Raw genomic sequence first — 61,449 nt, 5'->3', positions numbered from 1 at the left:
GCACACACAAATTTTACAGCCTAACACACTTCTAAACTTGAACTGGCTTTAAAAAAAACACTCAGAGTCATTCTGCAATCAAACCGTTTTTATTGAACTCTTTATATTTTATGTTTGTGAATATTTGTGCAATAAATACACCTCATAGTACTGATTTTTTCCCAGCTCCTTAAAGCATAAGAATTCTTCCCTTTGTCATAGTGGTGTGTTGACACTACACAGTAAGAAAGACTGTTGGATGACAGGGATAAGGCAGCTCCTGACAGTGACTGTTGTATAAAACTCGTAACAGCAAGCAGAAGTTTTCAGAAATGAGCCTGATGGGCTGATGAAACTGCTCTGGCTGCTGAGAGGAACCTCTGCTAGCCAGAGTTCTGGAGTCAGCCACAGCATGTGCAAGGAATAGGAAATAACATTGAACATAACAACTTCAACATGATCCTTAAGTCATTGATAACGGCTTGCAAAATACTGTACAGATTTTACTGGGTAACTGTCTTCAGGTGAGAAAAGTATTATTGCAGAGCCAACATTGGACCAAAAGGACTGATATTCTCTTACAGTGACAAACAAATACAGCATAAATTGTGGATACAAATATCCACGTGCAAAAGAGTTTTCAGGTTTAGTCAGCACTTGCATAACCAGCACAGGTAAACAGAAGATGCAAGGCACCCACTTCAGAAAAAAAAATACAGTTCTGTTCAAGCTCTGGTCTTGAATTCAGGTTGAAGACTGAACAAACTGCAACGTCTTTCTTGGTCCTCAAAGTATTTGAAACAAAGATGAGCACAGTGTTAATACAACCCTATCATGACTAACTAGGACCAGGCCAGCAATGAGGTTCTCAGACATGCAAAAAGCATCAAACTCAACCTCTGTCAGAGGAACTTCAGCCCTGCAGGATTCCCTGTCCTCTTCTCTTTGCTGCCTTCATCCCTGCTATGGGAAAGAGCTCTGGAAAGTTTTTCAGTCATTCTGTAACTCATTTCCCCAGTTCCTCTGGTCAAACAGGGTTGCTATTGTGAATAAGACGGGCTGGTGGCTGCCTTTTCCTCCCTGTGCCAGTGTAGAACAGGACATGGAGCTTTTACAGGGAAAAGGGAAAAAACCCAGCTACACAAGCACCTCCCTCCCTGCTGCCATCAGCAAAGGTCAGATGGAAAATTTGGGGGTGAAAGGGAGTGGGAATCAGATAAAAGCCAGTAAAGTAAATATTCAAAAGCAACAGTAATGCCAAAATTTAGCAGCAGTGACAGCTACAAATGCAGCAAACCCTTCAGGTCGTAGCATTTAGTGAAGTACACAGGTTCTTTTTCAAGTGTGGCAATCCAAGGGTGCAGGGAAAATACAAGTAATCAAAAGACTAAGTCTCTCGATCTTCCCTGTAAATTAAGAATAGATACAGAACTGGATCTGGCAACAGTATTTTAAGTAATTGGGAAAGAGGTTTAGAAGCTTGGCTGAAATACTGATGTCTCAAAGGGTGCAACCGACCATTCACTAAGAAACATGAAGGATGTCAGAAGCTCTGGAATCAAACACCCTGCCCTTAACTGTGATAAGTTATTTAAGATCCCTTGTGAAGCAGCTCATAAATACAGTTTGAAAGCTGAGTTATGAGGCTCTGCCAGGCAGCAACAAGAGTTAGGACAGAGCTGTTCAGTCTAGAAAAGCTGATACAGATTCGAAAACACACAGGTACACACACATCTGATACTCACGAGTTCACCTTTCCACCAGTTAGAGAACCCAAGCTGGGGTTACTCCTACAGTGAGGGGCAACAGTGAGAGAGAAATCACTGCACAGCATAAGGGGAAAAAAATACAAAACCCCAACCCCCTCTTTAGTACCAATTATTATTGAACTTGGATATTTTTAGACTTTATAGTAGTTTATTCCAGAGCCTTACAAAAAGTTGTCTTCTATCTTAGAGAAGTATATGAATTTAATTGTTGAACTACAGTTTAAGGTAAGTATGGGTCATGTAACTTCAGTAATAGCCCTAACCTGAAAGGGGAACCAATGTCTAAGGAAATAAACTGAATGAGGACAGAATAAATTTAGCATTAGTATGGAAATGAAGAGTAATCAGAATTCAGTCTGAGGCTTTCTATTATTGCAACAAAGTTCTTAACGTGCACAAATATAAGGAGAGAGAAGTAGGAAGAAAACAAACAGGGCTGTCCCACTGCTGGCAGGGGGACAGGATCCCTGGTGCCACTTCTTGGGCTCCCCTTTGGATCACTTTCCTCCTCCATCACCCAAGGCACAACTGCAAAAGCTCTTCTGGCTGTTCTTTGCTTCCACCACCTCTCTCCTCTGAGCACACACTTCCAAACTGGACAGCAAATCCTGCTGCCACAGGGAGGCCAGCAAGATAGCAATAGATCTATATACAGGAGGTAGTAACTGACTATTTTATAATCCCTTTATTTCCTCTTCGATTCACAACTCCTTTCAAGTTTTCACAACCAAGGTTTTTGTTTGGTTTTGTTTTGTTTTTTACAAACCCAACTTTACTATCCTACCAGCAATAGCCCCAGCCTAAATGGTTGTGGTTTTTTTTTAACTTGAGTGGAGAGACAAGCCAAGAAAAATGTCACTGTTGCTGATCTAAAATTTTATTCTTGGCAAAAGGCCAATCACATCAAAGCTACTTTTCTCCTGTCCCCACAGGGTGACTCCACTCACCATAACCACTAAGAGCAGAGGGTGCATGGCTGGGGCTGCTGGTGCCAAACTGTGCCAGGGCCACACACATCAGACATGGCTGAAGAGTCCTGAGCTACAGAAACGGTGAAAAGTTTCTGTACCTACTGCACATCACTCTACAGTGAATCCAATTAATAGCAGGGGTTTTCTCCTGGAACAAGGCACTAATTGTGTAGGAGCACCTGAACAACACTTGGAAGAGTTTGGCTCTTCTAAAACAGGCACAAAAAAGCACTTCAAGATAAATAAGAAGGTGGGGAGGTAAGGGGAATGTAATAGATGAAACAGTGTGATTTTAAAGCTTGACCCTTTTCAATCATTCCCCTTGTGTTTACTTATAAGTGTGCCATTGGAAAAAAAAATTGGTCTGCCTTTGCAGGGAAAGCTGGTGCACCACACAAAACAAAGCCACTAGTTTATGTTTTTCACTTCACTGCCATGTTTCTACTCAAATTAGTTTTAGCTCTGAACAGATGGTTGAAGCAAGTCTCAGCTCCAGCCCTCAGGATTTCCTCTTGTTTTACACTGATGCCACCACAAGGGAAACCCTCCTTTCTTCTCCCCACACCCCAGCCCCATTTTTATCTCCACACAGGTAATACAGGTAAATTTGCAGGGAGAAATTATCTGAAACTTTCCAGAGCTCTCTCAGGCCTCTGCTTCATAAATTCTTTATTTCAACTCATTGTATGAATCTGAAACAATGTTTTGTAGATCCAGACTTTAGATGTAGCAAGGAACATACCAGTTAATTTAGGCAATATTTTTTACACACACACATATATATAGGTAAAAAAATAAAATTGTCTTGATAAGAAACATTGTGTGAGCTGATTAAGAAACAAGTCCCCAGAAGCTGTGCAGTACAGCACGGCACATTGGCTGTGGAGCTGACACCAGGATAGCAAACTGCTTATTTTCAGAATTTAAAAAAAAATAAAACAACCAACAAACAACACCCTAAGACTAAAGAAATAAACCTGATTCTTTGCTGGAGATTGCCAGATGTTGTTGAAGAGGCTCCACGTTGCTGCTTGGCTTTAGTTGGATTTCCTCTCCCGCTCTCGCGCGGTCACAAAGTTCAGCAGGTCAATGGCTGTGACGATGCCAAACACCATCTGCCTCTTGCTGGAGGAACCATCAGTGTGATCTGCATGGAGACAGGGGGAATTCTGGCTTGGTTTTAATGGCACTGCTTGTAAAGGCAGAGCCAAACCATCCCAGCTCCACGTGCCAGGGCCCGGGGCTGGTTGTTTCTGGTGACTGGATCACAGAGGGGGAACCCAAATGACACCTTGGCCAACAGTCACAGAGGAAGTGACAAGGATTTTCAGATCAGAAAGGCTCTCAACAAAAAGGATACAGAAACTGAAACATTATGGAAGGATAAAGGTCCACCAGATTTCTTCTTCTTGACATGAAAATTCAAACCACACCCCTCTGTTATAAAGTGTATTTTCCTCATACATTAGTTTCTGTGGCTCTGCTTGAAACAGCTGCAAGGGGCATTATCCCACTGGAACCAGGGGCCACCTGAATTGCCCAATGGAACAATATTTTGAGAAGAAAATGTGACACTACCATCTTCCTGCACCACTGTCAAATACAGAATCAGCATAAAGACCACGATACAACATTTTCCCATTTATATCCAAAAAACTTACTAACCATTTATTCTTTGCTGCACTGAGAGCACAGATGGAAGTGATTTTTCTTTTTGAGCATAACCCTTTGACCTGGGAACCAAGTGGCCATGTGAACTCTGGCCCTTTAACTATGGTCTTAATTCCCTGCTCCTAAAGTCTGGCTGTACTGAGATGTTTAGTCTACTTTATACTCAGTTTGTTCAGCCAGCTGGATTGTCCTGGGCTTTACACTTACTGAATCTCTGTTCCACTGCAAGATTCTAAGTTTATAAATAGTCAGCACAGAGCCAAGAGCACATCCTTATGGAGATTATCAGGAACAACCCCAAATTTGATGTCTATTCTTCTTACAGTTATAGTTGAGATAGCTATCAGATAAATTTATCTGGTGAGTCTTAATGTTGGTTTTGGTTTAGTTTCTCAGTGTTTGTAATTTTACAAGCTGCCTGCTACAAGGAAGATGAAATAGGAAAATATATTATTCACATATAACAGTAATACATGCCAGCTTTGAAGATTTATTTGGTCATTTACAGTTCATAAAGAAGGCAGTGTAAAGAGTTCTGAGAAGGATGGAGCAAAGCAGAGTTTGGAGGAAAAACACAGAGTAGGAATAAGTTACTCTAAATGAAATAAACAGGAAAAAATACTAAGCTGTTTTGAGACAGCAATGTCAATGTTAACATCTCAATATTGTTAAACTTTATGAAGGTGCAAAACTTTTTGCTTTACAAAGACAAAACATTGGAGTGTAGTTAATTGAAAAACCACAGAATTAAAGTGCTACCGTCTTAGTTCTGTCATAGGATGGTTTGGGTGAGAAGGGACCTTGAAGATCATCTCATTCCAACCCCCCCTGCCATGGGCAGGGACACCTTTCACTAGACCAGGTTGCTCAGAGCACCATCCAACCTGGCCTTGGACACTTCCAGGGATGGAAGTTAGTGTTAGTAACACATAGTTACAGACAGAGGAAGAGGATTTGGCTTCTTCACAGCTTGTTCACACATTTACACTTGCATTTGCTTCTTGTCATCACTCAAAGATTTCCTCTCACAAGCCACAAGTACGTTGTACTTACACTGAATTTGTTCATGAACCACTAGAGCAAAGTGGTCTATTTCCAGGATATGAGAGAGCTTCCCCAAGTTGTCTTTCAGGTTAATCTGAGGAGAAAGTTACAAAACTTAAATAAAACAGTCCTTTAGTGGTTCATAATCCCCACACGCTTGGTGCAGAACTAAAAACAATACATCAGCATTTGTGTACTGCTCCCATCTGAAGTATTATAAAACACCAACTAATCAGGGCCAGCTTAAAAGATCAGTTTTCTTTGTTTCTAGATTCCAAGAAAATGAAGCACTGCATGAAGTTATTCACTCTGATTCTGTAAACATAATGAATATACTGAATATCTGAAAAATGTTAATACTGGAAGAAGGTCAAGTATTCCACGTCTTAAAAAAGAAGTTACCATAAAACCTCTTTATACTTGGTGATTTTCTTCTAGCAAAATTGGGAAAAAGTGAATCAATCAAGCTGCAAATCATTGTGGAAGTGAACATGATCTGCAAAGGAAGCAGGTGAAAAGCCCGAAAACAAAACCAAGGGTGAAAGATTGCTGAACTACCACTGTATTCAGGTGCAAATCAAAGAACTGAGAGTTAAGAAGTCATTTTTAGTGAACTTCGACTTTCGTAAGACTGAAAAAGGTGGCACCCTGTGTTGACCCTGAAGACATACAGATATTTCTAAATCACTTTGCTAATCACCTGCTACAAACTTTTAAAAAAATACATTAAACTGTTCTTACATGATTTAACATATGCAGCAGCAGCCACAGGTCCATCACTTAAGTGACTGTCCCCACCATGTGACATCTCATTAAAGGGGATTAAAGGAATTCACAGCAAAGAAAAGTCTTGTGCTGCAGATTCAAAAAGCCTTTACTCTGCAGTGGGCTCAGCTGATGAGTGAGGAAGAAATGCCACAGCATGGACAGGTGGGCTGCACTGAGCACAGAGCTCTGTCCTTACTGTAAGTTAGAAGAGATCAAAAGGATTCCCAGTGTTTAAGGGAGCAGCAGGCTGCAGTGCAGACTGAGGCACCAACCCCTAAACTCGTGGGACAGGCAAGGAGGGGCTTGGGAAATGTGGGTTTAATGCCACATGGGGCCACCTATCAGTAACCACCACTGACAAGCAGTTTTGTGCAAATGTGTGAACAAAGCCCAGCTTTTGAACCCAGCTTCAAAGCTTATTGATGAGGTAGAGCCCCTTGTCATGGGATTGTTTATCCTCCATAGAGCTGTTTCCAGGGATTGGGTAGGCTAAAGGAAACCAGGACAAGCAGCCCCTCGGCAGCACTGGGACAACTATGAAGATATAAATACATTTTGAGATGCCCCATGGAAATTTAACACAACTCCCACAGAGTTCTCATGTGTCTCACTAGTGCTCATTCAAGCTCTCTAATTTTACCCACGAGTTTTCCCTCATTTAGGCATTTTTTTAAACCTACCAAGTCTTAAAGGCAATGAGTCTACACATATGGTACTACACTACACATGACTGGGAACCCAGACCTCTGGAATTAATATCTGACTCCTCTCCACTAGCACACAGCACTTGTTTGGATTGGCAAATTATCCTGTGACTAATATTTCAGATTCCCAGAGCACTACGCTACGAGGGGCTTTAAAAAAGCTATAACCATTCCTCTTCCATTCTAAGAGATTGCCACAAAATAATTGTGGTGATCCTATCAAAGAAAGCTTCCCACATTAGAGTATGACAGAACAATTTGGGTTGGAAGGGACTTTACAAAACTTCCAGTTCCAAACCCCCTGCCATGGGCAGAGACATCTTCCACCAGGCTGCTCAGAGCTCCATCCAGCCTGTTCTTGGCCAGATTTGTGGATGAGGAGTCCACAACCTCTCTGGACAATCTAAGAAAGCCAGAAGACACAAAAAGATACCTTTGCCTTGGTAGCCACAGGCTAAGCCCACCTCTCATTGGTGCATGCTGTGGCATCCTATGTGGTATGTCAGAAGTCATTTCAGTAACACAGATGATCTGTTTTCCCAATTTCACTACTAAGCAAGCCAAATAATCTTGACTAAAGTAGTAAGAAAAGCAAAATCTACAATACTTCTGAGGTTATGTGCATTTAACCATGTTTCTCCATCAAGCTATCAATTCAAATAGAAAAAACTCCATAAATGATGCTTCCAGTTAGCATGTTAGCAATGCCACTACTTGTGTCACACCCCTTCCATCCTCCACCAAGAAAACATCACAACTAAAGGGAAAAGAAATGGTTAGGCTGTTCTTTACTGAAGAAGCATGAGAATTCAAGCTGTCCATGGCAAACCCCACAACCTCAGAAGTGCAGAGAATTGGCTAATGCAGCCAACACCAGTGTAGCCACAGAAACAAATGCACACCACCAGCCCCAGAAACTCTTAAGGTGTCCAAGTGAGGGAGAACACGAACTAAGCAGTTGTGTTACGCACCATATTTCCACATGATGTTTGATTATCTGTCTGGGAAGGAAAAAATAAATTTACATGTGTCCATAAAGAACCAGCATCCTTGCTGAGCCTCAGGGACCTGGTGGTTCATGGACTGAACAGAAGCATTATATACACTTCCAGAAAACAGCATTTCATCTACTTTGAGACACTGTTCAAGCTAAAGCCTGGTGAAAACTAAGTCAAGTATTCCATGTTAAAAGTAAAACTCTTTCCTGCAAGAGAAGCAAAGCAACAACAACACTACTTACATATTTTAGAAGAGTGCCCATACAGCTGGGAAGCTGTGCTATCACAGAATCACAGAATGGTTTGGGTTGGAAGGAACCTTATGGGTTAACTAGTTCCAACCCCTCTGACATGGGCAGGGACACCTTTTACCAGACCAGGTTTCTCAGAGCTCTATCCAGAACAGCCTTGAACACTTCCAAGGATGAGGCATCCACAGTTTCTCTGGGCAATCTGTGCCAGGGCCTCACCACCCTCACTCACCACATTGGATGGATAAGTGAAAGTGGCTTAACACCAAAATACACATATTTTGACAACATCAGCTTTCAGCAGCCAAGCCCTGCTTCTGCAAGGCATCTGATACATACGGAAAAACGCTGCTTGATTTCAGCTGATACAGAAATTATTCAGCAGAGCTATTTTGACATCTCCTTGTCTCTTCCCCTGGATAGTTACACATCACCCACATTTGTACTGGGTTTTTTGGGGAAGGAGGAAAAGACAAACATGCTAGAAGAAAGCCCGATGAAGGAGTGAAACAGCACAACATAGTCACAAGACAAGGCTGGGAGCTTCTGAGTGACCTAGGACAGGGTTTAAAGCACAACTGTGCTCAGTAGCAGCTGCTCTGTATGGTCCCAGGTAAACCTTACCCAACCTGATGACACTGCAGTGTTGGGACACCTACTCTAGTGCTTCAAACCAGAGAACTAGAAGCTGTAGAGTATACCTGCCTACCTGTTGGAATTGCTTGTAGATTACTTTTCTGACTTCATCCGAAGGCTGAACTTTTCCAGCAAGCAGTGAGGAAAGCATGTTACCCAGGGTAACCATGCCCAGAATCACCCTGGGGAAGGAGAGAGAAGACAGGGCTAAGCAACACAAAAGCCTCACATGTTCCTGTGGATAAAAGCATTCACTCTCAGCCAACCTGAAGAAGTCAGTTCAGCCACTTCATGGTAATAATGCAACATTATTCATGGTATACTTAGATTCTGTGTCTTTGCAGGAGATAGAGTCCAGCTCAGAAGTTCTGGAAACACACATCAGCAGGTGCTGTGGGTGCCTGGCCCTTCTGAGCCTCTTTGTATCTCTGCTCCTTGTAACTGGAGAGCTTCCTGCAATCTCAGAGAGCTTTTGAAAAGCACCAACTACTTCATTGTTTTACACTCTCATCTGTTCTTTTGAAAGATGTGATAGCCAGAGACACGCTCATCCCAGTTTTGCTCATTCCCCTTCTCCCTGCAAGGATCTACAACAATTCACCCCTTGATTTAGCACTGTAATTACAGATTAATTGAGTCTGTCTACAGGAGACCTACAGGGTAATAAGGCACATTCCAGCTTGCTGGGGACACCCTGGGTTATAGGGGTCACTACAGCACTTTATTGTAACAGTGTTCTGAAGAAACTGGGTGAATGCTGTGGTGGAAGTTGCAAGTTTGGGGCTGTTTTTTTTAAACAGGAATTTTTGCTTTGTTAAGTTAAATAGTAATTATAAAAACAAAACCAATTACATTGTCCTGCAGAGACACACTGAGTAAGTATATCATAATAATCATTAGAATCATGTGAAGAGCAGGACAATCCTGGCATGACAACATACCAAGCCCGGCATTGGTGTGTTTAAGTAACATTTCTGAATTGCATTACTATAACTGAAAAAAAGATGAGTGGGAGGATAATTCCAGCAAGCATTTAAAAGACATCCCTTGGGACCTGGTGAGGGAAGTGATACATACAGATGAATAGTGATATATGTGGACATACCCAGATTCATCAACAACTGGTACCTGGTCGAATCCCTTCTCCCGCAGAATTTCAACAGTCTTTGCACAGGTAACAGTTGGAAGCACAGTCAGGGGAGCAGAGAGGCTTAGCTCCTGAATACTGATGTTCCACCACCTGGGCATGAAATAAAAACAAACCCATGCAAGTCTTATGGAGAGAACAGAACCAGCTCTTCACGTAGGTGGCCTCCAACACTACAAGAACAACAAACCGCTGCAAGGAAGAGTCAGGATTCAGCCACAGCCAATAAAAGCTTCCAGGTTGCCAAGTTTTACCCCAATATCAGAAAGTCACTGAAATGTGAGAAGGCTTTAAGACCGAAACTCTTTTCCTCATTTCACTTACTTTCTAGGATTAGACAATTAGTGGAAACCACTAACGTCCCAGTTTTCTTACTTATATCTGACACAGAAACGTTGAGCTCTTACTGAACAACCTAGCCATATTTACAGTCATTACAGGCAACAATTTAGGGAAGATTCCATTCCACCTATGCAGACTTGCAGTGCTTTGCACTCAAGAACTCTCATCTCAGCAAGGTTCTTTGAATACTACTTCTTTTTTATTCCAGATTTAAAAAAAAAAGAAATCTATCAATTTTTCTTCTGCTGCCATACAACTCAAAGAAAAATGGCAACTAATTTAGGCAGATTTAATTAATAGCTGCAATTATACATCAAGACAATGAAAGATTAGCTAAATCAAAGGAATGGTGTAAATTGAAATGAGCTTTGAATTGGCAAGTGCCATAATCTCGATTGAACAGACTCATGAAAATCCAAATGGATTTGACAGGTTTACCAGGGTTTGTTGCCAAGGTCTTCTTCTTTTATGAACCCCTTCTGAATCATCCATTTGTCACTCAAGAACTTGGACCTAGAAAGCATCAGGAAGTGAAAAGCTCATTAGCAGGTTGAGCATCTGACAGTAAACACAGGCAACTGTTTATAGCTCACTATCACAAACAACTAAAGGGTAATTTAAAATAGACCATCATTTGCTATCCAAGCTTACCAGCCTGGGACATGCAGAAAAATACTCATAGGAAGAAAAAGGAATCCCATAGGAAGTGAAGCTCCAACTACATCAGTCCCTTGCAATACAACAGAGACAAGTCTGTCTGCCATTTGTAGTAGTTTCTAGTTTCCAGTATTGAGTTGGATGCAACAGGAATCTGGAAACACAGCTAAAAATTCCATGGTTTGGGATATGTTTCAATGCAGTAGGAGAAGACTTCTCAGCACAGCTCAAAGCCCTCATGCTTCCACCTGGAAACTCACTCTGACAGTGGATGCTGCTGCAGGAGTGCTGGGTTCTGCTGTGGGCACAGGGACCCTTCCAGGAATGGGATAATACCAGTGGTGCCCCAAAAATAACACAGTGAAAGCAAATCCTTTCCTGTGAAAGATCCTAACCAGGGATAACTACCTAATGAAATCAGAGCTAAACTTTCAAAGAGAAGATGTCCACCCCAAGTCAGACTCTTTTTAGACACCTCAGAACTTGTGCTCCAAACATTCCTTGCTTGGATAACTGGGTGCTACATGAAATAGGTCACTGCTGTAAGGAGGTTTGAGGGACTCCTGTCAGCCCTTTCCCAGAGAGAAAACCAGCAGGCTCTCACATGTAGTTCCTGATAGAGTCAGGGAGGATGACAACACAGCGCTGACCCTCCTTCAGCTCTTTGGCTGCCTTCACAGCTACAGACATGGCACTGCCTGAGCTGCCACCTGCCAAAACACAGAGAGGCAAAACTGTCAAGCCCCAAGAGAAATGAGAATGACCAAAAGAGAGAAGGAGAGTAGACAAGCCCAGACCAAGGAAGGCAATATCTGAAGTGGAAGGTCTCTCTGATCTCCACAAGGCTTCAGCCTCCCACAAAGTAACCCAAAGCATCCACTCCTCCTCTTACCACACAGCAGTCCCTCCTCTCGGATCAGCATGCGAGCTATAGCAAAGGACTCCTCATCATTGCTCTTGTACCACTGGTCCACTGCCTGGGAAGGGGCAGGAAGACAGAAACAAAGGACTGTTTAAATGAGGAGGGATGGGGGAACTACACAACTAGTGTGAATTCAGCCCATGCTCTTTGAGATAACAGCTGCCTTAGCGAGTCATGTGTCTGGGTTTCCATCCTTCAAATGCCAAGAGGGTTTTTTTGGCCAAGGTAAGATGGTCGTATCAGCACAACAGGCTTCTTACTGAAACCTCACTGTGAGAGTAGGCTGCTGTGAGTCAGCCACAGAGAGCATCACTTTTCTCTTCTCTTGGAGGACTTCCTAGAGACACAGGCCCTGCTCAGAATGCTGTCATACACCTTTGTCCAGTAGGGGTTAGGATGTTTCACTGGACACTTTTTTTATTGGTTAGTTGGTGTTTTTTGTTGTTCATTTTTTTCTTATTGTATTTTGTGGTTGGTTTTTGGGGTGTGTTTTGATGCTTGTTTTTTCTTTTCTTAATGTAAAAATAAGTTTGTTCTAGGAAAACATTATCTACTCACAGCCTTTTGACCTGGCATTGTAAAACAAATGTGGCCAGTGCAGAAACATTCCAGGGACTGCTTCTGCTGATGGAAGGAATAGGAATTGCTCTGTCTCCTAGCCCTCCCCTTTCAGCTCAAAGAAATACTTCCCCAAGTTTTTCCTCTGCCTTTCACCTCCCTCCTGTGTCCCAGAGGGCAAAGGGCAGTAAACCAAGCAGCATGACTTACAGATCTATCCAACACCGTGGGGACAAAATCGTAGCCAATTCCTTCCACTTCATACATTGTCTTGTCAGTCTTGTTCAGTGCTTCTGGGGTAGCAAGGATGGAGCCTTCAGGATCCACACCTATAATCTGGAGAAGCAGTTTCCACTCAGGCCACTGTGACACACTCCTTTTGAGGACACAGCACTGGCCTTGTTGCAGCTGCTGGTGTCAGACTGGCTACACACTCAGCCAAGCCAACAGCAACCTGGTCTCCTACTTGTTTCTTCCTGACAACATTCACCTCCCTTGGGAGCAAAATGCTTTGCTGCTTCTGGCAACCCATCCCATCTCTTCAGGCTGTGGACACTGAGGGGCAGCTCTTGTTCTGTGTGAGTTTTGCTTGGTTTAAACATAAGACAGGGCTTCCCTGAGGCAAGATTGTCCTCATTCACATATCAGGCATCATTACAGCCAACACGTTTTGGGTCAAGTGTAAGCAGATCAGTTTTATTTTCTTTACCACTCCCTGCCTATGTAGAAAAATATTCAGAATTGAAGCAGGATACCAAGTTCTGTGAGGAAATCTAACACAGCACAGAGGTAGACACACAGGCTGGCATGTGCAGAGGTAATTTTACTGGGTAAAACCTCAGCAGCTCACAAAGAGTCAGTGAAGACACAGTCAGAGAGGAAACACAAGGCTGCAGAGTACAAACCAGAGAAGGAAGTTTCTCAGACACCCCATGAAGGGATCTGGGGCCAGTTTTCACTTACTGAGCCAAACCTGAACTCTGGTCACTACTGAGATCAGAGCACAATGACTTCACACAATCCTGAAACCTTTTTTTGTGGCTCAGAACTGCCTTCTAACTGAGAACAGACAAGAGCCTCCACCAGAGAGCCAGGGCAGACTTATCTCAAGGAATGAGATGTGTCAAGGGGAACAGTTTGAGGGTCAGCCCACTAAAGAGAAATGCATTAGGTTTGTCACTTACTTTGCAACCTGGACACTTCTCCTTTAGCTTTCTGGAGACGCCAGTGATAGTCCCTCCTGTGCCAGCTGTAGCCACCAGCATGTCTACCTTTCCTGTTTGAGGATGAGGGATAGAAGGCAGTTGTGAACTCTCCAACAGAATGATGGATTAAAACCCCTCTTACATCTAAGTATGAACTTTCTTCAACAAAAATGCAGAAAGGGGCTGAAAGGACAAGATAAGGCTCTTTGCTTGCCAGGAGTTATGAGACCTGCCCTGAGACTACATTGCTCAATCCTCATTTACTCCAAGGGTTTTGAAACGTTCATACAGAGGCCTGGCAAAGCACCAATTTGTGGCACTTTGGACACATCTGGAGGTGGCCCATGGAGCTGACAGCTGTAGTTTTTCTGTTACTGCATTTGCTGATACAGATAATTCTTTCTCTAACTTAAACCAAGCAGCCCATTATATTAGTTAATTAACTGAATGAGTGTCAAGAGCATGGGATAGGCATCCATGGAGAGAACTGTTAACACAATTAATCTCTAATTTTCAAGGGAAAAAGACTGTTTGGTCACTAGCACTAAGAGTGAGTGTGGATATGCTATTTTATCCCTCTGTCACCACCTACAGTTTTCCTGGTGCATCCACATGCCACTTTGTTAATTAAAAAATAAAATTAAATTTTTGAAAGGTCACCAATTCACACAAAAACAAATGCTTACCAGACAAGAGAATAACACCCCACCAAGCTGGGGTAACTGAACAGTGCCTGGCCTGTGAGGGAAGTAAATACAAACAAGAAGTCTAAAGGTGGAACTCATCTGAACTTTCAGTTTGTGGGATGGCAGCTTGTTAAAGTGTACTCACTTTAACTCAAACTTCAAGTTTGTCACAGAAAGACAAGTCAAATCCTCTGAACAGGTACAGTTTGAGGAGGAAGAACCCTTCACATGATCCTCAACTTAATGAGAAGGAATTTATTAGCTTTATTCTTACCACAGGGTCTAATCAGAAACTCTACTGTGTAACATTTTTTATAAGACAGCTCAGCAACCTCCTATATGACTCAATTCCAGTACCTATGGAAATGCCCACATCGTAGACTGCAGCATCACATGGAATGTCTCCAACAGCTCTCAAACCAACTCCTCTACACTGCCACAGCTCAATCCCTTCTGGTTCTCCAGCTCAGCAGCCCAGCACTAACATGGAGGAGATCCCTACAGAAAGGGACCTACTGGTGACAACTGGTACACAGGGCAGTTTGTGCTCCTGAGGACTCCTAAGTGAAGCATCTTTCAGTATTGGAGTATTTGGTCTGTGAATGTTAAAATAACTATTTCTGTACTTGTGATCAGAGAAAAATTACCCTATTCCATAGCAGGCTACGCATGATTTTTTTTATATAAGGTATCTTAAGCATCACTGCTTCCTCCACCCAATCACAAGCAGAGGAGTCTAAAAACCAAAGAATTCTTTAATGGAAAACATTAATTACTATGACAACCGAAAGAGGGTAACTAATGACACATAGCAAGTGTTATGAGATTTGTTGTATCAAGATCCATGCATTTCCCATCCACCTCGGGTCTCATCCTCCCAGTACAGAACAATAAGACTACCAGGGACTCGCTGGAGAGGAGTTTAGCAGCAGAGCAGACATACCATCACACTGCTGCAGGATCTCCTCAGCTGTGGTGTCGTAGTGTGTCAGGGGGTTGCTGGGATTCCGGTACTAAATGAAAAGACAGAATAGACCAGAGATTAAAAATTCATATTGCGAGGTATTTCAAGAATATATCAAACAATCTCCAAGCTCCACAACAGCTACATATACCATTTACAGACTGTTTCCTTATTGATTATCTGGACTTACGCCCAAGGGGAGATACAACCTTCCTAAGTGACCTAATTTAAGAGTGGTTCTAAGGTGCCAGCACCCTCCAGTGCCAAGATCAGTCTAGTTTGTGGGACAACTACTTTTAGCAACGTGACTCCTGTGTGCATTCCTCCATACAGGCTTGCCAATTCAGTGGAAAAGGCATCCTTCAGTGTTGCAGCTTTGGCAAACACTGGCTCATTGCTGCTCTCTAGTGACTATAAAAACTTGCTGGCCTAGAGCACAGTCATTGCTCAGCTCCTGCTCCAGATTTGGGGCATCTTCTCCTCCAGAGACACACATAGGTGTTGAACAGTCAGCCAAGGACAGTAAGGAACAAGGCTGCAATACCTTCCCCATGCTGTCCTGCACCTCCTGTGCCGTGGCTCCTACCTGGTCCAGTATGTGTGCGTTGGGGATTTCGTTCTTCAGCCTCCACGCTACTCCCACGTGAGATTCAGGAGAATCAAACCTGGCAGTGGTTGGGGTCCTCACAATCTCAGCACCCAGCGCTCTCAGGACATCCACCTGTAGCAAAGAAAGGCAGTCACAAACCCCGAAGACACTCCCCCAGCACAGAGACTTCATTGGGATGGAGGAGAAAGAAAACATCTTCCCTTTTACCTGGTCAGCAATAGCAGTTCTCCCAAAGCCCATCTCACATCACTGAGCCATGGATCAAAGCCAAATGACATTGAGGATTTGAACTCAGCTTTACCTGGGAGCCACATGTCAAATTTCTGTTTCTAGCCCAGGCCTTCAAGCCTGTAGGGACTATTACTACACACTGAAAAGCCTCATTCAGCCAAAACACCCTCTCCTCTCACACCACTCACAAGTTCTGCACTCCCACCAGTGCTGTAGCCCAGTGTTTTATGTTTAAGTGTAAATAATGTATATTTATCCCCTCCTTTGGACACAGGCAGCAATGGAGACCCTTCAAGGCTCTATGCACCATTCAACTGCTACAAGGGCAAGAATGTTTGACACTGAGCTAAGGATAAACCTGTGTTCAGGGAGGCCTTTGGTGCCAGGTGGAACATGGCAGAGCAGGTAAGAGCAAGCAATGGGTACAGGCCTTCAAGGGACACTGTTCAACTGTGCTGGTGCCTCAGTTGTGGAAAACAGGGTATTTCTTCTCTAGGCTCTTCTCTTGGCTGCAAGTACAGCACCACAGGACAGGGCTTGGTCTATGTACTCTCCACAGTGAAGGTAAGTGGCCATTATTGAGGCAGCTTTTCATTCCCCTTTGTTGCTGTGGTGACACAACTGAGATGCTTGCCAGTACCACCCAGTGTAGCCTGAGGAGCTCAACAGGCTCCCTCACACTCAGCCCCGAGCCTTGAATATTTGCAGAATATTCAAAGCTTCAGCATTGCCTTCCCTCATCCTGTGCTCAGTGAGGAAGAGCTAACCTGGGGACAGGTAGTCACTTCAATGTGCTTGGCAAATCTCAAGTTCCCTTGACATTTGTATTTAAACCAGTTATGACAGTTTTCAAAATGACAATGCTGTGAGGATGGGTCTTAAGGACATTTTCTATCCACGGCTAACCAGCCTGAATTTCTGTGGGCACTCCAATAGCCTCTCCCGGGAGTTCTGCCTGGCCAACAACCTGGAGACCAAGAGCCTATATCTTTGTTGCTAAAGCCACAGCACCCATCTGCACCAGGAATTCTGCGAGTGCAAACACGTTTTTTTTTAAATTCCTGACAATACAAGCAGGTCTGACCTTCTCCATGCTCATTTTCTCTGGCATCACAATGATACAGCGGTAACCCTTCACTGCCGCAGCCAAGGCCAGCCCAATTCCTGGAAACAAGCAAAGACACACAGAGCACACAGTGAGGAGCAGCAGAGAGCAAAACCCACAATGCCAGCTTTGGCATGCCCCTGGATTTAATCAGATTTCCACCAGAGGCTTGAATACAGTGTTTCTAGAGGCAGCAAACAGAATGTTTGTGTCTGTTGCAGACAACTGGATTTACAGATGCTGCTCATTCTTTGAGGTTCACAGCCAAGAGAAAGTTTAGCCAATGCTGGGGAAACTGGACATGGGCAAACTGCTGGCTTTACCACAGGCACATCACCTTCCTCCTGTGTCACCCACTTCATTCTTACAGTAGTAATTTGGGAAAGGAATGTGCTTTAAGCTAGGGAAGATTAGAGTGATCACTTTGATACTTCCAGAAGATCATCGGAGCCTCTGCTGACTCAATTCTGCATTAAATCCCTAGTTTGGAATGCACTGAAGCTAAGTCCTTTCTAAAGAGCACTTATTTAGATGCTGTTTGTGATTGAGGTTCTAATGCACTATGTCAACTTGCTACTACAGTGAAGGACCATGACTGTTAGACACTTCATTTTTACTTTAAAAATCTGTACCCCCAGCCTGATTTTTGCCTTCCAGCTGGACATTGTTGTACCTAAAAAGCTCAGCTCAGAGAAGACAAGCTTACACCTGTTTTTAGATCACCTCTCTGCTGGATAAGCTGAACAGATCAAGTTGGTTGATAGGTGTCTGAGGTCAGACTGCATGGCAGCTCCCCTACTGAGCTAAGTATGGGCACAGGACCAACACATGCAGTTTACCCTACACAGACCTGCTTGTTCAAAGCTGGCTCTGTTTCTAAGTAGTGTTGGATTGTAGAGGTAAAAAACCCCCTAATAATCTTTAACTGTAACTGGAGCTTAACTTGCACCTCAAGTAATTCAACTAGTGTTTAATATACTTGTGGGGGAAGAAACCAACTTTTCTCTGTATATTATAGATAAATATGGATGCCCACATAAAAAAATAAGACAGCTAAGGCCTCTCTAAGGCCAAAGACTGAAGAGAAGCTATCCAGCACTCTTTGCTATGGTCTGTGATGAAGAAAGAATTTTGAGACCTGAACTCTTAATACTTTGTACTTTCTGCTACTGAACTGGAAATGCAGTAAACATCAAAACAGGACTTTGGCTGAGGGAGAAGTGGAATGCAAAGAGGATAAAAATACATCACAATAGTTCTCCCATTCAACATACTCAGAAGCCCCCAGCAGCAGCCCAGATCAAATGACAATTGTCTCAGGTTACTGTCTGCCCTGGTCTTTGCTTTTATATGAAAAAACAAAGAGCATTCTTCAGTAATTGTCCTGTATCTCCTTCACTTCTGCCTTTTTGGATTCTGTGGCAAGGAGAATCATTTATCAGGTTCTGACCCAGAAAGCAGGATGTCACAGTATGACCTTAGACACAGGAGGAATGCAATACATATGGATATTTTCCATTACATGCCGCTGTTCAGGCAAGGGGTGCAGCCACATTCACAAAGGCTTCAGTTGCACTGCACCTCCCCAAAGAACAGCTGCTGAGCCAACAGCAACTGATGTGACTTCCCAGGTTTCTGCTGAAGGCAAATCAGCTCTTCACCCCAGTCCCTCCAGTAACAAAGGTTTGACAGGACCAAAAGAAAGATCTGCCTGGTCTGTGTCTAATATCAGTGGATGGAAGCCCAGGAAGGAGTTGAGGAACAGGCCAAAACACCTCTCCAAAAGACATCAGGCAGGAGAGGAGCTTGTAGCTCAGCTCAGGAACCTGTCCAGAGGAGGCAGTATATTTTATACTTAACTATATTATCTATTTTATATTTAACTCAAGGCAGAACACTCTAGGTATGTTTTCTCCCCATCAGCAGAGCAGCTTAACAGAACTACAACAGCTTTGACACAGCAGCTGAGTTAACTCCAGCGTCTCAGATCATCAGATGCTCTGCCCTGGCCCCTGACTAGTGGGACTGTTCCTTCCTCCAACCCTCCAAGGAAGAAATGTAGACTCAAGTGGAACCTGTTGAAAATCCTGGCATGCAAGGGCATTGCCAGCAGGCAGTGCTGTGGGGATGCAGCTCATCTCCCATTTCACTGTACCAACATGGGAGGAGCTGTTTCTCACACCAGGCCCACCCCACCTGACAGAGGGACAATGAGACTTCCCAAACAGAAGATCCAGACACACACCAGCCTTTTGGGTGCTTTCCCCCCAATAATTTCAGTCAGACTTGAATTCCTGAATAGGATGTAAAGAGTCCAGTGAATCTGGATGTAACACTTTTCTTTTAAAGCAAAGCTGCTCAGCAGATTTATCAGAACTCCTTCCCAGCTGTTCTGGTCACCACAGGACACTGTAGAAATGTTCCTTGTGCAAGACAGAAGAGGCAGTATAGGCAGGAAGAGATTTCCTTCCTTCCTTGCACAGGTAGCCTCCGTGCTCCAGTCTCAAACCTGCCTCTTCCAGGAAAACCGCCACAGCATTTGCCCCTGCACTTTGCTAAGGCCTCTCCAGCCCCCACCTGTGTTTCCAGAGGTTGGCTCTATGATTGTGTCCCCAGGCTTCAAGATCCCAGCCTTCTCAGCATCCTCCACCATCCTGAGGCTGATGCGGTCCTTGACGCTGCCCCCGGCATTGAAGTACTCGCACTTGACCACTGGAAACACAGAAACCAAGCACAGCTCTTGAACAGCAGTCACCTGATAAACAAGCTGCTGATCCCTAACACATCTGGAAGAGCAGCTCTGTGAATATGTCTGCTCAATTGCCCTCCCTACTTCCCAACACCAGAGACAGGGATCCAGCTCATGGCATTTCCACTGTTAGAGGTCACAACAACAAGCCAGTCTGTCACTGGAATGATGGAATCACAGAATGGTTTGGGCTGGAAGATCATCTTATTTCAACTCCCAGCCATGGGCAGGGACACCTCCCACTAGACCAGTTTTTTTACAGCCCCTTTCAACTTTGCTATGAAACCTGGTTTTGCCCCTTCCCTGCTAAGTTCCTGAACCAAAGAGCTTCTCATCAAACTGGAAGTTTCTCCCCTTGTTCAGCCTCCACTTTCACTCCAGTCCCCCCAGCAATAATCCCTTCAATGCTGTTGAACACCACTTTCAGGACTCTGATCAGAGCCTCCAGGTATCTCCAGTATAGTTGGGATTAAAAGCCCAATCAAACAAAAAACCCCACTCACAGACAGTTTCATCCCTTTAATAATTTTCAGTGATCTTTGGTGATTTCTGCTGATCTGCATTTTACACACACTGATGAATACCCTGAGTCACAGACTGTGCTCAGGTTGGAAGGGACCCACAAGGATCACTGAGTCTAACCCTTAGCCCTGCACAGGACCGTCTCCAGGAGTCACACCGTGTGCCCGGGAGTATCTGAATACAAGAAGTAGTCAAGAACTTCATGCACCTTTTTTTAAATTTAAAAAATTATTTTCTATGAAAAATGTTTTGCTTTTTCTACAAAGATGGAAAAGCTGAAGGAAATATTCTCATGAAGTACAAACTGAAAGATGTTTTAGGTGACCAAATCCTAAAATCCTGACAATCTGCTAAAGAAAAAGGAAATTTTCCTCACCATTTTCTGCCAGGTGCCTGCACTCTCGTTCCTGGGGTTACATGACACTGTTAACCAGAACTACCCAAACTTCTGAAAACAGTGTTTGTTTGATTTTCTGCCCGCAGCAGTACTCACAGAGTTCACACTTGAGCCCAAAGTGCTTCCCAATCTTGTTGATTCTCACCAAAGGTGTATGGCCAACTTTATTCAGGATGCTTGGCAGGATCTTCGGAGGCTCTGGCCTGGGACAAACAAAGTCAGTGTATTCCCAGAAGGGGCCACAGGCAGGCCACACAACCACCACACAGCATTTTTATTTCTAACAGCTTTCTCTCTCCCCTTTATCAGGCTGGTTATTTTAGATTATTTTAGTTTAAAGAATATCCATTGGATACAAACTCATAAAACATCAATTCCTTGATCCAAAACAAGGATTAATCAAACATCAATTCAAGTGCTGAGGTAAGAATTAAGTCATTCTGTACTTTCTCCTGGCATGGAACAGCTCAGCCCTTCTCAGTCAGTTATTTTATAACCAAAAGGCATTATTACAGTGCAAACTTTCATCTAGTCAGGGAACTGCTTGCCAGGTTACTTAAAATAAGTTCATTCCAGTCCATGTACTTTCACATCCACAGTTCAAGGCCCCCTGTATGCTCAGTCTGGGTTCTTACCTTTTCTTAGACATGGAAATTAAAAAGCACCAGTGTATCTACAGGCTAAACAGACTCCATTTAAATCAGTAATCTGTTGTTAAATCCACATGGCTACGAGGGAACCTGGATTAGTGCTGAAAACCTCTCTGTAATACTTACAGAGAGACATGATGATGTGGGGAGGCAGAGAGGGGTTTCCCGAGCTTCCATGTGCATTTGCTGGGTGTATCAGGGCGGATCCACTGCCTTTCCTTCTCATTAGCCTTGCGGTTCTCATTGTTCACCCCACCAGGGAGAATATACTTGCCAGGTGCATGAGGGCATGAGTTTGTATCTGGCTTCTTCTGGGAAGGAACAGTAGGGATTTCATTCTTGGGTGATGGAAAAGAAAATTTAAAAAAAATAAAATAAATGGAGAGTTGAGAAGAGAGTGAGTGATTTGTCTGCCCTGCTGTAACAGGGTCAGAGCATCTCTGAGACTATCAAGTTACTCAAGTTCCACACCATGGTAAGTTCCCCATTCACATTGATATCACTGCCCCTCCTAAACAGCTGAAAATCGTGTTGCTGATAAGGAGCCCTTTTTCCTGTTTCTGTCCCACCAATATATCCATTCCTGGCCTGGTGTTCCAGCGTGCAGTTTTCCTGAGGGAAGACTGAACATCAGCTACTCTGGTGACAGTGTTTAGGAGACCATTCTTGCCCATGAACTAACAAGGGCAATGGGTAAAAGCAGTTTTAACACCCAAGAACAGATTCTACTGCTGTCTACAAGAGATCCTGTGACTGCCCCCAGGGCCCAGGTGTTGGGGAAGAAAACACAGCATGTCTCAATTAAATTAATCCCATCCTCCAGTGTCTCAGTCTTGTTATTCCCTTGTGTGAAAAAGGTCTCAAAAATGGATGTTTTAATGGTCAGTTGGTGTTTCCATAGTATTGTGAGGACGGGAAAGTGTTTCAGTATCATTTTGATTTGCCAAATCCTTATCAACAACACAAGAATAATTTAAATACACTGAAGCATGTGCTTTCTGTAACAAGCCTCCATAAATATAAAAACCATGGGACTAGTCTCATGGAAGACACCACTCCCACATCAAAAGCTCTCTGAAATAAAACCTCCCTATTCCAAGCAGACTGGGAATATAAGACTACTTGATGACTAATTAGAAAATTGTGCCAAAAGACTCTGCATTCCAGAAAGGCCTCTGGTTTCAACAGCATCTACCACCACAGCATTTCAGCAAAACAACCTAGAAATCTCTCTGGGAACAGATGGAGCTCTCCCAAATTCTGGTGACAGGAAGATGGGCTAAGAGTATTCCCCAAAGACCAGTGAGTACCTTGGACGCAGGAACAGGCCTATCTGGTACAAACTTCTCCATGGTTTTTGGTGAAGCTGATGGCACAGAAGACTGGAATTCCCTCAGGAAAGAGTCACGAGACCAGAATCCTCTTCAAAGCTGTAGATCATGCAAGTTAGGAAAAAAAAATAAACTATTAGGAAAGAGTCTCTCACAGGGACAAAACACAGAGAGCTTTCTCATAGAGGAAAAAAGGAGGCTGCAAAACAAAATGAGGATGATTTGTATAAACAGGATAAAAAAAAAATAAATCATGCATCAGAGGTATTGCACAAGGTTGATGGAGGGTCCCCTGACCCTGTCCTTCCTGCATTACATAATCTTGTCTCTCAGAGCCAGAAAAGTAAGCAGCAAATATCTTTTATCAGACGGTCTGCAATTCCATAAACCTGAAAGCACAGACAAAATAAGAGGAAATACTTCAGTTCACAAGATATAGACTTCCAGGGACATAAAGAGTGTAAGGGCTTCATGGTGCCATCCTCAAAATACCCTGTACACAACTTAGGAAAGGGTTTTATCCAGGAACATTTGCAGAGGCCTCTGTACCCTTGAGGAGACCAAAATCTCACAAGTTCTTCCCCACAATGAATGAGTGTTGCATGCACAGCTACAGTGATAATGGATGTAATACACACACACAGCAAACACTTCAGCCTTCTAGGAGGTTTTTGGTTTCAGAAATTAGTAAATATAAAATAAGTTCATTTTTCCTGCACCAGCCAGTTGTTCACAGAACCTGTTTGCTTCCTTTCCATTAAAGGCAAAAAATCTGGCTAAAGTCTTGGAAAGCAGGAGGGGTTTTTTCCCCCCTTATATTTGTTTTTCTGTTTCTTGCTAAGTGTCTTTTAGAGTACTTATAGATCTAAAGTAATAGACTTTGTATTAACTAGGGAGTGGAAGGTTATTTCTTGTTATATATAACTTGTGCAAGTGTGTGTTATATTGTAGTTTTCTCTTCATTTTCTCTTTTTTGTATAAATACATATAGTTAGTTTCAGCATAAACCTAGTTCGGAGGGGGGGTTTTTTCCCCTCTCCTTCTTTTTCTCTTGGCTGGTTGGGGAGGGAGAAGAACACTTTTTTCCTGTACTTGGGCAGTTGGCATTTTGCCAGCTCAACCCAAGACACTCATCAGCACTTTGTTGCAAAATTCAGCTCTTTCCATTATTGAATTGTGCTGGAAAGAGCCCCCATGCCTCATTCTCCTTCTTCTGACAGATGCACACAGAACTGACACAGAGCTGATGGTCTGGTGACACAATGGAAAGAAATCTGAATCACAGGCTCAGTGAACTTTTAGCAACTAAACATGGACCTCTAACCACTACTGCCTTATGCACACCAATTCCCTTCTTGCATGATGATTTAAAGAAAACTTCTAAAGCATTTAAACTTCTCTCCTTTAGGAAAAAAGAAAACCCTCTGAAAGTGTCAACTTTCCAGTCTAAGACTCCTTCTGGATATCAAGGGTTCCATGCCACCAAAATTGTATGATTTTACTTCATTTAGATCAACACATGCCCAAGGGCCAAGATGGACCATACCCTGCCCTAGACTACTGACCAGGATTAAACAGAGACATCAGCCCAAGAAAGCCAACATCTTATAAATACACATAATCATCCAGTCTATGCTACCAGAAATCAGCTTACTTCCAGTTCCAGAATGAACCCCACCTTTCATTTCTCTTTCTAGGAGATTCCTGGTTCACAATTCAGAATACCAGTGGGGTATTTAGCAAAGAAAAAACACTGGAGAAGTTTCAAGGCTTCCTCTGAGCCACATCCACATGTTCCCTCAGACTGCTGGCATGAAACACTGGACATAAACATGACTGACTCTGCTCACAGGTAACAGTGACAACATTGACAAAGTCCATCTAACAAGGGGACCTTGCTGCCAAAGGAGGAAACCATTTCAGCGTGCAGGAGGAAAGCAGCAGGGGGTTAGAGACAGGAAACAGCAGCTTCTGTTAGTCTTCTAGGTTCTCATAAAATAGGAGCACAAAACCTCTAAAAGTTTGAAAAATCATCAATCCACCGTATCCTTCAAAATGGTCCAAAAATTGAAGAGAAAGGAGGGGAAATTCATTGCATAAAAAAAAAGAGGTTTCAAGTACTTGTTCTTTGTATTGACAGCAGGAAATCTCAAAAAGCTGCCTGTTAGAGGATTCCCTCTGGATTGGTACAGACAATACCAGCTCATTTCCTCTACTGTAAAGCAAAAAAATCCATAATTCACAACAGCAACTCCCATCACTTCTGGAACTAGAAACTAAGGAGAAGCTTTATTTATTGCCTTCAACTAAGCTCTGAGATTCTGTTGTAGTTTTTGAATGGCAATACTTGATGTTTGAACAAAGCTTCAACAATGGGGCTTGAGTTCTGAACAAAAACAAGGAGAGGGAAAAAACTCAACCTCCAGCATTGCCAACAAAACTCTTAATCAAATACTAACCTTAAGCAACATAATTCATTGCTTACAGCCCTGGATGATGCAACTTCAGCAAAAGAGGAGGCAGAGGTGGTCTAGGACATGCAAATCCTCCCTCATGATCCTACCTACAGACCCAAACAAGGCACAGGAACCTGGTGCATCTTTCTACTGAGGAGATCTCTGGGGAACAAAGAAAAGGGGGTGAGCAGAAACCTCTAAAACAGAGGATGACAGCAACTTCTTTACTAGCCTGACCCTATTTTCAGTCTTCTTTTTTTCTGGGAATAAAGACTGGGGAGACAGGATGGAAGGATAGCAACTCTGCTCCTGTAATTGCAGTTCAACACTGCTCAGGAGAGTCTGAGGAAAACAAGCTCCAGGAACACCTGCCCATCTGCAGGAAAGAAATTCTGTCAGCCTGGATTTAATTTTGCTGTAAAAGGGAACACTCCCATAACTAGCTGGGATTGTGACTGGAGTCTAACTAGAAAAGCCTGACTAACTTCTGCCATTATATCTGCAGAGCACATGAGGCAAAAAAAAATTCAGAAAGACAATTTACAAAGCCAATTAAACCCATGTCATGAAGGAGAGTGGGACATAAGCAGAGGTGTGAGATGCAGAAAGTCTCATGGGCAAGGCTCACATCTCTGGATCTATCTCCACAGGGAACCCAAGACCTAAACTATTTCTCAACTCCTACAGAACAGGACTGAAGGCCAGTGAGTGAAATTAATCCCCAAACAGCCTGAGATGAACTCACTCCATAGATAAGTCAGGAGCTACAGTTTCTACAGCTGTTTACAGTATATGATATCAGCACTAATTTACTGTACTATTTAAGTATCATGTGTGCAAGAACCTAATTAACTTGAGTCTTGTCTGAAGCACAAGTAAAGCTGTCTAAAAGTCAGGTGTAAGAGGTGAATCAGAGAGAAATGCCCCGGGCCTCAGCAAGAGATGAGATACAGAATTCCATTATGCTGCAGCCTGAGAATGGGAAACTTTATGCCATTAAGCAGGCACAGGTAAACCACTACAAAGCAGTTGTTCTGCTCACTCTCAGTTCACAGGGTCTTAGAAAACTTTAGTATCTCTATAGATAGCCAGGTGTAGTAGTGCCCACCCAGCCTTTAGAAGCTGGTCAGAAACACCACAGCTATAAGTGATTCAGGAGACAGTCAGACATTTGGTTTGTTTTGCTGTTGTGGTTATTCTGTGAATGTGTGTGTCTCTTTGCTCCTTCCTCAGGAGCAGGGAGCCATCACTCCTGTATCAGGAGATATCAAGTGACCTGAAGGAACTGGAGAATGAATTAACAGCACTGAGGTCCTTCAAGAATCCAGTCTTATTTCCATTTTCTCCTACAGAGCCGACGAGCACATGCATGACATCTCAATGATCACTGTTTTCAAGGCCAGATTGATATATTTCTAACATTCCTGAATGTTCTTGAATGCCCCACCTCTGTAACACTGAAAAGATTAAACTTCAACAGCAAAGCAGTTTTCACTGCTATGGCAATTGCTATGCTAGAAATCAGCCAGGGAAAACATCCACGTGTTCAGTTTGCTTTCCCCCACAGAAGGGAAGCTGTGCCTGCAGCCCTAGCCCAGGTGTCTTCTGACATCTCCATTTCCTGAGATCATTCCAGCCCTGTCTGAACCCACCTTAGAAGTCATCTGAGTGAAAACTGAAGTCTCCAAGGAGCACAACAGCACTGGAGAAAAGACTGGAGAAAGCTTTATCTGCATTTACCTGTTGCAATCAGAAGCTTTCATTATTTCTTTTCCTGCTTCTACTTCTTTCTCAGCACAGAAAGATGGACCAACACTGCAGCCTGAACAGTGTTTTTGATCTGCCAAACTCACCAAGTGTGGGGGGAGAAGCATTACAGGTAAGAGGCTCAGAGATGAAGCAAGTTGCCCAGCCTGACACGGAGAGGGAGCTGGAGCTCTGCTCTCAGTTCCTGAGCGGTCTGTAATCCACACAGAAGGACAACTCCCTTTCCCTGGCATTATGGTGCCTCCCTGCAAGGCATCACAACTTTTGTTAGCCCAGGGACCTCTGACAAAGGCTGGCAGAGAACTGCTGGTCACCATTGCCTGGGCAGGAAGCCAGCTCTTCAGCTGGTGCATGTTTGTGGGAAAGGCCAGCTGCTCCCACTCCAGCTACACCTGCAGAGCTTCCAGCAGCCACCCCCAGTGCAGCCTCCAGCTGGGAGCTGTTTGTGCCCAGCTCCTGCGCTCACAGGCAGTTCCCAGTTCACAGGCACAGGGCCAGCCCATCCCACCACCTTGGCAGGCTGCTGTGCTGCCAGTGCCAGGCTGGTGATGAACCTGGGACTGCAAACTGCAGGACACAGGACCTTCCTGCCCCTGGCTACCAACCCCCGTGTTAGAAGCACAGTCTGGTTGCAGAGCAGGCTGGTTAACTCACATGCAGAGGTCATGGCAGGACACTGACAGCCACCAGCTAGTATGAGAAAGGATGACCTGTGTAAACTCCCCAGTAATGTACTTACTCCAACACCTAAACCACACTTCATCAGCGGTGGTCTCACTACAGCTGTTGCCCTGCTGAGAAATACCAAGTTTGAGCAGATCTCAGGTTTTTGAAACACCTTTCCTCTCTGACATAAGATCCCCACGTTTCAGCTCTCTCCATACTCTGTTTTTTTCCACCTTTCCACAGCACAGGCTTTGCGGAACACGGAGCTCTCACACCACAAATCAGCAAACAGACTCACTGAAAGTGTAAACAGTGTGAGCAACCGTGCTGGAACAGGGCCCAGCACTCCAAAACCTCCATGGTCAAAGGCTTTAGGATTAGAGAGACACACAGCAGACGAGATACTCAAGCAGGAATAGGAGAATCACTTGTCTTTCAAGTAGTGGCTGGTTCAATGTGCCAGCAGTATTATTAATTTATGCTGCTACTGAACAGTTTTCTCAGGCTGTAGTCAAGTTCAGACCCCTCCCAGCTGGGGGAAGGCAATATATGAAATAAAAAGTGAAAAAGAAGCTTCATGGTGCAGTCTATTACCCAGACTTGCCAAAAAAACATTGCAAGAGCTCCTGATGGTACCCACGACAACAACGGACAAGCCCAGACTGGCTGGAGAGCTGGTGCCAAACCCACAGAGAAAACCAGAAGGCACAAAGTCATCTTGTGAGCCAATGTGAGAAGCTGAGAGCCCATCTCTTCTCCTGCTGCTCCCTGCTCGGAGTGGGGCTCCCAAGCGTCCTCCGGCCGGCCATGGGCATCCCCCGCATCTCCCCCCGCACCTCCCGGGAGCGGCTCCGGGGCTCCCTGGCCCGCAGCTGCCCCTTCCCACCTCTTCCCTTCATTACAGACACGGAACAGAAGCCAAATTGTGCGGCAGCACGACATTCACAGAACCACAGGATGGGTCAGGGTGGAAGGGACCACAGCGGGTCACCCGGTCCCACCTCCCTGCTCCAGCAGGGTCATCCCAGAGCACATGGCACAGGATTGCGTCCAGATGGTTCTGGAATATCTCCAGTCAGGGGGACTCTACATCCTCTACGGGCAATCCGTGCCAGTTGGCAGCCCCCCATCCCTCATCCCACCCCAGGGTGGGGAGCACAGCCGCTCCCAGCTCTCGCCCCCCACCCCGCTCCAAGGATGATGCAACGTGCGGCCACAGGGATGCGGCAGCTCCCGCCCGCCCCCGCCTCCTCCTCACCCGCCGATCCGGGACCCCACCGCGGTGGCGATGGTGGCGGAGATGATGAGGATGAGGATAAACCAGGAGAAGGAGGATGAGGATAAGGAGGATGAGGACGAGCAGGATGCGCGGAGAGTTAAGAGGACCGCGCGTGCCGCGTGGCCACGCCCCCTCCCGCCCTGGCCACGCCCCCGACACCGCCCTCAGGGGCGGGAGCGGCGAAGCGCGCGCTGATTGGTCGCCGCAGGGGCGTTGGCACTTCCCAGTCAGCCAATGGGAGGACGGTACGCGGCCTCCCCGAGGGCGGGGCGGGACCGACGATGTCCAACGATGTCCAGGGTTGTCCAGGGCTGTCCAACGATGTCCAGGGATATCCAGTGGTGTTCAGCAGTGTTCAGTGATGTCCAGCGATGTCCAGGGATGTCCAGGAATGTCCAGGGATGTCCAGGGGTGTCCAGGGGTGTCTAGGGGTGTTCAGGGATGTCCAGGGATATCCAGTGGTGTTCAGTGATGTCCAGTGGTGTCCAGGGATGTCCAGGGGTGTCCAGTGATTTCCAGAGATGTTCAGCAGTGTCCAAGGATGTCCAGTGGTGTCCAGCGGTGTCCAGGAATGTTCAGCAGTGTTCAGGGATGTCCTGTGGTGTCCAGGGATGTCCAGTAGTGTCCAGCGGTGTCCAGTGATGTCCTGCAGTGTCCAGGGATGTCCAGTGCTGTCCAGGTGTGTCCAGAGATGTTCTGTGGTGTCCAGTGATGTCCAGCAATGTCCAGTGAAGTCCAGAGATGTCCAGCAATATCCTGTGATGTCCAACAAGTTCCATCAGTGTCCATCAGTGTCCAGGCATGCTCAGATGGATCGCTGAGCAGAATCAGGGGAAAATGTCCAGGTTTACCCACAGGGTCTTCAGAGACTATGTCCATTCTGGGCTCCTCAGTTCAGGAGGGGCATTGAGGTGCTGGAGCATATCCAGAGATGGGAAAGTAGATGAGGAAGGTTCTGGACCACAAGTCCTGTGAGAACCAGTGGAGGGAGCTGGGGGTGTTTAGCCTGGAGAAAAGGAGGCTAAGGGGGACTTTCCAGCTTTCTACAATTCCCTGACAGGAGGTTGCAGCCAGGTGGGGTTCAATCTCTTCTCCCAGGCAACAAGAGACAGGACAAGAGGACATAGTCTTAAACTGCACCAAGAGAGGTTTATGTTGCACATTAGCATGAATTTCTTCACATAAAGGGGAATAGATATTGCAGTGGCTGTCTAGGGAGGTGGTGGAAACACCATCCCCAGAGGGACTGGCTGTGGCTCTCAGTGCCATGGTCTGGTTAACACAGTGGTATTCGGTCATGGGTTGGATTCAATGATCTCAGAGGTCTTTTCCAACCTAACTTCTGTGATTGTGTGACCCCGGAGAGGGGGCTCTGCTGGGGCTGCACCCAGGCCCTGGTCTTTGAAGGTGTTTTAATCATGTGGTGGCTATAGGGGGGACACACATGTGGCTGATGGTGGCTCCCAAAGGTGGTCTGTGGTAGCAGCTGCTTGTCTGGTATGGGGGAAAAATAACCACCATATCTGAGGGGTTCTATGAGGAGGGACCTTCATGCCTGGGGTAGCAATCGCGTGCTCCCCCAAAAAAGGCCTCAGGGTTGTGTGGGTCCAATCTCAGCTTGCCCAGTTCAGCAAAGGGAGAGAGAGGTCCAGCCAGCCCTAGAAATACCCATCTCAGGGCAGGGAGGCTGAATCATGGAATGGTTGGGTTGGAAGGGACCTTAAAGATGACCCATTCCAAAACCCCTACCATGGGCAGGGACACCTTCCACTAGTCCAGTTTGCTCAGAGCTCCATCCAGCCTGGCCTTGAGCACTTCCAGAGATGGGGCATCCACAATTTCTCCAGGCAACCTGTGCCAGTGCCTCACCACTCCCACAGTGAAGAATTTCTTCCTAATATCTATTCTAACCCTGCCCTCCTTCAGCTTAAGGCCATTCTAATGCTGTCTGAGAAGGTGGTATTGAGGTGTTCACTTGGGAAGTCACTCAGTGTCACAACAGCTGCATCCACACTGTTGTGAACAAAACTTGGTGATGTGTAACAGGTGAATTTAATGCACTCCATGTAAATTGTATCAGAGTAATTCTTCACAACAGCGTGCTCTAAATTATGGAGAAAGTTAAAAAACAAAACAGAAATCCTTTCATGAAAGCAAGAGGTACTGAAAAGGCTTTCCAGAGAGAAATGCCTCAAGAACACAGCCTATGGCTGTGGGAGATCCAAGCAGCAATTTGTTCTGTATCTATAAAAAGTACCAATAAAGAGAAAAGCAATTCAGGGAGGTTTATTATAGAACATGATTCACCCTGAAGTGTTCCATGTGTTTTAGGTAATTGAAGGATTGCAGACAACTGTGTATCTCCATCTGTACATACACTATGTAGCACAGCTATTTGGAGAGTATTGCACTCTGTATAAATATGAAAAATAAAAAACAGGGTGCTAAAAGTGAAAGAAGAGACTTTACAACTGGATGTGACTTGTCTGAAGCTGAGTGACCAGTTTCAGCATTACTAAGTCAAGGGTCTCTCTGGTAAGAAAATGGACTGTAACTAGAATGTGGGGTGAAATTTATGAAAAATATGCAGGAAAAACATGAAGCAATTAAAAGGAAGAGCCAGTTATTTTATATTTGCCTTAAATAGAGGCACTAAAGCAGATGTTTCACTACATATTTAACAAGCCACACAAATTGCAGAGAAATATCCACATTGATGACAAATTACAGGACCACAGGATATTCTGAGTTGGGAAGGATCCACAAGGATCATCAAAACCCAGCTACTCACTGAATGCAAACCTACTTTGAGTTCTGTGTTCTTATTCTCATTTTCCTAAAGAAAGGGCTACTAAAAATACTGTTCTTAAACAGGGCAACTATTTACTTTAAATTGCAGTTTGCTTAGTTAATTGCATCTGAAATACGCATGTAAAGTGACGTTTGTACAATTCACTGTTAGCCCCACAGGTAAAACATCAATGGAAAAATACGTGGAAACAGAATCTATCCTGTGTTTCGGGCAGCTAAATTATGGAATGGCGCAAGAGGAATGCAGAGTGTGAAAACAGTGATGTTAGGAAGGCCTGACCCCTGATATGGGTGTCAGAAAAACCATGAGACACCAGGCCACACGAGGCCAAGCTGCAAGCACAGCTAAGCAAAAATCCATGAATATTTGAAGCAGAATGAGTGTCAAGTGTTTGCAAACTGCAGTCATGCCCGCAGAGGGTATCCAAGGAGGCATAACCATACCTTCCATGCCTTTCAAGAGGGACTGGGGAAGAGGCACTGAGTCAGCTGTTCCCTCTGAAGAAGTGCCAGCCTTGCACAACCACTGCAGCTTCAGGCAGATGGGTGTCGTATGAAATCATCAGCACAGATGGAATGCCAGAGCCTTATAAAGGTAAAAGGGATACCTCAGAGGAGACCTGTAACACCAAGTGACAGCACCACACATATTCAAAATGATATGAAAATTATGTGTGAGGCTAATGAGAGGGATTTGTAATTGCACCACAGCTCCGCACTCCAAATTTGTGGCAAGAGCCAGGTGAAGGTAAACTGGCAACACTTACAAGAAAATCACAGAATGGCTTGGGTTGGAAGGGACCTTAAAGGTCATCTTGTTCCAACTCCCTGCCCTGTACAGGGACACCTTTCACTAGCCCAGGTTGCTCCAAGCCCCATCCTGCCTGGCCTTGAACACTTCCAAGTATGGGGAGTCCACAACTTCTCTGGGCAACCTGTGCCAGGGCCTCATCACCCTCACAGGGAAGACTTTTTTCTTAACGTCTATTCTAACCCCAACCTCCTTCAGTTTAAAGCCATTCCCCCTTATTTTATCAGTACATGCCCTTGTGAAAAGTCCCATTCCACTACATGGGAGTTTTGACTTACAGAATAAACTGACTTCAAAGATCTCCACATCAATGCTGACCCCCACCATGACATTGGCATTACTGGCATTAAAATCAGTCATGGTGGCTGGGAATGAACACACAGAGATGTTCTTCACTGCCACTCCACTAGTCAGATCCAATCAGTGGGACATATAGATTATTCTTCAACCCAGTGTTGTGAATAACTCCAATAAATCAGCAGGTCACTACCAATATCATAAGTGGAGCCACTTAGTCCATTTCCCAAGATCTGACAGTGCTTGGTTTTATTGCTCTCACAAGGAACAAGAGGAATGGCAGTGAGGGTTCTGATAAAACCAAAATTATGATCTGATCAGCATAGCAGTGATGTGACACCAAGTGGAATATTGACATGGAAATAAACAGCTTGTTTAGGAATGCCAAGCAGAGAATGGTGTTTCTTGTATCAGTGATGAGCAGACATGCTGAAGACTCAAAGGTTGAGGAGAGAGATTCCTTGGACCAGTGCAGTCAGTGGTTTAAGACAGAGGAGAAAAAAGGTAAATGCTGTTGTGGTAGGATCACTGAAGGAGGAAGATCAGGTGGAGGAGGCTTTTTGTGACCAGCCAATGAAGGCACCCAAAGAACCACTGGAGTTTTGTTGGTACCCAAAGCCCTTTTGGGAAGGTAGAGCAAAAGGCCATCATACAAGTTCATGGAAATGTTTTTATGCAAAGAGAAAAAAACACTCCATATTTTAACTGCATACAAGAGGCCACAAAGAATTTGGAGGACAGACTTCAAAGTGATCTTTGACACTGGAAATGAGATGATAGAGTAAAACAGGAAGTTGGCTGATAAGGACAAATGCAACAGGAGGAATAAACTGCTGGAGTAGCCTATCTGGACAGTAATTGTGTGGAGTGGAAGGTATGACTACTGTGCCAGGCAAGCTCAATGTGAGTCAACAAGGCCCTCCTGTTGTGCAAAAAGCAAACATCATACAGGGTTAGGCAAACAGGAATGCAGCCTGCAGGACACATGGCAGCACCAGTGTGCTTTGGTGAGGCACCTTGTCCCACCTGGAATGCTGCATTTCAAAAAAGATGAGGCCCATGTGGGATGTGGCCTGAGGAGCACAAAGTGTAGAGAGAAGCATGGCCCAGGAGTAAGGACTGAAATAAGTCAAATTGTTTAGAGAAAGCAGACTGCCAGAAACCTTGCCCAAATCACCTACCAGTACTACAAGGATTACATAATCTGCTGCTTCCCTTTGCTGAAGGTGTTTTTTCTGTAAGGTGTTACAGCTGCCACCACACATGTGCTTGAGAGCCCCAGAGCTGTCCAAAAGACCAAAGACTTCCCTCCTTGGAGGCTGAGCAAGAAGGGCAATTAAATGTCTCTTTGTTGTGGTCTGCGTGGTCACATAAAAGGCTGAAAAGTAACTAGTCAAACCCCTGCAGAATGAAGAGAATGGCCCAGATATTAATGAGAGTATTACTTGGTCAGATTTTGGGCTGTCTTAGACTTTGGAATTTCCCTTGCCTGACAAAGTTTCACACAATCCCCAAGGCAGGGAGGCTGGCAGCTCACTCTCCCCTTGTGCTTTGTCCAGAAACCAGTTCTTCATGTCCTGCCTCTGTCCCTTTATCAAATCTCTTCCTCATGTGACTCCAGGACTTTTCCTCCAACACCAGAGCAAGCACGCTCCATGTTCACTAGAGCGGAAGGAAGAAGGAATGATGAAAGTTGCAGGACCGCTTTCAGTCATGAAGTTGTCTCTCATCTTTCTCTTAGGCATGAGCAGCATTAGCTCTCAAGGGGAATGGGCAGGCAGAGAAGGGAGGGAGGTTGCTCCCCTTGGCGCTTCCCACAGCTCCCATGCCCAGGAGGCTGCAGTGGGAGCAGTTCCCTCCCTTCCCTTCCTCCCTTTGCCTGGCCACAATCCCAGATGGCTCCAGGAAGAAAGTGAGCAGGATCTGAAACACATCCAATATTCAGCTGCATAGGTAGCAAGACTTGAAATCAAGCCAGGTGCTGGCAAAGGCACTGCAGGCCTAAGCCTGGCAGACTAAAGGCTTTTCCATGAAAAATGAAGAGGTGTCAACACAGGCTCTGTTGGTCTCTGCTGCCTTTCTCCCCACTTCTGTCTCGTGGCTCACTGGAACCAGAGCAGAAGTGGGTTTTTTTCCTTTAGTACTACCTACATGTGCAATCTTGGAAAGGGAGAGCTGGAAGTAGCCTATCGTGCCCCAAGCTCACAGTGCTCTGCAGACCTTTGTCAGAAAGGCATGGGTTTATCCCAGAGGAACACCTGGATCAGAGTAATTCTCTTTTCCTCGTGGGAACAGCTTGCAGAAGTCTGAATGCTGTTGAGGTGGCTGGATCAAAGGGGCAGCCACACACACAGGCTGGTGCAGGGCTCCAGCTCAGCTGGGAAGCTGCTGCCCTCCCCACCACTTCATCAGTTGTCCTGTCAAAACAATCCAGTTCAAAAGCAAACACCAAACCTGAAATGATGCAAAAGCACTGAACCCGATGCTTATCTCAGAGCACCGAGGAGTCGGCACTTGCATCTGAACGGTCAGAGATAAGCACACCCTTCCCCCTCCTGCTTTCCATATGCTGAAAGGAAGCCGCTGGCTACTGGAGCTGGGCTGCTGGCAGCAGACCGGGTTTGTTGGCTTCCACCATTCCACCCGATTCCACACATCCAATTTACAGTTGAAACTTGAGATCGATTGAATTAACATCGAATAAATTTCTGGCAGCAACCACCAGCAGGAAAACAGGGATCTTCCGAAGCAGTTCTGCTGCTGCAGTGCCGCGGGAATGCAGAGTGGGACAGCGCTGTCCTCTCAGCAGTGGCTCTTCTTGCTGAAGGGTTTAGTTTTACAAGAAATAAAACATGACAGGGGATAACAGGGGATTAGAGGTTTATGACTTGATGAGCACATTGCTGCCAAGGAAAGACTTTCTGTGTAGTTGAGGAGGCATGCTCCATTTTCCATACATGTTGATTTAACAAAATGAAAACTGCAAAAAAAAAAAATTGAGACACCCTCATCACTGTGACAGTGGAACATGGGTTGCCAGGAGAGGCTTATCCCATCCCTGACAGTGCTCAAGGCCAGGCTGGAAGGGGCTCTGAGCAACCTCATCTAGTGGAAGGCGTCCTTGCCCATGGCACACGGTTGGAACGAGGTGAGCTTTAAGGACCCTTTGCACCCAACCATTCTGTGATCCATACAAAAGCAACATTGGCCAAATGGATGAATTTAGAAATATTTGTGGATCAATTCGACATGAATTTGATTTATTCTACAGGTTTTTGATGCAAGTTTGGTATTTTAAATTTAAATTCCTTTGCTCGAAGGGTAAAACTCTTTTCTACAGTAACACAGCTCAGCTTCAGCCTTGTAGTAAGCGGCAAATGCAGCTACAAACATCACAGGTTTTACCAGGTGAAATAAGACACCAATTCAGTTGTGTTTTTCAGCATGAGCTTTCCTGAACAGGACTGTTGTTAGGGACAGTCTTGAGTGCAGCTGCAGTTAAAAGCATCTGGAGAAGGGAATGATTTACCTGCACACACCCCACAACTGCTATGAAAGCAGTTTTGCTTCTGATGAGTAGACAGCAGATGCAGTTTAAGCTGCTGTTGTACAACTCCGGCCCTGGACAAATTAACACCCAAAGTCTTGCAGCTTGAGCAATACACCACCAGGAGCAATACTCTTTAAAAAAGCCATGACCCCTTTCAGTTACTCATTTCTTCAATTAAACATCCTTCTTCTGTCAAAACTGAACCTCCTTTGGCCAAAAATAAGCCTTCCTGTCTTCTGTGGACCACCGCAACAGAAACTCGCAGGATCTCTCAGCCAAAACCCTCACCAGTTGAAATAACCCAATCCTAACTCATAAACCCAACTTACAATCTTGAAATTTAACTTTTATCAAGGAAATATGGAAAGGCTGGGGTTATTTTAGTTGAAGACATGCTTTATCAATTCTAGAAAACATAAGGCAAAGAATTGCTCAGAAAATAGCCCAAGGATAAAGAATTGGAAAATTAGTCTGTCCTAATCAGTCATTTAGAACAGCATCCCATCTAAAGGAAAGGGATAATTTTTGTCAGATTCTTATAAAAAAAAGGCTTTATTTTGAACAAGTTTTCTCCATTTGGTTTTACAGTCTCAACATACATCATATTCATGGACAAGCAGCATTTTCACAGAATAAGAGCCAAATACAAAGAAGAGGAAGCCACTTGGGATTAACAGTTTCAACCTAACTGACTCAGACTTCAGAAAATCCTGTATGCTGTCCCTTATTTGAGGTAAAGGAATTCCAGAAATTAGGATTCACTGTTCAACAGAAGAGTCAACAATGAAATATATGAAAGTAGGTACCTTGGGGAGGAGAGGGGAAAATGAATCTTAAAGACATTGTGAGCAACAAGAGAAGGGGGAGGTAGAATTTCCACTCGGTTTTATTGGTAAACCAATAGCTGGGACTATCACATATAAGTGTTTAACCAAATTGGTGCTGTTTAAATTTCAAATGTTATGAATTTTGCTGACAGAACAGCCTTAAGAAGTGAATCTAACGAGATACGTGTTTAGTTTAGATGCTGAATGCTGTCACCAGGCACCCACTGGAGTATCCAGGAAAATCCACTGCTTTCAGTGCCCATTCTGATGTATTCCAGTTACATTGTATTTTTTGGGCAGCCACGCAATCAGACCATAAAATTATACATTTGGTGGAATTCAAGAGTGCTTTCGTAAGTAAAATCGTATCAGGGAAGAGAGAAATCAACTTCCAGCATCTGTTCATGCAAAACTGCCTGCAGACTAGAGGGTTTGGATAAACCGATTAGAGCCATTACAGACACATTTGTACTTGCTTTAAACTTGTTTACAGAGCAAATCAGTCTGTCATTAATTTGTGTAAAAAACATCTTAAACCTTTTAAGTAGTATCCACATTGCATTAAATACCGTTTAAAACAAAGAAAACCAAACCATCAGAAAGATTATTGTCATCTTTTGGATACTAAGATTTAAATTAGCTCACTAATAATCCTGAATTTCAGTGAAGACAAAAAAAGAAACTGGATTAATATCCTGTAAACTGCCAAGAACTACATTATCAATTTGAAATTCTTAATGTCTAGAGAAATATATTTCAGTTCAGCCATTTAATGCCAGGCATTGCTCAATTTCTTCAAGTAAAAAGAAAGCATCATGTGCTGTAAATACTTAACAGAACTTTGTGGAGATGTCAAAGCTTCAACTGCTTGAGTGGATTTCCTTCTAAAAGGGTCCTGGCAAACCAAGTTCCACAGTGTGGTTGGCCAAACCATCCAGTGGAAACAAAATAAATTCAAATTGAACTGGTGGAAGAATTTGGTTGTAAGAAGCAAAGCAGATTCCTCTAGAACAGCTCATTTTTCAATGTTATTTTGTTTTCCAAGTTCCAGTGAGCAAAATGGTTTTATACTTAAGAGGCAGAAAGAAGCTGGTTTGTTAATTTATGTGATGAATCCATATCCTACTTCCTTCTTTTTTTAACAATCACCAAGGAGCAGATTTATCATTTAGCAAGTTATCTGGCTCAGACCTAAATAGGCTCTAACAAATTCTCTCCCCCACTAAAAAACTGTATTGTATCAGGTAGCTTCGTGCATGTAAAGTTATTTCCTGCAAAAATATGATCACTGACCAGAACCTCTTGCTATGTTACACTTTGAATAAAAGCAGACATGAATGAGGTGAAACTGCAAGTCAGCCTTTGTACAAACTCTCAAGGTGTTCCAACACTTCCAGTGGAGCTTTAACGCTTTGAGACACAACCTACAATGTTCAGCGATTGTGCAATTCAAGCTCAGGAAAAATATGAATTTGTGAAGAAACTGCCATCTGTCCATTAGCTTTTATCACATTTCACACTATCAGAAAGCAAGTAAATGTGGGGGAAGAAAAGATTTTCCACTAGCATCAAATTAGTTTCCTATGACCATGAACACTAACAAAATGCTTTTCATTATATGACAGGTAAGAGAGCATAGGCTGAAAAAAAATTAAAAATAAAAATCAATCTCTTAAGAAATTTGGTCCTTGTATTTAGGACCTTGCATTTCCTTCAATAGCACTTCTGTATCACGTTGCATGGAGCAAAATTTGGTGGGTCTTTTTTTTTTTTTTTTTTTCACAAAACCCTCACCTGCCTACTATGAATCATTGCAATAAAAATACTATTTTTTCCACACTACACTAGGCAACTTTCTTTCCAGCCAAACGCAACGAATTTAGTCAAGAGTTATAAAAACCTGAACTATGAACTCTGGCACAGCCAGGAGCAGCCACTCAACCACTCCAGAGTGCTTAGAAAATAGGCAGCCAGGAGTAGCAACTCAACTACTCCGGAGTGCTTAGAAAATAGGCTTTAGATTTTACACCAAGAAATTGGATTTATTGTAAATGCCACAGTCACATTGATAGACAGAGCACAGACTTCTGGTAACAAACAAACATACATTTTTGTAACTCAGCGCTTCTACTAAATAAAAGCATTTCGCACAGCCTTCCTCTTAAATGTGCCTAAACTAACCTAAATAAGCAGACAGCATAGCAGAAAAGGGAAACTTATGTGATTAACTGTTTCTTAAGCAGTATATTATTTTTACTATGTATATAATATTTTATATTATATACACATACATTTTCATCAACAGTTCAAATTATACCCGAATGAAAAAAAAACCAAACCAAAACTGGCGCTCCTCCAACATATTTACCACTTTTTCCTCAGGCAGAGTTAATCCAGGTATTTGTCAAGGTAGAGGAATGACAGTTAAAAAGACTCCCCCCACAAGAAACAAGTTACACAAAGAATACTGTATCACTACAAATTTTTTATTCAGAAGCCCATCTTTAAAAAAAATGTCATTATGAACTTGTTTGGTCAAACTACAACACTTTCTAGCAGACATACAGTAAAAATGGCATGGCTCAGAATCGACCGGATCGTTCACGGTCCCTTGACCGCCTCCTGTCCCGCTCCCGTCCTCCTCCGCCGCCGCCGCCGCCACGGCCGCGATCTCTGGATCTAGACCGGCGTTCACGGGACCTCGACCTGGATCGATGCCTTCAGAGAGAAGTGGGAACATGTCATTGTTTTGTCCCAGCCAGCAGTTTACTTTTAGTACCACAGAGTGGAACACTTAATTAAGAATGTGAGTATTGTGTATGATAGCCAGACTTTGTGAACAAAGGTTTGGGAAGGGCTCTCCCCACATGGGTGCCCTTCCAGCCTGTGCAGTGGATTTTTAGGTGAGGCACAGGGTGCACAGAACTGGCCCCACCGTTTCAGTCCTGAGGTCCATCTGCCACGGCCGAGCGAGCTTGGACAGTGACAGGGAAGTCCTCGGGACTGTCACAGCACCCGGTACTAACCGGGGCTGACCCTGCTGAGCATCCGAGATCTGAGGGGATCGGATGGCAGAGAGGCTTTAACTGCCGGGGGACGCTCCCACACTGAGACTCGAACTCAGGACCTTGGGATTCGGAGTCTGGAGTGTTCTCCATTACACCATGGGACCACCCGATGTGAGTAATGAGAGAGAAGAAAGGCAGCATGTCATTAGAAGGATTGGTTAATTGGCACTTAGGCTGTGAAACCACATGTTTACAGACTACTCAAACAATACCAGGGAGTCAACAAATATTGGTACAAGAATTAACTGTTCCCTGCAGTCACCTGTGAAAATGGATCTGCAAACCTTAAGGGAAGGCAGGGAGAGGGACCAAAGGGACTGTTACAGGATTTACAGCTTGTATGGCACTTGTCAGTGGTTTTAAGCATTTCAGAAAAATCAATTCTGTAAAATAAGTTAACAGTGCAGTTCTAAATACATGCAAAAACCACAGCAGAACTAAAAATACTCAGGGAAACAAGTGCTAAAAGTCTTCAGTTTGCAGAATATTGTTTCACAGTGAGATGTTTTGGGGTGGGATTATGTGTGGTGACAAATTTTACTATGACAGAGACAAGTACTTAACTCTTGCATACCACTCAGGTGGCCAAAATTACGGAATTAGCCTTTTATACAAAGTTCTGGTTTATCCTTCTTTTTTCTACTCAAACCCCTTCTGACATACTTCATTCTATGTAGAAGTACTTTCAGGACAGTCTAGTTTATAAAACCTACCTATGAAACCCCACTGACAAAAGAACTGCTATTTTCTATACCAAGCCTTACTGCTACCCTGTGACAGCTTTAGCTGCACAGAGATTTTAGACAGGGCCAATAAAGACAAAACATGACGAAGGATTCAGATATTTTTTGTTTTACCACATGCTGAAATTGGGCTATGGATAAAACAATCCTATTCCAAAGACAAACACACAATTTTCTAGCCAAAAAAAGGTGTTATCTTTTAATCAGGTTTACTAAGTCTTAGAGATCCAGATTCGTAATGATGACCAAAAGGTGAATATAAAAAGCTTACTCTGTCTTTTTCATTAATCATTCAAACATCTTAAAAACTTGTATTTAATTAGTATTTACTGGGATGATTTAGGAAAAGTATTTAGGCACAAATACATGTGGGTAAGAAACACAATCCACATTTTTCCAAGTTAAATTCATCCTCACAAATTCTGAGACTCTGTCAATTAAAGACATTCACAGGAAAACCACATTCACAATCCCAGACTACTTCTGTGATTGAAAGGAAAACCTACGAAGTTCTGCTCTATGTAAAAGTAAGATGAACAATTTTATATGCCTACACTAAGTAGCAAAGTCCTAAATGCAAGCAGATTGAATGCAGCTCTAAGTGAACCACCATAGTAACAGCACTGGTATAATCCTATCTACAAGGTACCTCACTCAATGAATAATTCAATATATACTGAACTGCATTTATCACCTTTTTTACTACAAAAAAATTAATATTCCTGTCTCCTACTGAGAATTCCTATCAAGAAAGGTCACACTGTGAAGCTGGTATGAATAAAAAGTGACTGCCTATTACTAACAGTAAGAAATGAATACAGGCTTCAAAAATTAACCATTAACAGCTAAAAGTAAATAAAGTTGGGTCCTGATTATAATCTATAGATACACTTGACTGCACATAATGCTGAAAGCAGCCAATCTGATGCTGCCCAAATGCCCATCAGCAAAGCAGCCTGTGTGTGACAGAGGCCAAGAGCAAACACACCTAAGAAGAGCATAAAACAGAAGAGGCATAAAGCAATTTCTCCCAAATAATGTCCTTCTGTAAAGTTTGCAGTCTGGAGATCTGAACCACAGAGAAGGCATATACACTTAGTGCATTAATAAAAACAAGAGAACATAAGTTAAAAGATTCTGCCTCTGGGTTTTTCATTAATTTACCCATTTTAATAGTGTTTTAAAAGAAACTTACTTTTTACGCCGTCGCCCATACAACTCACGTCTCAACTCTCGAGAGATGGGCTTCAAATGCATAAAGTTGCAGAAACCTCCTCGTGTACACTCTCTGAAACAGAATTCAAGAGGCACAGTTAGAATTCCCAGTTCTACACTACCTGCTTGGACTTTTAGCCATGTAAAGGTTAATCACCTCTAACACTAAGCCAGTAAATTACAACTATCATTTATAGACACTGATTCACTCCTAGCTCAAAATCCAAAAAAGGCGAAAGTCAAAAGTTTCACTGCAGGTCACCCACATTACAGTTTTCTGCAGTGGTTTTCTTCCTACACTCAGCTACAGATCAAATCCACACCTAAGCAGCCTCCCTGCCTGTGCAGGAGGCTGGAGAGTGCCAAGGCAAGGGAAGTGCCCTTGTTACCCCATTTCGTATTGGCGGCAGCAGGCCTCTCTGAAGTCAGTCACCGGCGAGAGCTCGGCATGGATGGGCTGCCCATTGAACCAGCGGTTGTTCAGGTCAATCACAGCCTTTTCTGCATCTTCTTCACGGCGAAACTGAAAGCAAAATTAATGTTTTCTCACTACAGAGAAATAATAGAAGTAGATGGCAGATAATAGTGTGGCCAGCAGGCCCAGGGCAGTGACCCTTCCCCTGTACTCTGCGTTGGTCAGGCCACACCTTGAGTGTTGTGTTCAGTTCTGGGCCCCTCAGTTCAGGAAAGAGATTGAGGGGCTGGAGCGGGGCCAGAGAACAGCAACGAGGCTGGAGAAGGAACTGGAGCACAAGTGCTGTGGGGAGAGGCTGAGGGAGCTGGAGGTGTTTAGCCTGGAGAAGAGGAGGCTCAGAGGTGACCTCAACACTGTCTAGAACCACCTGAAGGGATGTTCTAGCCAGGTGGGGCTTGGTCTCTTCTCCCAGGCACTCAGCAATAGGACAAGGGGGCACGATGGGCTCAAGCTCTGCCAGGGGAAATTGAAGTTGGAGAGCAGAAAAAGATTGTTTCCAGAGAGAGTAATCAGGCATTGGAATGGGCTGCCCAGAGAGGGGGTGGATTCCCCATCCCTGGAGGTTTTTAAGGCGAGATTGGCCGTGGCACTGAGTGCCATGATCTGGTAAAGGGACTGGAGTTGGACCATGGGTTGGACTTGATGATCTCGGAGGTCTTTTCCAACACCCAACTGATTCTAAGATTCTAGGATTCTGTGATTTCTGTCCCATCAGTTGTGTGATATGTGAGGCTCAGGCCCTGTAATGAACCTGAAAGCTACTTCAGAGTTTCTCGAACAGTCCAACAAATCAAGTAGGTCAGCTTTTTATTAACAGGGACTCAGAGCTAATCAAAACATTGATTTTCCTTTTAATTAAGTTTTTTGGTCTCTCAAGTGAAAAAGTTAGTCAGTAAAAGATACTGTGTTTTCTTAGTACAGCTTTAAACCAAGATAATGCTTACAAGTACATTCTGCAACACCAGCACTCCTGATGTAATGGGTTTCTTCAGACATTTAAGAGAAATCTGAATGAGAACTGGAGCTCTCATTCACTTAAATTAGAATTTACAAAAATCTGATTCTGTTTTATGATTAATGTAAAACTTAAATCCAAAACACCTTTCCATAGGTAACCACTTGCAACAACTTTAATTTCTGATTATGACCAACACAGACAAGAAGTTCAGGTGTGACAATACTTTGACATGCAGCAAAAAATATCCAAACAAACTCTCACACCTCCACAACCCTGTGCACACACAATAAAATTCCTGCAGGTGACAACTCTGTACTGGTTATTCAAGAGATACCAAAGACTTTTAAAAGCTCCAGTGTGCACATTAAACCACCCAGCGAAGTGCCAAACACAACTGGGTTACAAGGGTACTGTGTTTAACTGGGAGAAAACAAATGCAGCTGTTGCAAAGAAACCCCTCTCATAATGGAGTGCTTAAAGGGCAGCATGATGGCAAGACTGAACCCAAATTAATCCTGTCAAACTAAACAGCCCAGCACTGCATTCATAGCTATGTAAAAAAAAAATTGTTAATCTTTCTGAAAACTACGGATTTTGACTATCAAGAAAGTTTCTCTTAATTTTTTACAATTTCTTTTAGATTCTTTTCACATTTTCACTCTTTCTACTTTAAATCATGATGTTGGAGAGCTTCTCTTGCAAAACCTAAAGCATACAGTAGCTTTAAAAATATAAACTAATGAATTCCACCCCAAGTGATTACACAACATTTCTCTATCCTACCTTTACGTATACATTTCCAACTAGATGATCTCCCAGGTTATCACACACGTTCATCTCCTCAACTTCACCGTATTTCTCCTCCATTTCTGTGAAGACCTCCTGAACACAAAGCAACCCATTAGAAGTTTGCAGCACATCAGCTCTAAGTACAGAAATGTTGTATTTAGCTGTAAGTATAAAACACAACTTTCCTTAGCAAAATCACCGTTTTACATTTCTGATTTTGACATTAACACTTGCTTGGCCTGTACTGTGTCCATCTGTAAGTACAGCACTAACAAGATACAGTAAAAACCTGTGGAAAACATTATGCAAACAGCACTTACAGAATACGTAACATGCACTATAAACACAACATGTAAATCTTGATGATACAGTTTCACTTACTTTGTTTCTGTTCAAGTAAGTATATTTTCAATTCATAAAAAGGAAGGAGATTACAGAATCAAAATGATACATTGCTTAAGCTGCTGATTTTGCTTAAAGTCTATTTCAAGCAGTACCACTAAAGCGAAACTAACTAAAGGTTATACCAGGAAATATTTAGCACTGCAAACTGTCAGTTTTATATGAACCCCTGAGGAAATAACTGCTTTTCTCTGAATTCATCAAGTTGTGCTATTCACCATATCCATTTAACTTATCTGTGGTGACAGATCCACTAACACTTTAATGCATTTTTACATACCTCAAAGAATTCATCATAATGTTCCTGCATCTCAACATCGCTCACAGCACCTGCAAAAATCAAAGAGTCATATTGATTAGAGCCTGTCAATAAGGAGGAAGAGATTCTGATTATACTACAAAACAATCTAGAGAGGCCGTCTGGAGCATAAGAGACACCACACAGCATGGAGCTAACTAACAGGAGTACTAAAAAATAAGGATATGTGAAGAGCTTAGAGTCCCCAAAGTATCTGTCAAAACATTAAATTGATATTATCAAATCAAAGCAACTTTTAATCAGAGCCAAGCTTGTATGCCACAAATTTAAAGGAATAGGAAAGGAATTTCTTTGAAACATCACTTTAAATTTAATGTGCAGTCCCACTTGCGATCTACTAAAAATTTTACCTGAACAGAAGGCAAGTGCTTTGTTACATTTCCATATTTTAAAGTATTATTACAATTTAGTGTTCCTCTTCCTAAAGGCAGAATTTTATGTCCACCTCTCCAGCATATCCACTGGAATTTGAGTTCAATGTAACACAGCCCAAATATTTTTTATATTTGATCAAAATAGTTATGGAAATGACACACTTTTCTCAGTGCCCTCAAAGCAGAGTACCACAATGCTTTGCAAGAGAGCAATTTTCTAGTTTAATTTTGAATATAATTTAAATGTTTCTGTAGTCCTGCAGAACACCTTTTAGTGCAAGACAAGCCAGCTATATATTAAGGTTAAATTACTTTCATGCTCCAAGCTGGGCTTTAAAAAAGTGAGTGCTGCTTGCCTGCTGATACAAAAAAATAACTTTAAGTTTGGCTTATTTCGCAAAGCACTAGAAGTATAAAAACGTATTTCATTTATTTCTTCCAGTCTACAGCACTTTAAACAAGCTGTATACATTGAAGCCTAAAGTATCAGCTCTTCAGCAGTTAAGTGGCTTATTAAGATCAAGCAGAGCAGTTTTAAAACCAACTCTGCATTTTATGCTAGAAAAATATGCTGGTGTTTAAATTAGAAACACTCCTGCTTGAGTTCTCAGAATGTGAAAGGTAAGAAACTGAGCCAATAAAGCTGAGTTTATTCACTTTCAGATTACTATGCAAAAAATAGATGCTTTGGGCTCAGTTATTTTTGGCTGTTATTATCACTGAGACAAAGTTTATGTTTTCCTTCAAAGGCTGTCATATTAACCAGCCATGCCCTGCGGAGCTGCAGGTCCTGCTCTTCCACCCAGCTCCCCTCCAGGAGAGGCTGAGGGGCATTTGGTTTAGAGTTTAGGCTAACAATGTCTCTGCATTTGAAGCGTATTTGCTTTTAGGAACTTTCTTCTTTTGCATGGTTATATAGCAAATTAAGGAATATCAAAGATTAAACCAGTTTTTCTAGGCAGTTTAATACTTAACTATATTCTCAAGGCTCTGCCAACACCACTGATAACAGTTTACTAATACCTAAGGATTTTTTTCTTGTTGTTGTTTTTAAAGGTATCAGACAGGGGCTCTCTGAGCCAGGCTGGGAATAATGACTTTTTACCAGATGGACAAGTGCTAAAAACTTTTAAGGAGATTTCATTGTCCAGTTAGGAAATTGTAATCAAGAGTTAGTTAATGACTACTTCAATGTCTTTCTTAAGTGGGAAGCATACATATGCATAGGCTTTACAAACATTCATTTTCCAGGGCTACTGGTATCTGAACCTTGAGAAGCCCCAATTACTAACTAAAATACTCAGGAAAACTATTGCTGTTCAAAACTAAGGTTAATCCTCTACGATGGCAATAGAAAGGAAGACAGTTAAGCAACAACGACAAAGCATTAAACAGCTACCCAAGTTATCCATTTAAAATACATGCAGTACTTAAGGAGGGACAAATATCAAAGTAAGAAGAGCCCAGGAGTTCCAGCAAACCTACTGCTTGCAGAGCTCCAGCTCTACTCAGGAGGTACAGGCGGGCTCTGGTGCACAGCCCCTCGCTTGTCACAACAAACTAAAGTTGGATACCAGCATTTACAACACTGGAGAATCTGCTCAGGACTCTTGCAGCTGTAAATTTAAACAGCTCCACAGACCAAACTGCTGTCACTCTGTGCAAATTAGTTACCAGCGCATTGAGAGTTTAGGGAGAGAGTGGAAATACCCAACTGGAATTTTTTTGGCCTACTGAAACAGCATTAACTACTAAGTGTCTGCAGCAAGAGAGCCTACAAACCAATGGAACTGTTTAAACATTTAGGCAAGATTACACAGCTCGTTGCATGTCTAGCTTGAGTCTGTGACAAAAACTCAAATTACTTATTTGAGCCATCATTACTTTTATAAGCAGGAAAGAGTGTTGACTTTTAAGTTAGTGGCTGATTTCACAAAGCACTTCTAATCAAATGCTGGTAACTAATCTGAACTGGTCTATAATCCAACATAAAAAAAAAAAAAGAATAGCCAAACAAAGCTTTATTACCACACAGTCAATACTCACTTCAACAAGAAATATTAGTTAGAAAAGAACACCGACTCTTTTTTGGTCCTAACACTTTTTTTTAATCTCATTCTAGTATTGATGATTGAGTTACAATGACTATCAGTGATCGCCGATCAATCCTGGTCATTGACTGCTGCCAGTCTCACAGGAGGTGTGTTTGCTTAGGACCATTTGTATCTCAGGAGGAGTCATTAAATTACTTCATGACCATACCCAAATGCCTTCTCCTCCAGAAAAGTACTTTAAAAATATATTTTCTTAGGTAAATATGCCACTTGGCTTTGGAATTTGCATTTTCAAAGCATGGAAGGAATTTTAAGCATGCACCCATCCTAAAAGGACAGCTGCCAGAAGGGAAGTGTTTGTCAGTCATGGTGTATTCTTCCAAAGTGCACTCCCTAAGTGGAAGCTGCATTAACCTGGGACAAATTTCTGCATGCAGCCTGAGAAGTTCCAAATTCAAGTTCTCTTTAACATTTACAGAGCAGGAAATTTGTTCTGCATGAAGTCAATGTGTCACTGTCCTGCTCTTTTAGACAGTGGGTAGCACAAACCATACAGAAAACCATTTCTAGGATGCAGACAAATGGCAGGGAGAAAGGTGATGGAAAAAAGCAGTGCAACCAAGACTGCTTCACTGGGGAAGTACAAATTCCACCCCTTTTGGATTTAGTTGCTACTCAGATTCCCCTCATCATTTTGGGAGTAGGGAAGAAGGTGAGTGGGACAAAAAACTTTTGGGTTTTTTTTTTGTGTTTATTTTGAACACATTGAATGAAACGTGGTCAGTTTGATCTGTTAAACTAAAATGGCAGACCAGCTTAAGTCGACACTGAGCTCTGACAATCAAGCCCAGGGAACCAGTGAAGGAACTTGTATGAACTTACAGCGCAAACCGTCAGCAGACTGGGAAGAGTTTTGAGGGTTACGGTAAATGTTCAAGAGGGCAATGGTCTGAAATACAAAACGCAACAACTTTATATTATGGAAAATAATTTTAACAAGAAACTGGTTTCCTTTAGGGTCGCTTTAGCCGAGTCTGTGCTGAAAGAGAGGTGGTTATTCTCTCCCAAGAAGGAGAACTTTCACTTAGCTGGTGACCTTTCTAAATCAACCTAACACTGTAAAGCAATAGAGATCTCATGACACTCCATTATTGTATTTTTGATTTCATTCCATTCACCAATGTTACCATAGAGGGGTTTTGCATCAATTCAGACAGCTCTGTAATAGGTGGCATCCACTCAGCATTAGCATTACGAGCGTAATAATTTGAATTTGGTTTTACTGAATGGTTTCTTAGCAGGAAAGAAAGCAATACAATAATTACAGCATGACATGAAATCTCCATTTTCCTAAAAATGTTAAGATGAAAGAAAACCCAGTTTTGGGAGACTTACCGTACATCACACATATACCTATTTTTTTTTTTTGGTTAGATCAAGAATTTGAGAAATGTCTGCAATTTAACCCTTTAAAAAGAATGCAGTGTTACTGAGAAATCAGGTTTCACTGCACAACACAAAAGGGAATCTGCACCAAGTCCAATTCATGCAGCCCCTTCTGCATTTGGAACTGCACACATTCCACAAATTCCCGATCTGTGCGCAAGAAGAGTTCCGTCACTTGTCCTGTTTGCAACAGCTTTATGTCAGCAGCTCAGAAGCCAACATTATTTTCTCGTAATTAGGAGTGGGCTCTTTAACACCATTCTTTAAAAAAATTTCTCCAACTGTGGGACTTACAGTGTGAGCCGTCAGCCGTCTGTGCACTGTTTTGGGGGTTACGATAGATGTTTTGAATCAAGATGGTCTGCGGGGAAAAAAAATAAAAAGGGGAATTCTACTGGCTGCTGTGCATATAATAGACAATTGCAAAGAGACAACTTGTTTGCAAACAGCTAAAAGTCATATTTTATCCTTAAGACTTCCTTTTGTATTTGCTGAGTATCTTCCAAAATTGCATCCAGACCATCATATTATGAAAACAGTTTTAATTAACCACCAAGAAAGAGCTGCATTTGTCTCAACAGCTATCCTCAAAATGGGAGGTGTGAGGCACAGTAACCTGAAATGTCACATGAGGAATTCTGGAGATGCCTAAGCTTTCGAGACCAGATTCACTATTCCAAGTCTAAGGGGGGAAAAAAATAGTGTTATGTGCACAGCATGTAAGACAGAATGCCACAGTCCCCAAAAAGCTACACCAGACATGAAGGCCTTTAGGCAACAGCTACGTCTCATTTTGTGCATCTGGAATTTCTTGGTGGAATTTCTGTTTAAATAATATAATAGCATCATAGGTTCACATGTTTCCGATCCTTCAAATAAGGACAATATCCTTTTAGCCCTTCTGTTTTTTACTTGAAGAATTAGCCCAGGCAGACTTGAAACCTTACATTTGTACCGTTCTTCTTAAAATCAAGTTGTCTGAAAAAACAAACCATGTTTAAGTTAGTAAACTAATATTACAAAAAAATTTCAAACGTCCATATCACTGTAAGCAGCTCAAAATTGAAATTTGATTACTTAAAATACAAGCTCAGAGTTAGTCAGTATGAACTGCAGTCCCCAAGTAACTTTAGCTTACACATTATTATTAGTCACAGTAAGAATTCAGAGCTTAAAGAAGTCACAGGACCAGCAATGTCACACCTACACGTGCTGCCCATTTAACAGGTAAAAAAAAACCCAAATCTGAAACATCACATTCAAAATCACACACATTTTCTAACAGGTACAGTCATACCAACCAAAGCTTTGTGCTTCCATGGCCCAGGTTTAAACTACCCCAAGTTTTAGCCTACAATTGGAGAGTGCCAGAAACATTCATCCAGTTCGGGTGTTTCTGCTGATTGGTGGTAATTTGATCCCACTGGATTGCATGACCTTTCCTAACACAGCTCTTTGTAAAGGAGCTGCACCAGCAAGAGCTGCACAAGACAAAAATGTTGTGCTGAAAACTTCCCATTGGTGTTTTCTATCACAGCTGATTAACAACCTGCACACAAATAAAGATTTCTGTGGTGAACCCTGCACACTGCCAGGCACCTCAGGGATGCTGCAAGCACAACTGCCAGGTACAACACCGGGAAATCCCAGACACCCCTGGATGAGCGGGACATTTCCTGCTGTCCCATTTCAGCTGGCACAGCGAAACAGAGTCTAAAGCAGAGCTCAAAGTTGCACAGAGAGAGGAATTTGTAGTTGGAAAGATTTTTAGTTAAAAAAGATAGGGAGTGGTGGGAGCTTTTTGGTGGTTTGGTGGGGTTTTTTTGGCTATTTGTGGGGGTTTTTTTGTTTGTTTTGGGTTTTTTTTGTTTTGGTTTTGGTTTTTTGTTTTGTTTTGTTTTTTAACTTAAGACATCTACTGTTGAATTTGTCTGATTTAGAAATATTCTCCAGTAGTCACTGACCCAAATTCAGGTCTCTACACAACTAATCACATTCAGGTCTCTACATAACTCATCACATTTCAGCATGTGCTCCATGTAGGTCACCAACATGGAATAATTTTGAAAATGGACTATACTCTTTTTGAAATAAAATATTTGCATTAAAAATTATTACATTCCCAGCAGCAGGGAAGTGTTTTTGTACCTGAAGTACCAGCAGCAGCCCCCATGAATCAGTAACTTTGCATTTCCCCCCTGAAACTTCCCATGCCCATTCACAGTTTAACTTGAGCCCCACAGCTCTGAACTCACCATATGGACAGTATTTGCCTCCCTGATTTCTCCCCAAGCCATCAGCCCACCATTCTCACCAATTCTGCTCCAAGGCAGATAAAATGAACGTGCAAAAGACTCTGTTAGGTAAACTTTATCTTTGTAGTTAAAACCACTGATAATGCAGCAACTTCCAAAGGCACTACTTCTCATGTATTTCCAAAGAAATCTGTTTATCTGTGTACCTTGACAATCAGCAGTGATAGAGGGAAAACATACAGTTCTCCAAGAATGTATTTTGTGAAAACTACAGAGCTCATAATAATGAAAACATTGTCAATCACTGCACTTTTTAGAATTTGTTTTTATTTCTGGCAGATATGCAGTCACACATCATGTCTCTAAAAACATTCTCTTGCCCAGGATTCAGAAATCTGTCACATTAACTGACAACGCACCCTCAGCAACCAGGCAAGTTGTTTCCAATAAACCATTTTTTTTCCACATTCAAAGAAGTATGGAAGTTACTCTTGAAACTTAAGAGCCTGGGTCAGAGAGCAAATGTAATGACAGATGAGTCACTTTTATTCCTTAATTAGTTTTCTTCTATTATATGCACAAAAAATTAAAGTTCCCACCTTTGGGACAGGTGGAACGTGCTGCCATTGTTTGTGCTTTAAAAACTCTGGGATGGTTTAAGTGCCTGAACACCACTGAGAAGGCACACTCACCTGAAGTTAGCACTGGTTGGTCTCTACTACAGGCAAGCTTACAACAGCATCGCTTCCTGCAGCCATTAAGGGTGACAGGAGATAATTAGAAATGCTGGGAGAAGTAAATGGAATACCCCCAAAAAAGCAAAGACCCAGATAAACTGGGGCCAAAGTGAATGAGTTAATCTGGAGCTCAATAATTATTCACTTGTATCTAAGAATCTACGTTTTAAAGAAATACTTGCAACAGAAAGAGAAAAAAGGGAAACAAACCTGGCTAAATGTTGGTTTGTTGTGCAACCGAGAACATCTGTCTCCATGGCGACAAGCTCCAATTTTGAAATAAAATGAACAGTTGACTCTGCAAGGAAAAAAAAAATAAAGTAGTTACACACTGGAATAGAAAACATTAATATGCAAAAAGGCATATGCCCTAAATGTCTTTATTTTGATGTGGAGAAGTTAATACAGAAAAGAAATCCACACCAAAACTGTACAGGGGAGTATTACAGCAAACCTGTCCATTCTCATTCCTTTTCCCCCTGACTTACAGCCAGTATCTGACTGGTTTCACCCAGAGGGGTTTCATGATCCACCACACAGAAGTGATCACAGTTTTACCCTTCCAGTTCTCCATTCTTGTCTTTACAGCAGTTTCAGTGAGTGGTGGGATGGGAAGTAAGGTGAGAAACAGTCTGAAAATTTACACTACACGAGCTCTGTGTCCGAGTTCACGCAGCCCCCGGTCCAGGCAATGAATCTGCTTTAGAGCTGACACAGTTGCACCTCTCTCATGTTTTATAAACCACCTGTTTAAAGCTACTCTCTAAGGGTAATTCAAGCTACTGCCAACACAGCACTGGAAATAATTCAGGGAAGAGAAAAATTACGTTACAAAGAGAATACATATAAGCAAAATAAATTCATTTAATGAAGCCACTTTCATGAATATAGTCAATAATTTTAAGAGTAAGCTTTTTTTTTAAACCACAAGCTTTCCTTGAAATGATCCTTCTCATGACACCTTCAAAACGAAGTTGGTTTAGAAATGCCAGTAAAACTCTCACAAAAAGACGTAATTCACATGGAATGATGAAAGGAAACCACAAGGAGTTTAGTTACCTTGACAAGGAAATGTAAAATTCTGAAGGACAAGAAAACTACTATGGGCTATATATGGCCAAGTGAAATTTTAGAATTCTCCTGGAAGAAAGATTATCATTCCTATAGTTAACACTAATTATTTCCACAATCCTGTGTAACCAACAGCAACTCATTGAGGGAAGAATTATTAAAGTATTAAAGCACATCTGATCTCTGGCAAAACATTCTACTGTAAAATTACAACATGCTTACTCTTCATTATGTTTTTGAAAATAAACACTTAGCATTATAATATACTTACTGTCTTTTCTGAACTCTAACCTGAAACAAAAAGAAATACCTAACTATAAAATTTCCAATAGTGCTTCCAACTTCAGCACCTTCTGCAAGGTTCCGTTTTCTTTTTTAAACAGAAATTAAGAGCTGCACAGGAATTTCACGCCTGATTAATACTGTGGAACTGTACTGCATTATATTCATATGTATCTCCTTTGTGAGAAAGGATGCTACAGTAACAGAGCTCAAGAGAGGCTGCCGATCTGCTTTCCTGGAATGGCAGCACTACAGAGCAGAGCAGAAGCCCCAAGGCCAGGGGCTGACAAGAGTAATTTAGTCCAGCAGCACATCGATGCCCCCTTTTCATTTTTACGAGTGGAAAAACACGCCGGTTTGGTCAGGCCGATGGTGACCAAATTTTCGTTAGGAGGGTTTTGTGTGTGTGCTTCCAACAACCAGAGAAACTAGAGGCGTTCCCGGACGCGTGGAAGGCTGCAGGCAGAAGCCTGTAGGATCAGGATGCAGCAGTCGGGGAAATCCTCCGCACCCTGGGGAGGGGGGAGAAATAACCAGTCGCTGTCCTTGCAGCAGAGCGGGAGCTCTCGGGCTGCTGCGAGGCGCAGGGACACGAACAAAAGGGGAACAGGAGGAGGAGGAGGAGGCGCTTTCTGGCAGGAGGCGGCGGGAAGCTCCGGCACCCAGCGGCCCCGACAGGAAGGCGCAGCCGCGGGGGGAGGACGGGGGGAGGGGAGGGCGGCAACGCACCACGAGGCGCGGGCACACCCGCATGGCGGCCGGGGGAGGGGAGGGAGAGGAGGAGGAGGGGGGGAAGAAGGGAAGGGGCTGGGAGGGAAGTCCCCGAGAACGGCCCCGGCCCGGGGAGGGAAGGGGGGGTAAGGAAGAGAGGGAGGGGCGGGGGGAGCGCGAAGGGTGAAGCGCGTGGGCGGGGCCGCCGGGCGCGCGGGAACGCGCGCGGGAACGCGCCAGGCCCACGCGCCGCCGGGCGCGCGCTCCCCTCCCCCGCCCCGCGCGCACGCGCGCTACGGATGGGGGGGGGGGGGGGGGGGGGAAGGGAAGGGCCTGAGGGAGGCGATGGCGGGGGGGGGGTGTGGAAAGGGAAAAGGGAAAAAGGGAGTGGGAGCGCGGCCGCCTCTCGCTTCCCTCTTCCCGCCGCGTTCCAGCGGGGTTTGGGAATGGCGGGGGACCCCGTCCCGGCGCTGCCTCTGAGGCGGGAGTGGAACAAACGGGTCCCCCTGGCAGGGAAAGGGGGAAGGAGGGAGGGAGGCAAGGGCTGGGTGCGACCGCCGCGATCCCAACAGGCCGCGCGTCCCCCGCGCAACCCGCTACGGGCCTCCGGCTTCCCCTCGAGCTCCCTCCCCACCCCGGGGGCGTCCCGGGGCCGCGGCGGGAAGGGGATGGGCGCCACTCACTTGTCCTTCTCGGTGCCGAAGATGGAGGCCAAGTACTCCGCCATCTCCCACGGCCCGCCCGCCGCCGCACCGCCCCGGCGCTGCCGCCGCGTCACCGAGAGCGCGCCGGAAACGCCGCGCGGGGGGCGGGAACGGGGGGCGGGGCCGAGCCGCGGGGCGGGAGCGGTTCGGGAGGTTGTGGGTTCGAGTCCCGCCCCCGGGGACGGGGCTGCCCTGGGAAGGGCTGGAAGTGGTGGGATAAAGGGAACTGCTCCAAGCAGGAGCTGCACACGCTGAAGGGGTTTAATATAATAATGATTCAGGGACCCCTCAAGTAAAAGGATTTTATCCCTTCTCTATAAAATCTTAGAATCACAGAATGGATTGGGTTGGAAAAGACTTCCGAGATCATCAAGTCCAACCTTTGGTCCAACTCCAGTCCCTTTACCAGATCATGGCACTCAGTGCCATGTCCAATCTCAGTTTAAAAACCTCCAGGGATGGGGAATCCACCGCCTCTCTGGGCAGCCCATTCCAATGCCTGATTACTCTCTCTATAAAGAATTTTCTTCTGATATCCAGTTTAAATTTCCCCTGGCAGAACTTGAGCCCATCGTGCCCCCTTGTTCTATTGCTGAGTGTCTGGGAGAAGAGACCAACCCCCACCTGTCTAGAACTGCCCTTCAGGTCTTTACTAATTTTCAATCAGAACTGTACTAACTTTGAACTTAATATTATTTTTTGATTTTAGCTTTTACCTTAGTTTGTCAGTGATCTTAAACATGCACAGCTTTAGACAAAGCGCAGTTTAACCCTGTAAGCTGAACTTTAAGAAATAAACCAAAACCTTGTTTAGATAAAAGGCTAAGCTGTAAGAAATAAATCTGAAAACCTGTCTAGATTAATGCTTGAAGTTGTAATATTGTTTAGTTAAAAGGAAATATAGGGCTGCAGAGATAAGAGCAGCCCATTATATCTGTTAAGTCACCCTAAATATAGTGCTTAACTCTGGGGAGGGGTTATCAGGTGTAACTAAGTATATAAACCTGGAAAAACAAAAGTCTCGTTGAGCATGTCTTTGGTGGAATTATCCCCCATGTTCCCAGCGCTGAATAAAAGGAATAATTTTGTTCTATTATATTGGATTTGATTGTTTCTTAATAATAATAAAAAAGTTGGGTGGGCTGCAAAGTAAAACCTTCACTTTGGTTAAAACCAGAGTGGAAGGTAGGACCAAATTCTTCCTGATCATCTTTTTGTGGATGGTAGGGCCAAATTCTGATCATTTTTTGTGCAGAGTAGGACTAAATTTTTCCTGATCATTTTTTGTGGAGGATAGGACCAAATTCTTCCTGATAGTTTCTTTGTGGAGGGTAGGACCCAATTTTTCCTGATAATTTTTTTATGGAGAGTAGGACAAATTGTTTCTGATATTTTTGGGGGGAAGTCTCTTGGAATTATGAATCAAAAGCTGCAAGTCTGAACACAGTGAACTGATTTTTTTAAGGGAGATTTTTAATGCCTAAGATTCCACCAGTATACATCACTTGCAACGAGGGTGGTGCTCCAGTTTTAAAATCACATCATGAAAGAAACTTGTTTTGCTCAAGACTGAGGGTTCAGTGTGTTACAAGTAAAATTCATTCCTTAGATGTTTTGGAAGTCCTCGAAGTATTAACCAATATGTTTTCCAGTGCTTACAGCCACAGTTGCAGCCCTTGGGACTGCTCAGAGAATCACAGGATGGTTTATGTTGGAAGGGACTTTAAAGATCATCCAGTTCCAGTCACCTGGCACAGGCAGGGACACCTTCCACTATATCAGGATGCTCCAAGGTGCATCCAACCTTACACCTCCTGAAATTCCTCATCTGGATTGAGGTGATTCAAAGATGCTGTGTTCTGTCACAGGACAGGGACAGTCCTCCTGGCACTGCTCTGTGTCCTGCCATGCTCTTTCTGTACATCCCCTTCTGGAGTGTAAAGCTCACCTGCTCTCCACTGCTCCCTACTTCCAACAAACTTGCACTGATTTTTCCTTTAATGCTTTTATTAAAGTCTTCAGCTAAGATAGGTCAAAATATGTTTTTTTCTGTGGACTTAAAATACATTTTCAATACTTGCAATGTCCTGAGTTCTTAGTCCTTACCTTGTGAAGACCCCATTAATTTTAGATATCCCTTTCTGTGGTATATTGCTGAGGGTAAGAAATATTTTCCAGAGTGTATCTTTAACTTAGACCCATAATTCTGTTGTGCTGAAGCCTTGCTGACCCTGAGATCCATGTTTCCCAGACAAACAACTTGACCTGGAGATGCTGTCAGAAAACAAACCAGCTGGTCCCATGTTGGAAATGCCCCCCTTGTACATGACAAGCAGAAATTTTATGATGTCACAAACCCTGCTGTTTTGCTCTGCCTTCTTAAGGCCTGGTGTCCTCACTGGATATCAACTAAAATATGGTAAGGACAAAATGGTGCCACCCAGATTGGGTTTGGAGATAAAGGAGGTGAGAGAAAAAATAAGAAGGAAGCAGCCAGTTTTAAGGGAGGCAGAGCAAGGAGGAAAGGTGAAAAAAAATGGTTGTGAAACAAAAGACAGCAGTGCTTGGATATAGAAGAAAAGATTAAAACAAACACAGAAACACATCCAGGAGGTCAGTACATGAAGTACTTGGTGCAGTCAGTGGAAAATAGCACTGTCTTTTTGCCAGTGCCCAGAACTCTGCATTAATTAAAGAAGTACCTGGAGTTCCAGGCCAGTGCACAGGACTTGGTTTCTCAGGTTAAAGGGATTTTGCTCACAGTGCATATGTAGGGATAATTAGTGACCCACAGCCAACAAGCCCTTGGAACAATTTTACCAGCTCTCTGCTTGACACCTCCTGGGACAAGGCACAACCGTGAGGAAAGAGAACTGATTAAAGATACAATGTCAAAAAATTAATCTGAGAATGCAGTTTGTGTACACAGAACAGAGCTGTAGCTGGTAATCTTGTCTAATCTGCTTCCATGCCTATACTTCAGTAATCATCATGGTTATATAAGGAGATCTTATCAAAGATCCTTAATTATTTCAGGCCCAGTAAATGCTACAGAGCACAGCAGAGGGAAGGGTGAGGTCTTTGGAGACATATCCTCCATATGGGTCTGGAGGAGGACTGACTGTGGCTTTGTTTCATCTCTCAGGGCAACATATGCAGACATGAAGGACTCTGCCACCAAGGACATGGGGACAGACCCTCTCTGAGGCCTCCAGGTCACTCACAGTTGAGCACTGATCACCATCAGTGGTGTGAGGGCACTGCTTTGATGCTGTGGGTGAAGGTAAATTGAACTATTCTGGCATGAGGGGTAGACAGTGGGATGAATAGCAGGGAAGAGAAGAAGGAATGCTGAGTCAATTAACATTGACTGCAGAGCACAGCTGGCAGATTTGTGTGTCTTATGGAAACTTTTCTTTGGAGAGTTTTTGTGACCCAACCCCTGATTATGAACACTGCTAATTTGTTAACTATTGCTATTACAGAGAGATTTACAATTGTAAAGCAGGAAAAAATTAATAAAGCTGCAGGGCTTTCAAGTTCAATACAGTATTTGATGTTGTGTTTAGCACTTTGGTCCAGCAAGCTGCTGTGTGGGTTCAAGACCATGATTATGACAGTTCCTTTTTATAAAAAGTCCTCTCTCCTTGCCCTTACCTTACAAGGTAGACAAAAATTCCATCCTCCTCCCTTTACAGAGGAGACATAGAAATCAGGTAATTTTCCCAACATCAAGATGGACAGGATATTGGAATCATGATAAGAATTTGGGAGCAGCCTTGGTGGTTCAGACAGAGGGTTCATCAGGCTGCACTTGCTTGGTCTCCTTGTTCACACACAAAACCCAGCAGGAACTCTTAGCTAGCAGCGAGATTTGATTTTTTGCACCCTGTTGTTTACACTCTCCTTATCTGGGTGCAAATCACTTATTGTCTTCCTCCATAGTCCCCCAGCCCCCCTTTCTAGGCAGGAATTCGACTTTTGTTCAGGATATGTGCTGAAGAGAAGTCAGGAGAGCTGGCAGGAGAGCTCTTAGACCAGGAAGGTGTATTTTTAAGGAGAATCTCATCCCTTGGCCTCTCCTGTGCTTTCCCCAAATGCAGACAACTGGGCAACATCACTGTGCTGTGATGGGGGGGACTCAGACATGGGATCTATTTTGGGGGAGAGAGGAGGGATAACTTGGGGGCCATGGGGGAATATCATCCCTGTTCACCAGAAAACAGAGAAAAACCTTTTTCCTTCTACTCTCAGTGCCTGTCCCTGTGAGCATGATCCTGGCTCTGCTGTCTCACACCTCCTTTCCCAGCCTTGAGAAGTGCTGCCCCAGACCCACCTCCCCACTGTTGCATCCCCCAAGGGCTCAAAGGATTGACTGGAAAGTAATCAGAAATCCATCTGACAAGCAAATCCAGCTGCTTCTTTGAGGAAAATTCCTCTCTGCACTGTCCCTGTTGTCCCAGGCAGTTTCCAAACTGCAATTTGTTGGAGAAGCTGATATCTTTGGACCTTTCTGAGTACTCTTGGAAAAATTCTCCAGGTATTGCTTGCTGCCCGCAGGTACCTTGTGGCACTCAGAAGACCAAGAGGACAGCAAGGCAGTGAAAGGAGAATTTGGTGGAAAACTTATATTCTCTCTCTCCTCCAATAACTTGTCTGATGCCCTCTGAGCCCATGCAACCTCTTTGCATAACAAAGGATCCTTGCAGATCACCTATCCTTGTCCCATGATTTTGTTTCTTTTCAGCCTGGCTCCAGCTGGCTCCGTTTGGTTCTGGTTTCCTGGGACAGCCACAGCTTGGCTAACATGAACTCAACCCCTGTGTAAGGGGCAGGTTTCCCTCCACCCCTCTCGGTGCTCCTTTTATTCCATCTCACATCCTTGCCTGACTGCATCATAAGCACCTTGAACTGGATCAAATGGCCAAGCTGAATAATTTTATCTTGCAATCAGAATTTGCAAGGGGAAATGAAGCTACGCTGCACAGATGAGAGCAGAGGGTGAGAGAAGGGTTGGAAATCAGGAAAGACAGAAGGGCAGAAGACTTCTCCCTTTCTGCAGCAGCAAAGTTGTTCAGCCCATCAGAGGACTGTACTCTCACAATGGAGCTTTTTTATCAGCAGATATTGAATCTAAAAATAGGACGTGTTTTTGCCAGTGAACCAGAGCAGGAATATCAGAGCAAGTGGTTGTAGCTGGGTGGGGGAACCTACTGCACATTCCCTTTGCTGTTTGCAGTTGAACTCTGCTCACAGCTCACAAAAAAAGGGACCATGTCAGATTTATTCTGAAATACGTTTACAGAAGAAGTTTTGTTTAGGAAAACAGCCCAGTCACAACAGCCTGACGAAAGGCAAGGCACACTACACCTAAAACAGGTTTCTTGCTGCTTTCCTGTGTCAGACAAACCTCCCCCAACTCTACCAGGGGTTCTCTTGGACCAGGCATGGGTAAGAAGTGCAGGTGAACAGGCTGTGACACAGGTACTCAGGTACTCAATAGGTGCTCTAAAGCTTTCCTGCATCACCGTACCCTGTGGTTCAGTCAAGAAACAGCCGGACGTGCAGTGATGGACACTCCTCACAGCAGATGTGCTGCTCTCGGTTTGCTTTCCGTGACACCTCCGCGAAACAACCCCCTGACTCCGGAGGTTCGGGGGTGCTCGGGTGAAAGCAGCTGCTCTACAGGGATGCAGGAGCTCCCGTGAGCTTTCATTTGCTTTGCTGGGGCTCCCTCCGGTGGCATTTGGCTAGAAGGGCTCACCCACCGCGGTGCTACAAATCCTCGGCAGAAATGAGCTGGATATAATCCAGGGCAGCTTTTCTTGCCATGAGCCTGCTGATGGCATGAGGGGCTCGGGATAGGCGTCGTGGGCCCGGTGGAGCCCAGAGCAGGGTGATGAGTGCCCCCTGAACTCCAGAAGCAGGAGAATTGCTTCAGCCATGTGGTTGACACTTTTGGAGTCTGCATCTCCCTGTTCTGCAGTGTGGGCTCTCCCCAGTGTGGGTGCAAGGTGGGTGCTGCTGCCCTGTCCCCACCTGGGACCCTCAGAGCAGCAGGAAACCCCATTTCATAGATGTGGAGATCCTGGTATTATGGCCTATGAGAGTACTCAGATATGGGATCTATTTTGGGGGAGAGAAGAGGGATAACTTGGAAAAAGCTGCCTGACCCTATACCGGCATGGCAGCCCTTAGGAAAGCATTACCAGAGCAGCTCGAGTTGTGAAGTGACATTTCTGGTCAAACTCCTGGTGGAGAGAGAGAAACAGGACAGTTACAGAGAGGCCCTGAGAGGGGATGGGAATGTGTTACCGGGAATGTGACACCTCAGGAGTTCATGAGGTGAAAACCGGAGCCTCTTGCTTTGTGCTGTGCGCCTGGCTAAGAGTGGCTGTGGTTTGCAAGCTCTGCCCTCCTGGCTCCCCGCAGCATCCTGTGGCAGGAGGCAGCTCCTGTGGAGGCCAGCAGGCTGCAGTGGAGACTGCTTGCAACCCCTCTGTACTTCCCTGGGG

General features: G+C 43.8%; 2 protein-coding genes across 6 annotated transcripts; both read right to left on the bottom strand.

Annotated features, from left to right (window-relative positions):
• Positions 1-3,360: 3,360 nt before the first annotated feature.
• Positions 3,361-29,157, bottom strand: LOC139676839 (cystathionine beta-synthase-like protein). 2 transcript variants are annotated; one of them, XM_071566203.1, is made up of 18 exons: positions 29,015-29,157; positions 22,847-22,966; positions 21,663-21,874; positions 20,983-21,089; positions 19,796-19,930; positions 17,198-17,277; positions 15,859-15,993; positions 15,252-15,321; positions 13,602-13,693; positions 12,628-12,753; positions 11,830-11,914; positions 11,542-11,647; positions 10,719-10,793; positions 9,897-10,031; positions 8,865-8,973; positions 7,878-7,907; positions 5,444-5,528; positions 3,361-3,866 (listed from the first exon to the last, which is right to left on the bottom strand). In XM_071566203.1, the coding sequence occupies exons 2-18, from the start codon at positions 22,886-22,888 to the stop codon at positions 3,757-3,759; spliced, it is 1,734 nt and encodes a 577-aa protein (XP_071422304.1). In that variant the 5' UTR covers positions 22,889-22,966; positions 29,015-29,157; the 3' UTR covers positions 3,361-3,756. The 2 variants fall into 2 exon arrangements, with proteins under 2 accessions (XP_071422304.1, XP_071422313.1); XM_071566212.1 differs by lacking the exon at positions 7,878-7,907 and having other exon boundaries at positions 29,015-29,156.
• A 10,639-nt stretch (positions 29,158-39,796) lies between these two features.
• U2AF1 (U2 small nuclear RNA auxiliary factor 1) lies at positions 39,797-55,023 on the bottom strand. 4 transcript variants are annotated; one of them, XM_071566188.1, is made up of 9 exons: positions 52,377-53,502; positions 52,127-52,177; positions 50,122-50,158; positions 49,469-49,535; positions 45,262-45,311; positions 44,574-44,672; positions 42,747-42,880; positions 42,338-42,430; positions 39,797-40,049 (listed from the first exon to the last, which is right to left on the bottom strand). In XM_071566188.1, the coding sequence occupies exons 1-9, from the start codon at positions 52,529-52,531 to the stop codon at positions 39,914-39,916; spliced, it is 822 nt and encodes a 273-aa protein (XP_071422289.1). In that variant the 5' UTR covers positions 52,532-53,502; the 3' UTR covers positions 39,797-39,913. The 4 variants fall into 4 exon arrangements, with proteins under 4 accessions (XP_071422289.1, XP_071422273.1, XP_071422264.1 ...); XM_071566172.1 differs by lacking the exons at positions 50,122-50,158; positions 52,127-52,177 and adding an exon at positions 54,914-55,023 and having other exon boundaries at positions 52,377-52,464; XM_071566163.1 differs by lacking the exons at positions 49,469-49,535; positions 50,122-50,158; positions 52,127-52,177 and adding exons at positions 48,611-48,677; positions 54,914-55,023 and having other exon boundaries at positions 52,377-52,464.
• Positions 55,024-61,449: the final 6,426 nt, after the last annotated feature.

This window comes from Pithys albifrons, chromosome 1, assembly GCF_047495875.1.
Source record: "Pithys albifrons albifrons isolate INPA30051 chromosome 1, PitAlb_v1, whole genome shotgun sequence".
In the NCBI taxonomy this organism is placed as follows: Eukaryota; Metazoa; Chordata; class Aves; order Passeriformes; family Thamnophilidae; genus Pithys; species Pithys albifrons.
This window is presented reverse-complemented; position numbering and strand designations above follow the sequence as displayed.

Bases quoted from the DNA above. Each gene is read 5' to 3' on its own strand.
- LOC139676839 (XM_071566203.1), bottom strand. From the start codon at position 22,888: ATGGAGAAGTTTGTACCAGATAGGCCTGTTCCTGCGTCCAAG. The intron at 15,322-15,858 runs GTAGGAGCCACG...CTTTTCATTTAG, and splicing joins ACGCACACATACTGGACCAG to TACCGGAATCCCAGCAACCC. The intron at 11,915-12,627 runs GTAAGTCATGCT...GCCCCTTCCCAG, and splicing joins CCACGGTGTTGGATAGATCT to GCAGTGGACCAGTGGTACAA.
- U2AF1 (XM_071566188.1), bottom strand. From the start codon at position 52,531: ATGCCTTTTTGCATATTAATGTTTTCTATTCCAGTGTGTAACTACTTT. The intron at 49,536-50,121 runs GTAAGGTTTCAA...TTTTCCCCGCAG, and splicing joins TTAAGAAGAACGGTACAAAT to ACCATCTTGATTCAAAACAT. The intron at 40,050-42,337 runs GTAAGTTTCTTT...TTCTCTCTGAAG, and splicing joins TATGGGCGACGGCGTAAAAA to GCATCGATCCAGGTCGAGGT.